We start from the raw sequence: 72,089 nt of genomic DNA, 5'->3' as shown, positions 1-72,089 counted from the left end.
AAATAAACGTTATCCACTCAGCTCTTCAGAATGTTGCATCAGAAATAGACTTTACCCACTCAGCTCTTCTGAACGTTGCATCAGAAATAAACTTTATCCACTTAGCTCTTCTGAACGATGCATCAGAAATAAACTTTATTATCCACTCAGCTCTTCTGAATGTTGCATCAGAAATAGACTTTATCCACTCAGCTCTTCTGAGCATTGCATCAGAAATAAACGTTATCCACTCAGCTCTTTTGAATGTTGCATCGGAAATAAACGATATCCACTCAGCTCTTCTGAACGTTGCATCAGAAATAAACGTTATCCACTCAGCTCTTCAGAATGTTGCATCAGAAATAGACTTTATACACTCAGCTCTTCTGAACGTTGCATCAGAAATCTAAATTATCCACTCAGCTCTTCTGAACGTTGGATCAGAAATAAACTTTATGCATCAGAAATAGACTTTATCCACTCAGCTTTTCTGATCGTTGCATCAGAAATAAAATCTATCCACTGAGCTCTTCTGAACGTTGCATCAGAGATAATTTTATCCACTCAGCTCTTCTGAGCGTTGCATTAGAAATAAACTTTATCCACTCAGCTCTTCTAAACGTTGCATCAGAAATAAACGTTATCCACTCAGCTCTTCTGAGCGTTGCATCAGAAATAAACGTTATCCACTCAGCTCTTCTGAGCAATGCATCAGAAATAAACGTTATCCACTCAGCTCTTCTGAACGTTGCATCAGAAATATAAATTATCCAATCAGCTCCTCTGAATGTTGCATCACAAATAAACTTTATCCACTCAGCTCTTCTGAGCGCTGAATCAGAAATAAACGTTATCCACTGAACTCTTTTGAATGTTGCATCAGAAATAGACTTTATCCACTCAGCTCTTCTGAGCGTTGCATCAGATATAAACGTTATCCACTGAGCTCTTCTGAACGTTGTATCAGAAATAAACTTTATCCACCCAGCTCTTCTGAACGTTGCATCAGAAATACACTTTACCCACTGAGCTCATCTGAACGTTGCATCGGAAATAATCGATATCCACTCAGCTCTTCTGAGCATTGCATCAGAAATAAACTTTATCCACTCAGCTCTTCTGAACGTTGCATCAGAAATAAACGTTATCCACTCAGCTCTTCAGAATGTTGCATCAGAAATAGACGTTATCCACTCAGCTCTTCTGAGCATTGCATCAGAAATAAACGTTATCCACTCAGCTCTTTTGAATGTTGCATCGGAAATAAACGATATACACTCAGCTCTTCTGAACGTTGCATCAGAAATAAACGTTATCCACTCAGCTCTTCAGAATGTTGCATCAGAAATAGACTTTATACACTCAGCTCTTCTGAACGTTGCATCAGAAATATAAATTATCCACTCAGCTCTTCTGAACGTTGCATCAGAAATAAACTTTATGCATCAGAAATAAACGTTATCCACTCAGCTTTTCTGAGCGTTGCATCAGAAATAAAATCTATCCACTGAGCTCTTCTGAACGTTGCATCAGAAATAATTTTATCCACTCAGCTCTTCTGAGCGTTGCATTAGAAATAAACTTTATCCACTCAGCTATTCTAAACGTTGCATCAGAAATAAACGTTATCCACTCAGCTCTGCTGAGCGTTGCATCAGAAATAAACGTTATCCACACAGCTCTTCTGAGCATTGCATCAGAAATAAACTTTATGCATCAGAAATAAACGTTATCCACTCAGCTCTTCTGAATGTTGCATCAGAAATAGACTTTATCCACTCAGCTCTTCTGATCGTTGCATCAGAAATACACTTTATCCACTTAGCTCTTCTGAACGTTGCATCAGAAATAAACTTTATCCACTCAGCTCTTCTGAACGTTGCATCAGAAATAAACTTTATCCACTTAGCTCTTCTGAACGTTGCATCAGAAATAAACGTTATCCACTCAGCTCTTCTGAGCACTGCATCAGAAATAAACGATAACCACTCAGCTTTTGTGAGCGTTGCTTCAGAAATAATTTTATCCACTCAGCTCTTCTGATTATTGCATCAGAAATAAATTGTATACACTCAGCTCTTCTGAATGTTGCATCAGAAATATAAATTATCCACTCAGCTCTTCTGAGCGTTGCATCAGAAATATAGTTTATCAACTCAGCTCTTCTGAGTGTTGCATCAGAATCAAACTTTATCCACTCAGCTCTTCCGAGCGTTGCATCAGAAATAAACTTTATCCACTCAGATCTTATGAACGTTGCATCAGAAATAAACTTTATCCACCCAGCTCTTCTGAACGTTGCATCAGAAATACACTTTACCCACTCAGCTCTTCTGAACGATGCATCGGAAATAATCGATATCCACTCAGCTCTTCTGAGCATTGCATCAGAAATAAACTTTATCCACTCATCTCTTCTGAACGTTGCATCAGAAATAAACGTTATCCACTCAGCTCTTCAGAATGTTGCATCAGAAATAGACTTTATCCACTCAGCTCTTCTGAACGTTGCATCAGAAATATAAATTATCCACTCAGCTCTCCTGAATGTTGCATCAGAAATATACTTTATCCACTCAGCTCTTCTGAGCATTGCATCAGAAATACACTTTATGCATCAGAAATAAACGTTATCCACTCAGCTCTTCTGAATGTTGCATCAGAAATTAATTTATCCACTCAGCTCTTCTGAACGTTGCATCAGAAATAAACTTTAGCCACTTAGCTCTTCTGAACGTTGCATCAGAAATAAACTTTATCCACTCAGCTCTTCTGAGCATTGCATCAGAAATAAATGTGATCCACTCAGCTACTCTGAGCGTTGCATCAGAAATAAACTTTATCCACTGAGCTCTTCTGAACGTTGCATCAGAAATAATTTTATCCACTCAGCTCTTCTGAGCATTGCATCAGAAATAAACTTTATCCACTCAGCTCTTCTGAACGTTGCATCAGAAATAAACGTTATCCACTCAGCTCTTCTGAGTATTGCATCAGAAATAAACGTTATTCACTCAGCTCTTCTGAACGTTGCATCAGAAATAAACTTTATCCACTTAGCTCTTCTGAACGTTGCATCAGAAACAAACATTGGCCACTCAGCTCTTCTGAATGTTGCATCACAAATAAACGTTATCCACCCAGCTCTTCTGAATGTTGCATCAGAAATACACTACCGTTCAAAAGTTTGGGATCACCCAAACAATTTCGTGTTTTCCATGAAAAGTCACACTTATTCACCACCATATGTTGTGAAATGAATAGAAAATAGAGTCAAGACATTGACAAGGTTAGAAATAATGATTTGTATTTGAAATAAGATTTTTTTTACATCAAACTTTGCTTTCGTCAAAGAATCCTCCATTTGCAGCAATTACAGCATTGCAGACCTTTGGCATTCTAGCTGTTAATTTGTTGAGGTAATCTGGAGAAATTGCACCCCACGCTTCCAGAAGCAGCTCCCACAAGTTGGATTGGTTGGATGGGCACTTCTTTGAGCAGATTGAGTTTCTGGAGCATCACATTTGTGGGGTCAATTAAACGCTCAAAATGGCCAGAATAAGAGAACTTTCATCTGAAACTCGACAGTCTATTCTTGTTCTTAGAAATGAAGGCTATTCCATGCGAGAAATTGCTAAGAAATTGAAGGTTTCCTACACCGGTGTGTACTACTCCCTTCAGAGGACAGCACAAACAGGCTCTAACAGGTACTATTTAATGAAGATGCCAGTTGGGGACCTGTGAGGCGTCTGTTTCTCAAACTAGAGACTCTAATGTACTTATCTTCTTGCTCAGTTGTGCAACGCGGCCTCCCACTTCTTTTTCTACTCTGGTTAGAGCCTGTTTGTGCTGTCCTCTGAAGGGAGTAGTACACACCGGTGTAGGAAATCTTCAATTTCTTAGCAATTTCTCGCATGGAATAGCCTTCATTTCTAAGAACAAGAGTAGACTGTCGAGTTTCAGATGAAAGTTCTCTTTTTCTGGCCATTTTGAGCGTTTAATTGACCCCACAAATGTGATGCTCCAGAAACTCAATCTGCTCAAAGAAGTGCCCATCCAACCAATCCAACTTGTGGGAGCTGCTTCTGGAAGCGTGGGGTGCAATTTCTCCAGATTACCTCAACAAATTAACAGCTAGAATGCCAAAGGTCTGCAATGCTGTAATTGCTGCAAATGGAGGATTCTTTGACGAAAGCAAAGTTTGATGTAAAAAAAATCTTATTTCAAATACAAATCATTATTTCTAACCTTGTCAATGTCTTGACTCTATTTTCTATTCATTTCACAACATATGGTGGTGAATAAGTGTGACTTTTCATGGAAAACACAAAATTGTTTGGGTGATCCCAAACTTTTGAACGGTAGTGTATACTTTATCCAATCAGCTCTTCAGAATGTTGCATCAGAAATAGACTTTATCCACTCATCTCTTCTGAACGTTGCATCAGAAATAGACTTTATACACTCAGCTCTTCTGAACGTTGCATCAGAAATATAAATTATCCACTCAGCTCTTCTGAACGTTGCATCAGAAATAAACTTTATGCATCAGAAATAAACGTTATCCACTCAGCTTTTCTGAGCGTTGCATCAGAAATAAAATCTATCCACTGAGCTCTTCTGAACGTTGCATCAGAAATAATTTTATCCACTCAGCTCTTCTGAGCGTTGCATTAGAAATAAACTTTATCCACTCAGCTATTCTAAACGTTGCATCAGAAATAAACGTTATCCACTCAGCTCTGCTGAGCGTTGCATCAGAAATAAACGTTATCCACACAGCTCTTCTGAGCATTGCATCAGAAATAAACTTTATGCATCAGAAATAAACGTTATCCACTCAGCTCTTCTGAATGTTGCATCAGAAATAGACTTTATCCACTCAGCTCTTCTGAGCGTTGCATTAGAAATAAACTTTATCCACTCAGCTATTCTAAACGTTGCATCAGAAATAAACGTTATCCACTCAGCTCTGCTGAGCGTTGCATCAGAAATAAACGTTATCCACTCAGCTCTTCAGAATGTTGCATCAGAAATAGACTTTATACACTCAGCTCTTCTGAACGTTGCATCAGAAATATAAATTATCCACTCAGCTCTTCTGAATGTTGCATCAGAAATAAACTTTATGCATCAGAAATAAACTTTATCCACTCAGCTCTTCAGAATGTTGCATCAGAAATATACTTTATCCACTCAGCTCTTCTGAACGTTGCATCAGAAATAAACTTTATCCACTTAGCTCTTCTGAACGTTGCATCAGAAATAAACTTTATCCACTCAGCTCTTCTGAGCAATGCATCAGAAATAAACGTTAACCACTCAGCTTTTGTGAGCGTTGCTTCAGAAATAAAATTTATCCACTGAGCTCTTCTGAACGTTGCATCAGAAATAATTTTACCCACTCAGCTTTTCTGATTATTGCATCAGAAATAAACTTTATCCACTCAGCTCTTCTGAACGTTGCATCAGAAATAAACGTTATCCACTCAGCTCTTCAGAATGTTGCATCAGAAATAGACTTTATACACTCAGCTCTTCTGAACGTTGCATCAGAAATATAAATTATCCACTCAGCTCTTCTGAATGTTGCATCAGAAATAAACTTTATGCATCAGAAATAAACGTTATCCACTTAGCTCTTCTGAACGTTGCATCAGAAATAAACTTTATAAACTCAGCTCTTCTGAGCATTGCATCAGAAATAAACGTTATCCACTCAGCTTTTCTGAGCGTTGCATCAGAAATAAACTTTATCCACTCATCTCTTCTGAACGTTGCATCAGAAATAAACGTTATCCACTCAGCTCTTCAGAATGTTGCATCAGAAATATACTTTATCCACTCAGCTCTTCTGAACGTTGCATCAGAAATAAACTTTATCCACTTAGCTCTTCTGAACGTTGCATCAGAAATAAACTTTATCCACTCAGCTCTTCTGAGCAATGCATCAGAAATAAACGTTAACCACTCAGCTTTTGTGAGCGTTGCTTCAGAAATAAAATTTATCCACTGAGCTCTTCTGAACGTTGCATCAGAAATAATTTTACCCACTCAGCTTTTCTGATTATTGCATCAGAAATAAATTTTATCCACTCAGCTCTTCTGAACGTTGCATCAGAAATATAAATTATCCACTCAGCTCTTCTGAGCGTTGCATCAGAAATATAGTTTATCAACTCAGCTCTTCTGAGTGTTGCATCAGAATCAAACTTTATCCACTCAGCTCTTCTGAATGTTGCATCACAAATAAACTTTATCCACTCAGCTCTTCTGAGCGCTGAATCAGAAATAAACGTTATCCACTGAGCTCATTTGAATGTTGCATCAGAAATAAACTTTATCCACTTTGCTCTCCTGAGCGTTGCATCAGAAATTAATTTATCCACTCAGCTCTTCTGAGCGTTGCATCAGAAATAAACGTTATCCACTGAGCTCTTCTGAGCGTTGCATCAGAAATAAACTTTATCCACTCAGATCTTATGAACGTTGCATCAGAAATAAACTTTATCCACCCAGCTCTTCTGAACGTTGCATCAGAAATACACTTTACCCACTCAGCTCATCTGAACGTTGCATCGGAAATAATCGATATCCACTCAGCTCTTCTGAGCATTGCATCAGAAATTATCTTTATCCACTCAGCTCTTCTGAACGTTGCATCAGAAATAAACGTTATCCACTCAGCTCTTCAGAATGTTGCATCAGAAATAGACTTTACCCACTCAGCTCTTCTGAACGTTGCATCAGAAATAAACTTTATCCACTTAGCTCTTCTGAACGATGCATCAGAAATAAACTTTATTATCCACTCAGCTCTTCTGAATGTTGCATCAGAAATAGACTTTATCCACTCAGCTCTTCTGAGCATTGCATCAGAAATAAACGTTATCCACTCAGCTCTTTTGAATGTTGCATCGGAAATAAACGATATCCACTCAGCTCTTCTGAACGTTGCATCAGAAATAAACTTTATCCACTCAGCTCTTCTGAGCAATGCATCAGAAATAAACGTTAACCACTCAGCTTTTGTGAGCGTTGCTTCAGAAATAAAATTTATCCACTGAGCTCTTCTGAACGTTGCATCAGAAATAATTTTACCCACTCAGCTTTTCTGATTATTGCATCAGAAATACATTTTATCCACTCAGCTCTTCTGAACGTTGCATCAGAAATATAAATTATCCACTCAGCTCTTCTGAGCGTTGCATCAGAAATATAGTTTATCAACTCAGCTCGTCTGAGTGTTGCATCAGAATCAAACTTTATCCACTCAGCTCTTCTGAATGTTGCATCACAAATAAACTTTATCCACTCAGCTCTTCTGAGCGCTGAATCAGAAATAAACGTTATCCACTGAGCTCATTTGAATGTTGCATCAGAAATAAACTTTATCCACTTTGCTCTCCTGAGCGTTGCATCAGAAATTAATTTATCCACTCAGCTCTTCTGAGCGTTGCATCAGAAATAAACGTTATCCACTGAGCTCTTCTGAGCGTTGCATCAGAAATAAACTTTATCCACTCAGATCTTATGAACGTTGCATCAGAAATAAACTTTATCCACCCAGCTCTTCTGAACGTTGCATCAGAAATACACTTTACCCACTCAGCTCATCTGAACGTTGCATCGGAAATAATCGATATCCACTCAGCTCTTCTGAGCATTGCATCAGAAATTATCTTTATCCACTCAGCTCTTCTGAACGTTGCATCAGAAATAAACGTTATCCACTCAGCTCTTCAGAATGTTGCATCAGAAATAGACTTTACCCACTCAGCTCTTCTGAACGTTGCATCAGAAATAAACTTTATCCACTTAGCTCTTCTGAACGATGCATCAGAAATAAACTTTATTATCCACTCAGCTCTTCTGAATGTTGCATCAGAAATAGACTTTATCCACTCAGCTCTTCTGAGCATTGCATCAGAAATAAACGTTATCCACTCAGCTCTTTTGAATGTTGCATCGGAAATAAACGATATCCACTCAGCTCTTCTGAACGTTGCATCAGAAATAAACGTTATCCACTCAGCTCTTCAGAATGTTGCATCAGAAATAGACTTTATACACTCAGCTCTTCTGAACGTTGCATCAGAAATCTAAATTATCCACTCAGCTCTTCTGAACGTTGGATCAGAAATAAACTTTATGCATCAGAAATAGACTTTATCCACTCAGCTTTTCTGATCGTTGCATCAGAAATAAAATCTATCCACTGAGCTCTTCTGAACGTTGCATCAGAGATAATTTTATCCACTCAGCTCTTCTGAGCGTTGCATTAGAAATAAACTTTATCCACTCAGCTCTTCTAAACGTTGCATCAGAAATAAACGTTATCCACTCAGCTCTTCTGAGCGTTGCATCAGAAATAAACGTTATCCACTCAGCTCTTCTGAGCAATGCATCAGAAATAAACGTTATCCACTCAGCTCTTCTGAACGTTGCATCAGAAATATAAATTATCCAATCAGCTCCTCTGAATGTTGCATCACAAATAAACTTTATCCACTCAGCTCTTCTGAGCGCTGAATCAGAAATAAACGTTATCCACTGAACTCTTTTGAATGTTGCATCAGAAATAGACTTTATCCACTCAGCTCTTCTGAGCGTTGCATCAGATATAAACGTTATCCACTGAGCTCTTCTGAACGTTGTATCAGAAATAAACTTTATCCACCCAGCTCTTCTGAACGTTGCATCAGAAATACACTTTACCCACTGAGCTCATCTGAACGTTGCATCGGAAATAATCGATATCCACTCAGCTCTTCTGAGCATTGCATCAGAAATAAACTTTATCCACTCAGCTCTTCTGAACGTTGCATCAGAAATAAACGTTATCCACTCAGCTCTTCAGAATGTTGCATCAGAAATAGACGTTATCCACTCAGCTCTTCTGAGCATTGCATCAGAAATAAACGTTATCCACTCAGCTCTTTTGAATGTTGCATCGGAAATAAACGATATACACTCAGCTCTTCTGAACGTTGCATCAGAAATAAACGTTATCCACTCAGCTCTTCAGAATGTTGCATCAGAAATAGACTTTATACACTCAGCTCTTCTGAACGTTGCATCAGAAATATAAATTATCCACTCAGCTCTTCTGAACGTTGCATCAGAAATAAACTTTATGCATCAGAAATAAACGTTATCCACTCAGCTTTTCTGAGCGTTGCATCAGAAATAAAATCTATCCACTGAGCTCTTCTGAACGTTGCATCAGAAATAATTTTATCCACTCAGCTCTTCTGAGCGTTGCATTAGAAATAAACTTTATCCACTCAGCTATTCTAAACGTTGCATCAGAAATAAACGTTATCCACTCAGCTCTGCTGAGCGTTGCATCAGAAATAAACGTTATCCACACAGCTCTTCTGAGCATTGCATCAGAAATAAACTTTATGCATCAGAAATAAACGTTATCCACTCAGCTCTTCTGAATGTTGCATCAGAAATAGACTTTATCCACTCAGCTCTTCTGATCGTTGCATCAGAAATACACTTTATCCACTTAGCTCTTCTGAACGTTGCATCAGAAATAAACTTTATCCACTCAGCTCTTCTGAACGTTGCATCAGAAATAAACTTTATCCACTTAGCTCTTCTGAACGTTGCATCAGAAATAAACGTTATCCACTCAGCTCTTCTGAGCACTGCATCAGAAATAAACGATAACCACTCAGCTTTTGTGAGCGTTGCTTCAGAAATAATTTTATCCACTCAGCTCTTCTGATTATTGCATCAGAAATAAATTGTATACACTCAGCTCTTCTGAATGTTGCATCAGAAATATAAATTATCCACTCAGCTCTTCTGAGCGTTGCATCAGAAATATAGTTTATCAACTCAGCTCTTCTGAGTGTTGCATCAGAATCAAACTTTATCCACTCAGCTCTTCCGAGCGTTGCATCAGAAATAAACTTTATCCACTCAGATCTTATGAACGTTGCATCAGAAATAAACTTTATCCACCCAGCTCTTCTGAACGTTGCATCAGAAATACACTTTACCCACTCAGCTCTTCTGAACGTTGCATCGGAAATAATCGATATCCACTCAGCTCTTCTGAGCATTGCATCAGAAATAAACTTTATCCACTCATCTCTTCTGAACGTTGCATCAGAAATAAACGTTATCCACTCAGCTCTTCAGAATGTTGCATCAGAAATAGACTTTATCCACTCAGCTCTTCTGAACGTTGCATCAGAAATATAAATTATCCACTCAGCTCTCCTGAATGTTGCATCAGAAATATACTTTATCCACTCAGCTCTTCTGAGCATTGCATCAGAAATACACTTTATGCATCAGAAATAAACGTTATCCACTCAGCTCTTCTGAATGTTGCATCAGAAATTAATTTATCCACTCAGCTCTTCTGAACGTTGCATCAGAAATAAACTTTAGCCACTTAGCTCTTCTGAACGTTGCATCAGAAATAAACTTTATCCACTCAGCTCTTCTGAGCATTGCATCAGAAATAAATGTGATCCACTCAGCTACTCTGAGCGTTGCATCAGAAATAAACTTTATCCACTGAGCTCTTCTGAACGTTGCATCAGAAATAATTTTATCCACTCAGCTCTTCTGAGCATTGCATCAGAAATAAACTTTATCCACTCAGCTCTTCTGAACGTTGCATCAGAAATAAACGTTATCCACTCAGCTCTTCTGAGTATTGCATCAGAAATAAACGTTATTCACTCAGCTCTTCTGAACGTTGCATCAGAAATAAACTTTATCCACTTAGCTCTTCTGAACGTTGCATCAGAAACAAACATTGGCCACTCAGCTCTTCTGAATGTTGCATCACAAATAAACGTTATCCACCCAGCTCTTCTGAATGTTGCATCAGAAATACACTACCGTTCAAAAGTTTGGGATCACCCAAACAATTTCGTGTTTTCCATGAAAAGTCACACTTATTCACCACCATATGTTGTGAAATGAATAGAAAATAGAGTCAAGACATTGACAAGGTTAGAAATAATGATTTGTATTTGAAATAAGATTTTTTTTACATCAAACTTTGCTTTCGTCAAAGAATCCTCCATTTGCAGCAATTACAGCATTGCAGACCTTTGGCATTCTAGCTGTTAATTTGTTGAGGTAATCTGGAGAAATTGCACCCCACGCTTCCAGAAGCAGCTCCCACAAGTTGGATTGGTTGGATGGGCACTTCTTTGAGCAGATTGAGTTTCTGGAGCATCACATTTGTGGGGTCAATTAAACGCTCAAAATGGCCAGAATAAGAGAACTTTCATCTGAAACTCGACAGTCTATTCTTGTTCTTAGAAATGAAGGCTATTCCATGCGAGAAATTGCTAAGAAATTGAAGGTTTCCTACACCGGTGTGTACTACTCCCTTCAGAGGACAGCACAAACAGGCTCTAACAGGTACTATTTAATGAAGATGCCAGTTGGGGACCTGTGAGGCGTCTGTTTCTCAAACTAGAGACTCTAATGTACTTATCTTCTTGCTCAGTTGTGCAACGCGGCCTCCCACTTCTTTTTCTACTCTGGTTAGAGCCTGTTTGTGCTGTCCTCTGAAGGGAGTAGTACACACCGGTGTAGGAAATCTTCAATTTCTTAGCAATTTCTCGCATGGAATAGCCTTCATTTCTAAGAACAAGAGTAGACTGTCGAGTTTCAGATGAAAGTTCTCTTTTTCTGGCCATTTTGAGCGTTTAATTGACCCCACAAATGTGATGCTCCAGAAACTCAATCTGCTCAAAGAAGTGCCCATCCAACCAATCCAACTTGTGGGAGCTGCTTCTGGAAGCGTGGGGTGCAATTTCTCCAGATTACCTCAACAAATTAACAGCTAGAATGCCAAAGGTCTGCAATGCTGTAATTGCTGCAAATGGAGGATTCTTTGACGAAAGCAAAGTTTGATGTAAAAAAAATCTTATTTCAAATACAAATCATTATTTCTAACCTTGTCAATGTCTTGACTCTATTTTCTATTCATTTCACAACATATGGTGGTGAATAAGTGTGACTTTTCATGGAAAACACAAAATTGTTTGGGTGATCCCAAACTTTTGAACGGTAGTGTATACTTTATCCAATCAGCTCTTCAGAATGTTGCATCAGAAATAGACTTTATCCACTCATCTCTTCTGAACGTTGCATCAGAAATAAACTTTATCCACTTAGCTCTTCTGAACGTTGCATCAGAAATAAACTTTATCCACTCAGCTCTTCTGAGCATTGCATCAGAAATAAACGTGATCCACTCAGCTTTTCTGAGCGTTGCATCAGAAATAAACTTTATCCACTGAGCTCTTCTGAACGTTGCATCAGAAATAATTTTATCCACTTAGCTTTTCTGAACGTTGCATCAGAAACAAACATTGTCCACTCAGCTCTTCTGAATGTTGCATCACAAATAAACGTTATCCACCCAGCTCTTCTGAATGTTGTATCAGAAATATAAATTATCCACTCAGCTCTTCTGAGCGTTGCATCAGAAATATAGTTTATCAACTCAGCTCTTCTGAGTGTTGCATCAGAATCAAACTTTATCCACTCAGCTCTTCTGAGCGTTGCATCAGAAATAAACTTTATCCACTCAGATCTTATGAACGTTGCATCAGAAATAAACTTTATCCACCCAGCTCTTCTGAACGTTGCATCAGAAATAAACTTTATCCACTCAGCTCTTCTGAATGTTGTATCAGAAATAAACGTTATCCACTCAGCTCTTCTGAGTATTGCATCAGAAACAAACATTGTCCACTCAGCTCTTCTGAATGTTGCATCACAAATAAACGTTATCCACCCAGCTCTTCTGAATGTTGCATCAGAAATATACTTTATCCACTCAGCTCTTCAGAATGTTGCATCAGAAATAGACTTTATCCACTCAGCTTTTCTGAACGCTGCATCAGAAATATACTTTATCCACTTAGCTCTTCTGAACGTTGCATCAGAAATAAACTTTATCCACTCAGCTCTTCTGAATGTTGCATCAGAAATTAATTTATCCACTCAGCTCTTCTGAACGTTGCATCAGAAATAAACTTTAGCCACTTAGCTCTTCTGAACGTTGCATCAGAAATAAACTTTATCCACTCAGCTCTTCTGAGCATTGCATCAGAAATAAATGTGATCCACTCAGCTTTTCTGAGCGTTGCATCAGAAATAAACTTTATCCACTGAGCTCTTCTGAACGTTGCATCAGAAATAATTTTATCCACTCAGCTCTTCTGAGCATTGCATCAGAAATAAACTTTATCCACTCAGCTCTTCTGAACGTTGCATCAGAAATAAACGTTATCCACTCAGCTCTTCTGAGTATTGCATCAGAAATAAACGTTATTCACTCAGCTCTTCTGAGTATTGCATCAGAAATAAACGTTATTCACTCAGCTCTTCAGAATGTTGCATCAGAAATAGACTTTACCCACTCAGCTTTTCTGAACGCTGCATCAGAAATATACTTTATCCACTTAGCTCTTCTGAACGTTGCATCAGAAATAAACGTTATCCACTCAGCTCTTCTGAGTATTGCATCAGAAATAAACGTTATTCACTCAGCTCTTCTGAACGTTGCATCAGAAATAAACTTTATCCACTTAGCTCTTCTGAACGTTGCATCAGAAACAAACATTGGCCACTCAGCTCTTCTGAATGTTGCATCACAAATAAACGTTATCCACCCAGCTCTTCTGAATGTTGCATCAGAAATACACTACCGTTCAAAAGTTTGGGATCACCCAAACAATTTCGTGTTTTCCATGAAAAGTCACACTTATTCACCACCATATGTTGTGAAATGAATAGAAAATAGAGTCAAGACATTGACAAGGTTAGAAATAATGATTTGTATTTGAAATAAGATTTTTTTTACATCAAACTTTGCTTTCGTCAAAGAATCCTCCATTTGCAGCAATTACAGCATTGCAGACCTTTGGCATTCTAGCTGTTAATTTGTTGAGGTAATCTGGAGAAATTGCACCCCACGCTTCCAGAAGCAGCTCCCACAAGTTGGATTGGTTGGATGGGCACTTCTTTGAGCAGATTGAGTTTCTGGAGCATCACATTTGTGGGGTCAATTAAACGCTCAAAATGGCCAGAATAAGAGAACTTTCATCTGAAACTCGACAGTCTATTCTTGTTCTTAGAAATGAAGGCTATTCCATGCGAGAAATTGCTAAGAAATTGAAGGTTTCCTACACCGGTGTGTACTACTCCCTTCAGAGGACAGCACAAACAGGCTCTAACAGGTACTATTTAATGAAGATGCCAGTTGGGGACCTGTGAGGCGTCTGTTTCTCAAACTAGAGACTCTAATGTACTTATCTTCTTGCTCAGTTGTGCAACGCGGCCTCCCACTTCTTTTTCTACTCTGGTTAGAGCCTGTTTGTGCTGTCCTCTGAAGGGAGTAGTACACACCGGTGTAGGAAATCTTCAATTTCTTAGCAATTTCTCGCATGGAATAGCCTTCATTTCTAAGAACAAGAGTAGACTGTCGAGTTTCAGATGAAAGTTCTCTTTTTCTGGCCATTTTGAGCGTTTAATTGACCCCACAAATGTGATGCTCCAGAAACTCAATCTGCTCAAAGAAGTGCCCATCCAACCAATCCAACTTGTGGGAGCTGCTTCTGGAAGCGTGGGGTGCAATTTCTCCAGATTACCTCAACAAATTAACAGCTAGAATGCCAAAGGTCTGCAATGCTGTAATTGCTGCAAATGGAGGATTCTTTGACGAAAGCAAAGTTTGATGTAAAAAAAATCTTATTTCAAATACAAATCATTATTTCTAACCTTGTCAATGTCTTGACTCTATTTTCTATTCATTTCACAACATATGGTGGTGAATAAGTGTGACTTTTCATGGAAAACACAAAATTGTTTGGGTGATCCCAAACTTTTGAACGGTAGTGTATACTTTATCCAATCAGCTCTTCAGAATGTTGCATCAGAAATAGACTTTATCCACTCATCTCTTCTGAACGTTGCATCAGAAATAAACTTTATCCACTTAGCTCTTCTGAACGTTGCATCAGAAATAAACTTTATCCACTCAGCTCTTCTGAGCATTGCATCAGAAATAAACGTGATCCACTCAGCTTTTCTGAGCGTTGCATCAGAAATAAACTTTATCCACTGAGCTCTTCTGAACGTTGCATCAGAAATAATTTTATCCACTTAGCTTTTCTGAACGTTGCATCAGAAACAAACATTGTCCACTCAGCTCTTCTGAATGTTGCATCACAAATAAACGTTATCCACCCAGCTCTTCTGAATGTTGTATCAGAAATATAAATTATCCACTCAGCTCTTCTGAGCGTTGCATCAGAAATATAGTTTATCAACTCAGCTCTTCTGAGTGTTGCATCAGAATCAAACTTTATCCACTCAGCTCTTCTGAGCGTTGCATCAGAAATAAACTTTATCCACTCAGATCTTATGAACGTTGCATCAGAAATAAACTTTATCCACCCAGCTCTTCTGAACGTTGCATCAGAAATAAACTTTATCCACTCAGCTCTTCTGAATGTTGTATCAGAAATAAACGTTATCCACTCAGCTCTTCTGAGTATTGCATCAGAAACAAACATTGTCCACTCAGCTCTTCTGAATGTTGCATCACAAATAAACGTTATCCACCCAGCTCTTCTGAATGTTGCATCAGAAATATACTTTATCCACTCAGCTCTTCAGAATGTTGCATCAGAAATAGACTTTATCCACTCAGCTTTTCTGAACGCTGCATCAGAAATATACTTTATCCACTTAGCTCTTCTGAACGTTGCATCAGAAATAAACTTTATCCACTCAGCTCTTCTGAATGTTGCATCAGAAATTAATTTATCCACTCAGCTCTTCTGAACGTTGCATCAGAAATAAACTTTAGCCACTTAGCTCTTCTGAACGTTGCATCAGAAATAAACTTTATCCACTCAGCTCTTCTGAGCATTGCATCAGAAATAAATGTGATCCACTCAGCTTTTCTGAGCGTTGCATCAGAAATAAACTTTATCCACTGAGCTCTTCTGAACGTTGCATCAGAAATAATTTTATCCACTCAGCTCTTCTGAGCATTGCATCAGAAATAAACTTTATCCACTCAGCTCTTCTGAACGTTGCATCAGAAATAAACGTTATCCACTCAGCTCTTCTGAGTATTGCATCAGAAATAAACGTTATTCACTCAGCTCTTCTGAACGTTGCATCAGAAATAAACTTTATCCACTTAGCTCTTCTGAACGTTGCATCAGAAATAAACTTTATCCACTTAGCTCTTCTGAACGTTGCATCACAAATAAACGTTATCCACCCAGCTCTTCTGAATGTTGCATCAGAAATATACTTTATCCAATCAGCTCTTCAGAATGTTGCATCAGAAATAGACTTTATCCACTCATCTCTTCTGAACGTTGCATCAGAAATAAACTTTATCCACTTAGCTCTTCTGAACGTTGCATCAGAAATAAACTTTATCCACTCAGCTCTTCTGAGCATTGCATCAGAAATAAACGTGATCCACTCAGCTTTTCTGAGCGTTGCATCAGAAATAAACTTTATCCACTGAGCTCTTCTGAACGTTGCATCAGAAATAATTTTATCCACTTAGCTTTTCTGAACGTTGCATCAGAAACAAACATTGTCCACTCAGCTCTTCTGAATGTTGCATCACAAATAAACGTTATCCACCCAGCTCTTCTGAATGTTGCATCAGAAATATACTTTATCCACTCAGCTCTTCAGAATGTTGCATCAGAAATAGACTTTACCCACTCAGCTTTTCTGAACGCTGCATCAGAAATATACTTTATCCACTTAGCTCTTCTGAACGTTGCATCAGAAATAAACTTTATCCACTCAGCTCTTCTGAGCATTGCATCAGAAATAAACGTGATCCACTCAGCTTTTCTGAGCGTTGCATCAGAAATAAACTTTATCCACTGAGCTCTTCTGAACGTTGCATCAGAAATAATTTTATCCACTCAGCTCTTCTGAGCATTGCATCAGAAATAGACTTTATCCACTCAGCTCTTCTGAACGTTGCATCAGAAATATAAATTATCCACTCAGCTCTCCTGAATGTTGCATCAGAAATATACTTTATCCACTCAGCTCTTCTGAGTATTGCATCAGAAATACACTTTATGCATCAGAAATAAACGTTATCCACTCAGCTCTTCTGAATGTTGCATCAGAAATTAATTTTTCCACTCAGCTCTTCTGAACATTGCATCAGAAATAAACTTTATCCACTTAGCTCTTCTGAATGTTGCATCAGAAATATACTTTATCCACTCAGCTCTTCAGAATGTTGCATCAGAAATAGACTTTACCCACTCAGCTTTTCTGAACGCTGCATCAGAAATATACTTTATCCACTTAGCTCTTCTGAACGTTGCATCAGAAATAAACGTTATCCACTCAGCTCTTCTGAGTATTGCATCAGAAATAAACGTTATTCACTCAGCTCTTCTGAACGTTGCATCAGAAATAAACTTTATCCACTTAGCTCTTCTGAACGTTGCATCAGAAACAAACATTGGCCACTCAGCTCTTCTGAATGTTGCATCACAAATAAACGTTATCCACCCAGCTCTTCTGAATGTTGCATCAGAAATACACTACCGTTCAAAAGTTTGGGATCACCCAAACAATTTCGTGTTTTCCATGAAAAGTCACACTTATTCACCACCATATGTTGTGAAATGAATAGAAAATAGAGTCAAGACATTGACAAGGTTAGAAATAATGATTTGTATTTGAAATAAGATTTTTTTTACATCAAACTTTGCTTTCGTCAAAGAATCCTCCATTTGCAGCAATTACAGCATTGCAGACCTTTGGCATTCTAGCTGTTAATTTGTTGAGGTAATCTGGAGAAATTGCACCCCACGCTTCCAGAAGCAGCTCCCACAAGTTGGATTGGTTGGATGGGCACTTCTTTGAGCAGATTGAGTTTCTGGAGCATCACATTTGTGGGGTCAATTAAACGCTCAAAATGGCCAGAATAAGAGAACTTTCATCTGAAACTCGACAGTCTATTCTTGTTCTTAGAAATGAAGGCTATTCCATGCGAGAAATTGCTAAGAAATTGAAGGTTTCCTACACCGGTGTGTACTACTCCCTTCAGAGGACAGCACAAACAGGCTCTAACAGGTACTATTTAATGAAGATGCCAGTTGGGGACCTGTGAGGCGTCTGTTTCTCAAACTAGAGACTCTAATGTACTTATCTTCTTGCTCAGTTGTGCAACGCGGCCTCCCACTTCTTTTTCTACTCTGGTTAGAGCCTGTTTGTGCTGTCCTCTGAAGGGAGTAGTACACACCGGTGTAGGAAATCTTCAATTTCTTAGCAATTTCTCGCATGGAATAGCCTTCATTTCTAAGAACAAGAGTAGACTGTCGAGTTTCAGATGAAAGTTCTCTTTTTCTGGCCATTTTGAGCGTTTAATTGACCCCACAAATGTGATGCTCCAGAAACTCAATCTGCTCAAAGAAGTGCCCATCCAACCAATCCAACTTGTGGGAGCTGCTTCTGGAAGCGTGGGGTGCAATTTCTCCAGATTACCTCAACAAATTAACAGCTAGAATGCCAAAGGTCTGCAATGCTGTAATTGCTGCAAATGGAGGATTCTTTGACGAAAGCAAAGTTTGATGTAAAAAAAATCTTATTTCAAATACAAATCATTATTTCTAACCTTGTCAATGTCTTGACTCTATTTTCTATTCATTTCACAACATATGGTGGTGAATAAGTGTGACTTTTCATGGAAAACACAAAATTGTTTGGGTGATCCCAAACTTTTGAACGGTAGTGTATACTTTATCCAATCAGCTCTTCAGAATGTTGCATCAGAAATAGACTTTATCCACTCATCTCTTCTGAACGTTGCATCAGAAATAAACTTTATCCACTTAGCTCTTCTGAACGTTGCATCAGAAATAAACTTTATCCACTCAGCTCTTCTGAGCATTGCATCAGAAATAAACGTGATCCACTCAGCTTTTCTGAGCGTTGCATCAGAAATAAACTTTATCCACTGAGCTCTTCTGAACGTTGCATCAGAAATAATTTTATCCACTTAGCTTTTCTGAACGTTGCATCAGAAACAAACATTGTCCACTCAGCTCTTCTGAATGTTGCATCACAAATAAACGTTATCCACCCAGCTCTTCTGAATGTTGTATCAGAAATATAAATTATCCACTCAGCTCTTCTGAGCGTTGCATCAGAAATATAGTTTATCAACTCAGCTCTTCTGAGTGTTGCATCAGAATCAAACTTTATCCACTCAGCTCTTCTGAGCGTTGCATCAGAAATAAACTTTATCCACTCAGATCTTATGAACGTTGCATCAGAAATAAACTTTATCCACCCAGCTCTTCTGAACGTTGCATCAGAAATAAACTTTATCCACTCAGCTCTTCTGAATGTTGTATCAGAAATAAACGTTATCCACTCAGCTCTTCTGAGTATTGCATCAGAAACAAACATTGTCCACTCAGCTCTTCTGAATGTTGCATCACAAATAAACGTTATCCACCCAGCTCTTCTGAATGTTGCATCAGAAATATACTTTATCCACTCAGCTCTTCAGAATGTTGCATCAGAAATAGACTTTATCCACTCAGCTTTTCTGAACGCTGCATCAGAAATATACTTTATCCACTTAGCTCTTCTGAACGTTGCATCAGAAATAAACTTTATCCACTCAGCTCTTCTGAATGTTGCATCAGAAATTAATTTATCCACTCAGCTCTTCTGAACGTTGCATCAGAAATAAACTTTAGCCACTTAGCTCTTCTGAACGTTGCATCAGAAATAAACTTTATCCACTCAGCTCTTCTGAGCATTGCATCAGAAATAAATGTGATCCACTCAGCTTTTCTGAGCGTTGCATCAGAAATAAACTTTATCCACTGAGCTCTTCTGAACGTTGCATCAGAAATAATTTTATCCACTCAGCTCTTCTGAGCATTGCATCAGAAATAAACTTTATCCACTCAGCTCTTCTGAACGTTGCATCAGAAATAAACGTTATCCACTCAGCTCTTCTGAGTATTGCATCAGAAATAAACGTTATTCACTCAGCTCTTCTGAACGTTGCATCAGAAATAAACTTTATCCACTTAGCTCTTCTGAACGTTGCATCAGAAACAAACATTGGCCACTCAGCTCTTCTGAATGTTGCATCACAAATAAACGTTATCCACCCAGCTCTTCTGAATGTTGCATCAGAAATATACTTTATCCAATCAGCTCTTCAGAATGTTGCATCAGAAATAGACTTTATCCACTCATCTCTTCTGAACGTTGCATCAGAAATAAACTTTATCCACTTAGCTCTTCTGAACGTTGCATCAGAAATAAACTTTATCCACTCAGCTCTTCTGAGCATTGCATCAGAAATAAACGTGATCCACTCAGCTTTTCTGAGCGTTGCATCAGAAATTTACTTTATCCACTGAGCTCTTCTGAACGTTGCATCAGAAATAATTTTATCCACTTAGCTTTTCTGAACGTTGCATCAGAAACAAACATTGTCCACTCAGCTCTTCTGAATGTTGCATCACAAATAAACGTTATCCACCCAGCTCTTCTGAATGTTGCATCAGAAATATACTTTATCCACTCAGCTCTTCAGAATGTTGCATCAGAAATAGACTTTACCCACTCAGCTTTTCTGAACGCTGCATCAGAAATATACTTTATCCACTTAGCTCTTCTGAACGTTGCATCAGAAATAAACTTTATCCACTCAGCTCTTCTGAGCATTGCATCAGAAATAAACGTGATCCACTCAGCTTTTCTGAGCGTTGCATCAGAAATAAACTTTATCCACTGAGCTCTTCTGAACGTTGCATCAGAAATAATTTTATCCACTCAGCTCTTCTGAGCATTGCATCAGAAATAGACTTTATCCACTCAGCTCTTCTGAACGTTGCATCAGAAATATAAATTATCCACTCAGCTCTCCTGAATGTTGCATCAGAAATATACTTTATCCACTCAGCTCTTCTGAGTATTGCATCAGAAATACACTTTATGCATCAGAAATAAACGTTATCCACTCAGCTCTTCTGAATGTTGCATCAGAAATTAATTTTTCCACTCAGCTCTTCTGAACGTTGCATCAGAAATAAACTTTATCCACTTAGCTCTTCTGAACGTTGCATCATAAATAAACTTTATCCACTCAGCTCTTCTGAGCATTGCATCAGAAATAAATGTGATCCACTCAGCTTTTCTGAGCATTGCATCAGAAATAAACTTTATCCACTGAGCTCTTCTGAACGTTGCATCAGAAATAATTTTATCCACTCAGCTCTTCTGAGCATTGCATCAGAAATAAACTTTATCCACTCAGCTCTTCTGAACGTTGCATCAGAAATAAACGTTATCCACTCAGCGCTTCTGAGTATTGCATCAGAAATAAACGTTATCCACTCAGCTCTTCTGAACGTTGCATCAGAAATAAACTTTATCCACTGAGCTCTTCTGAACGTTGCATCAGAAATAATTTTATCCATCCAGCTCTTCTGAGCATTGCATCAGAAATAGACTTTATCCACTCAGCTCTTCTGAACGTTGCATCAGAAATATAAATTATCCACTCAGCTCTCCTGAATGTTGCATCAGAAATATACTTTATCCACTCAGCTCTTCTGAGCATTGCATCAGAAATACACTTTATGCATCAGAAATAAACGTTATCCACTCAGCTCTTCTGAATGTTGCATCAGAAATTAATTTATCCACTCAGCTCTTCTGAACGTTGCATCAGAAATAAACTTTATCCACTTAGCTCTTCTGAACGTTGCATCAGAAATAAACTTTATCCACTCAGCTCGTCTGAGCATTGCATCAGAAATAAATGTGATCCACTCAGCTCTTCTGAGGGTTGCATCAGAAATAAACTGTATCCACTGAGCTCTTCTGAACGTTGCATCAGAAATAATTTTATCCACTCAGCTCTTCTGAGCATTGCATCAGAAATAAACTTTATCCACTGAGCTCTTTTGAATGTTGCATCAGAAATAAACTTTATCCACTTTGCTCTCCTGAGCGTTGCATCAGAAATTAATTTATCCAGTCAGCTCTTCTGAGCGTTGCATCAGAAATAAACGTTATCCACTCTGCTCTTCTGAGTGTTGCATCAGAAATAAACTTTATCCACCCAGCTCTTCTGAAAGTTGCATCAGAAATAAACGTTATCCACTCAGCTCTGCTGAGCGTTGCATCAGAAATAAACGTTATCCACACAGCTCTTCTGAGCATTGCATCAGAAATAAACTTTATGCATCAGAAATAAACATTATCCACACAGCTCTTCTGAATGTTGCATCAGAAATATACTTTATCCACTGAGCTCTTCTGAGCAATGCATCAGAAATAAACGTTAACCACTCAGCTTTTGTGAGCGTTGCTTCAGAAATAAAATTTATCCACTGAGCTCTTCTGAACGTTGCATCAGAAATAATTTTACCCACTCAGCTCTTCTGATTATTGCATCAGAAATAAATTTTATCCACTCAGCTCTTCTGAACGTTGCATCAGAAATATAGTTTATCAACTCAGCTCTTCTGAGTGTTGCATCAGAATCAAACTTTATCCACTCAGCTCTTCTGAGCGTTGCATCAGAAATAAACTTTATCCACTCAGATCTTATGAACGTTGCATCAGAAATAAACTTTATCCACCCAGCTCTTCTGAACGTTGCATCAGAAATACACTTTACCCACTCAGCTCTTCTGAACGTTGCATCGGAAATAATCGATATCCACTCAGCTCTTCTGAGCATTGCATCAGAAATAAACTTTATCCACTCAACTCTTCTGAACGTTGCATCAGAAATAAACGTTATCCACTCAGCTCTTCAGAATGTTGCATCAGAAATAGACTTTATCCACTCAGCTCTTCTGAACGTTGCATCAGAAATATAAATTATCCACTCAGCTCTCCTGAATGTTGCATCAGAAATATACTTTATCCACTCAGCTCTTCTGAGCATTGCATCAGAAATACACTTTATGCATCAGAAATAAACGTTATCCACTCAGCTCTTCTGAATGTTGCATCAGAAATTAATTTATCCACTCAGCTCTTCTGAACGTTGCATCAGAAATAAACTTTAGCCACTTAGCTCTTCTGAACGTTGCATCAGAAATAAACTTTATCCACTCAGCTCTTCTGAGCATTGCATCAGAAATAAATGTGATCCACTCAGCTTTTCTGAGCGTTGCATCAGAAATAAACTTTATCCACTGAGCTCTTCTGAACGTTGCATCAGAAATAATTTTATCCACTCAGCTCTTCTGAGCATTGCATCAGAAATAAACTTTATCCACTCAGCTCTTCTGAACGTTGCATCAGAAATAAACGTTATCCACTCAGCTCTTCTGAGTATTGCATCAGAAATAAACGTTATTCACTCAGCTCTTCTGAACGTTGCATCAGAAATAAACTTTATCCACTTAGCTCTTCTGAACGTTGCATCAGAAACAAACATTGGCCACTCAGCTCTTCTGAATGTTGCATCACAAATAAACGTTATCCACCCAGCTCTTCTGAATGTTGCATCAGAAATATACTTTATCCAATCAGCTCTTCAGAATGTTGCATCAGAAATAGACTTTATCCACTCATCTCTTCTGAACGTTGCATCAGAAATAAACTTTATCCACTTAGCTCTTCTGAACGTTGCATCAGAAATAAACTTTATCCACTCAGCTCTTCTGAGCATTGCATCAGAAATAAACGTGATCCACTCAGCTTTTCTGAGCGTTGCATCAGAAATAAACTTTATCCACTGAGCTCTTCTGAACGTTGCATCAGAAATAATTTTATCCACTTAGCTTTTCTGAACGTTGCATCAGAAACAAACATTGTCCACTCAGCTCTTCTGAATGTTGCATCACAAATAAACGTTATCCACCCAGCTCTTCTGAATGTTGCATCAGAAATATACTTTATCCACTCAGCTCTTCAGAATGTTGCATCAGAAATAGACTTTATCCACTCAGCTTTTCTGAACGCTGCATCAGAAATATACTTTATCCACTTAGCTCTTCTGAACGTTGCATCAGAAATAAACTTTATCCACTCAGCTCTTCTGAGCATTGCATCAGAAATAAACGTGATCCACTCAGCTTTTCTGAGCGTTGCATCAGAAATAAACTTTATCCACTGAGCTCTTCTGAACGTTGCATCAGAAATAATTTTATCCACTCAGCTCTTCTGAGCATTGCATTAGAAATAGACTTTATCCACTCAGCTCTTCTGAACGTTGCATCAGAAATATAAATTATCCACTCAGCTCTCCTGAATGTTGCATCAGAAATATACTTTATCCACTCAGCTCTTCTGAGTATTGCATCAGAAATACACTTTATGCATCAGAAATAAACGTTATCCACTCAGCTCTTCTGAATGTTGCATCAGAAATTAATTTTTCCACTCAGCTCTTCTGAACGTTGCATCAGAAATAAACTTTATCCACTTAGCTCTTCTGAACGTTGCATCAGAAATAACCTTTATCCACTCAGCTCTTCTGAGCATTGCATCAGAAATAAATGTGATCCACTCAGCTTTTCTGAGCATTGCATCAGAAATAAACTTTATCCACTGAGCTCTTCTGAACGTTGCATCAGAAATAATTTTATCCACTCAGCTCTTCTGAGCATTGCATCAGAAATAAACTTTATCCACTCAGCTCTTCTGAACGTTGCATCAGAAATAAACGTTATCCACTCAGCGCTTCTGAGTATTGCATCAGAAATAAACGTTATCCACTCAGCTCTTCTGAACGTTGCATCAGAAATAAACTTTATCCACTGAGCTCTTCTGAACGTTGCATCAGAAATAATTTTATCCATCCAGCTCTTCTGAGCATTGCATCAGAAATAGACTTTATCCACTCAGCTCTTCTGAACGTTGCATCAGAAATATAAATTATCCACTCAGCTCTCCTGAATGTTGCATCAGAAATATACTTTATCCAATCAGCTCTTCTGAGCATTGCATCAGAAATACACTTTATGCATCAGAAATAAACGTTATCCACTCAGCTCTTCTGAATGTTGCATCAGAAATTAATTTATCCACTCAGCTCTTCTGAGCATTGCATCAGAAATAAACGTGATCCACTCAGCTTTTCTGAGCGTTGCATCAGAAATAAACTTTATCCACTGAGCTCTTCTGAACGTTGCATCAGAAATAATTTTATCCACTCAGCTCTTCTGAGCATTGCATCAGAAATATACTTTATCCACTCAGCTCTTCTGAACGTTGCATCAGAAATATAAATTATCCACTCAGCTCTCCTGAATGTTGCATCAGAAATATACTTTATCCACTCAGCTCTTCTGAGCATTGCATCAGAAATACACTTTATGCATCAGAAATAAACGTTATCCACTCAGCTCTTCTGAATGTTGCATCAGAAATAGACTTTATCCACTCATCTCTTCTGAACGTTGCATCAGAAATAAACTTTATCCACTTAGCTCTTCTGAACGTTGCATCAGAAATAAACTTTATCCACTCAGCTCTTCTGAGCATTGCATCAGAAATAAACGTGATCCACTCAGCTTTTCTGAGCGTTGCATCAGAAATAAACTTTATCCACTGAGCTCTTCTGAACGTTGCATCAGAAATAATTTTATCCACTTAGCTTTTCTGAACGTTGCATCAGAAACAAACATTGTCCACTCAGCTCTTCTGAATGTTGCATCACAAATAAACGTTATCCACCCAGCTCTTCTGAATGTTGCATCAGAAATATACTTTATCCACTCAGCTCTTCAGAATGTTGCATCAGAAATAGACTTTATCCACTCAGCTTTTCTGAACGCTGCATCAGAAATAAACTTTATCCACTTAGTTCTTCTGAACGTTGAATCAGAAATAAACTTTATCCACTCAGCTCTTCTGAGCATTGCATCAGAAATAAACATGATCCACTCAGCTTTTCTGAGCGTTGCATCAGAAATAAACTTTATCCACTGAGCTCTTCTGAACGTTGCATCAGAAATAATTTTATCCACTCAGCTCTTCTGAGCATTGCATCAGATATAGACTTTATCCACTCAGCTCTTCTGAACGTTGCATCAGAAATATAAATTATCCACTCAGCTCTCCTGAATGTTGCATCAGAAATATTCTTTATCCACTCAGCTCTTCTGAGCATTGCATCAGAAATACACTTTATGCATCAGAAATAAACGTTATCCACTCAGCTCTTCTGAATGTTGCATCAGAAATTAATTTATCCACTCAGCTCTTCTGAACGTTGCATCAGAAATAAACTTTATCCACTTAGCTCTTCTGAACGTTGCATCAGAAATAAACTTTATCCACTCAGCTCTTCTGAGCATTGCATCAGAAATAAATGTGATCCACTCAGCTCTTCTGAGCGCTGCATCAGAAATAAACTTTATCCACTGAGCTCTTCTGAAAGTTGCATCAGAAATAATTTTATCCACTCAGCTCTTCTGAGCATTGCATCAGAAATAAACTTTATCCACTCAGCTCTTCTGAACGTTGCATCAGAAATAAACGTTATCCACTCAGCTCTTCTGAGTATTGCATCAGAAATAAACGTTATCCACTCAGCTCTTCTGAACGTTGCATCAGAAATAAACTTTATCCACTTAGCTCTTTTGAACGTTGCATCAGAAACAAACATTGTCCACTCAGCTCTTCTGAATGTTGCATCACAAATAAACGTTATCCACCCAGCTCTTCTGAATTTTGCATCAGAAATAAACTTTATCCACTTAGCTCTTCTGAACGTTGCATCAGAAATAAACTTTATCCACTCAGCTCTTCCGAGCACTGCATCAGAAATAAACGTTAACCACTCAGCTTTTGTGAGCGTTGCTTCAGACATAAAATTTATCCACTGAGCTCTTCTGAACGTTGCATCAGAAATAAGTTTATCCACTCAGCTCTTCTGATTATTGCATCAGAAATAAATTTTATACACTCAGCTCTTCTGAACGTTGCATCAGAAATATAAATTATCCACTCAGCTCTTCTGAGCGTTTCATCAGAAATATAGTTTATCAACTCAGCTCTTCTGAGTGTTGCATCAGAATCAAACTTTATCCACTGAGCTCTTCTGAATGTTGCATCACAAATAAACTTCATCCACTCAGCTCTACTGAACGTTGTATCAGAAATAAACGTTATCCACTCAGCTCTTCTGAGTATTGCATCAGAAATAAACGTTATCCACTCAGCTCTTCTGAACGTTGCATCAGAAATAAACTTTATCCACTTAGCTCTTTTGAACGTTGCATCAGAAATAAACTTTATCCACTCAGCTCTTCTGAGCACTGCATCAGAAATAAACGTTAACCACTCAGCTTTTGTGAGCGTTGCTTCAGAAATAAAATTTATCCACTGAGCTCTTCTGAACGTTGCATCAGAAATAATGTTATCCACTCAGCTCTTCTGATTATTGCATCAGAAATAAATTTTATACACTCAGCTCTTCTGAACGTTGCATTAGAAATATAAATTATCCACTCAGCTCTTCTGAGCGTTGCATCAGAAATATAGTTTATCAACTCAGCTCTTCTGAGTGTTGCATCAGAATCAAACTTTATCCACTGAGCTCTTCTGAATGTTGCATCACAAATAAACTTTATCCACTCAGCTCTTCTGAGCGCTGCATCAGAATTAAACGTTATCCACTGAGCTCTTTTGAATGTTGCATCAGAAATAAACTTTATCCACTTTGCTCTCCTGAGCGTTGCATCATAAATTAATTTATCCAGTCAGCTCTTCTGAACGTTGCATCGGAAATAATCGATATCCACTCAGCTCTTCTGAGCATTGCATCAGAAATAAACTTTATCCACTCAACTCTTCTGAACGTTGCATCAGAAATAAACGTTATCCACTCAGCTCTTCAGAATGTTGCATCAGAAATAGACTTTATCCACTCAGCTCTTCTGAACGTTGCATCAGAAATATAAATTATCCACTCAGCTCTCCTGAATGTTGCATCAGAAATATACTTTATCCACTCAGCTCTTCTGAGCATTGCATCAGAAATACACTTTATGCATCAGAAATAAACGTTATCCACTCAGCTCTTCTGAATGTTGCATCAGAAATTAATTTATCCACTCAGCTCTTCTGAACGTTGCATCAGAAATAAACTTTAGCCACTTAGCTCTTCTGAACGTTGCATCAGAAATAAACTTTATCCACTCAGCTCTTCTGAGCATTGCATCAGAAATAAATGTGATCCACTCAGCTTTTCTGAGCGTTGCATCAGAAATAAACTTTATCCACTGAGCTCTTCTGAACGTTGCATCAGAAATAATTTTATCCACTCAGCTCTTCTGAGCATTGCATCAGAAATAAACTTTATCCACTCAGCTCTTCTGAACGTTGCATCAGAAATAAACGTTATCCACTCAGCTCTTCTGAGTATTGCATCAGAAATAAACGTTATTCACTCAGCTCTTCTGAACGTTGCATCAGAAATAAACTTTATCCACTTAGCTCTTCTGAACGTTGCATCAGAAACAAACATTGGCCACTCAGCTCTTCTGAATGTTGCATCACAAATAAACGTTATCCACCCAGCTCTTCTGAATGTTGCATCAGAAATATACTTTATCCAATCAGCTCTTCAGAATGTTGCATCAGAAATAGACTTTATCCACTCATCTCTTCTGAACGTTGCATCAGAAATAAACTTTATCCACTTAGCTCTTCTGAACGTTGCATCAGAAATAAACTTTATCCACTCAGCTCTTCTGAGCATTGCATCAGAAATAAACGTGATCCACTCAGCTTTTCTGAGCGTTGCATCAGAAATAAACTTTATCCACTGAGCTCTTCTGAACGTTGCATCAGAAATAATTTTATCCACTTAGCTTTTCTGAACGTTGCATCAGAAACAAACATTGTCCACTCAGCTCTTCTGAATGTTGCATCACAAATAAACGTTATCCACCCAGCTCTTCTGAATGTTGCATCAGAAATATACTTTATCCACTCAGCTCTTCAGAATGTTGCATCAGAAATAGACTTTATCCACTCAGCTTTTCTGAACGCTGCATCAGAAATATACTTTATCCACTTAGCTCTTCTGAACGTTGCATCAGAAATAAACTTTATCCACTCAGCTCTTCTGAGCATTGCATCAGAAATAAACGTGATCCACTCAGCTTTTCTGAGCGTTGCATCAGAAATAAACTTTATCCACTGAGCTCTTCTGAACGTTGCATCAGAAATAATTTTATCCACTCAGCTCTTCTGAGCATTGCATTAGAAATAGACTTTATCCACTCAGCTCTTCTGAACGTTGCATCAGAAATATAAATTATCCACTCAGCTCTCCTGAATGTTGCATCAGAAATATACTTTATCCACTCAGCTCTTCTGAGTATTGCATCAGAAATACACTTTATGCATCAGAAATAAACGTTATCCACTCAGCTCTTCTGAATGTTGCATCAGAAATTAATTTTTCCACTCAGCTCTTCTGAACGTTGCATCAGAAATAAACTTTATCCACTTAGCTCTTCTGAACGTTGCATCAGAAATAACCTTTATCCACTCAGCTCTTCTGAGCATTGCATCAGAAATAAATGTGATCCACTCAGCTTTTCTGAGCATTGCATCAGAAATAAACTTTATCCACTGAGCTCTTCTGAACGTTGCATCAGAAATAATTTTATCCACTCAGCTCTTCTGAGCATTGCATCAGAAATAAACTTTATCCACTCAGCTCTTCTGAACGTTGCATCAGAAATAAACGTTATCCACTCAGCGCTTCTGAGTATTGCATCAGAAATAAACGTTATCCACTCAGCTCTTCTGAACGTTGCATCAGAAATAAACTTTATCCACTGAGCTCTTCTGAACGTTGCATCAGAAATAATTTTATCCATCCAGCTCTTCTGAGCATTGCATCAGAAATAGACTTTATCCACTCAGCTCTTCTGAACGTTGCATCAGAAATATAAATTATCCACTCAGCTCTCCTGAATGTTGCATCAGAAATATACTTTATCCAATCAGCTCTTCTGAGCATTGCATCAGAAATACACTTTATGCATCAGAAATAAACGTTATCCACTCAGCTCTTCTGAATGTTGCATCAGAAATTAATTTATCCACTCAGCTCTTCTGAGCATTGCATCAGAAATAAACGTGATCCACTCAGCTTTTCTGAGCGTTGCATCAGAAATAAACTTTATCCACTGAGCTCTTCTGAACGTTGCATCAGAAATAATTTTATCCACTCAGCTCTTCTGAGCATTGCATCAGAAATATACTTTATCCACTCAGCTCTTCTGAACGTTGCATCAGAAATATAAATTATCCACTCAGCTCTCCTGAATGTTGCATCAGAAATATACTTTATCCACTCAGCTCTTCTGAGCATTGCATCAGAAATACACTTTATGCATCAGAAATAAACGTTATCCACTCAGCTCTTCTGAATGTTGCATCAGAAATAGACTTTATCCACTCATCTCTTCTGAACGTTGCATCAGAAATAAACTTTATCCACTTAGCTCTTCTGAACGTTGCATCAGAAATAAACTTTATCCACTCAGCTCTTCTGAGCATTGCATCAGAAATAAACGTGATCCACTCAGCTTTTCTGAGCGTTGCATCAGAAATAAACTTTATCCACTGAGCTCTTCTGAACGTTGCATCAGAAATAATTTTATCCACTTAGCTTTTCTGAACGTTGCATCAGAAACAAACATTGTCCACTCAGCTCTTCTGAATGTTGCATCACAAATAAACGTTATCCACCCAGCTCTTCTGAATGTTGCATCAGAAATATACTTTATCCACTCAGCTCTTCAGAATGTTGCATCAGAAATAGACTTTATCCACTCAGCTTTTCTGAACGCTGCATCAGAAATAAACTTTATCCACTTAGTTCTTCTGAACGTTGAATCAGAAATAAACTTTATCCACTCAGCTCTTCTGAGCATTGCATCAGAAATAAACATGATCCACTCAGCTTTTCTGAGCGTTGCATCAGAAATAAACTTTATCCACTGAGCTCTTCTGAACGTTGCATCAGAAATAATTTTATCCACTCAGCTCTTCTGAGCATTGCATCAGATATAGACTTTATCCACTCAGCTCTTCTGAACGTTGCATCAGAAATATAAATTATCCACTCAGCTCTCCTGAATGTTGCATCAGAAATATTCTTTATCCACTCAGCTCTTCTGAGCATTGCATCAGAAATACACTTTATGCATCAGAAATAAACGTTATCCACTCAGCTCTTCTGAATGTTGCATCAGAAATTAATTTATCCACTCAGCTCTTCTGAACGTTGCATCAGAAATAAACTTTATCCACTTAGCTCTTCTGAACGTTGCATCAGAAATAAACTTTATCCACTCAGCTCTTCTGAGCATTGCATCAGAAATAAATGTGATCCACTCAGCTCTTCTGAGCGCTGCATCAGAAATAAACTTTATCCACTGAGCTCTTCTGAAAGTTGCATCAGAAATAATTTTATCCACTCAGCTCTTCTGAGCATTGCATCAGAAATAAACTTTATCCACTCAGCTCTTCTGAACGTTGCATCAGAAATAAACGTTATCCACTCAGCTCTTCTGAGTATTGCATCAGAAATAAACGTTATCCACTCAGCTCTTCTGAACGTTGCATCAGAAATAAACTTTATCCACTTAGCTCTTTTGAACGTTGCATCAGAAACAAACATTGTCCACTCAGCTCTTCTGAATGTTGCATCACAAATAAACGTTATCCACCCAGCTCTTCTGAATTTTGCATCAGAAATAAACTTTATCCACTTAGCTCTTCTGAACGTTGCATCAGAAATAAACTTTATCCACTCAGCTCTTCCGAGCACTGCATCAGAAATAAACGTTAACCACTCAGCTTTTGTGAGCGTTGCTTCAGACATAAAATTTATCCACTGAGCTCTTCTGAACGTTGCATCAGAAATAAGTTTATCCACTCAGCTCTTCTGATTATTGCATCAGAAATAAATTTTATACACTCAGCTCTTCTGAACGTTGCATCAGAAATATAAATTATCCACTCAGCTCTTCTGAGCGTTTCATCAGAAATATAGTTTATCAACTCAGCTCTTCTGAGTGTTGCATCAGAATCAAACTTTATCCACTGAGCTCTTCTGAATGTTGCATCACAAATAAACTTCATCCACTCAGCTCTACTGAACGTTGTATCAGAAATAAACGTTATCCACTCAGCTCTTCTGAGTATTGCATCAGAAATAAACGTTATCCACTCAGCTCTTCTGAACGTTGCATCAGAAATAAACTTTATCCACTTAGCTCTTTTGAACGTTGCATCAGAAATAAACTTTATCCACTCAGCTCTTCTGAGCACTGCATCAGAAATAAACGTTAACCACTCAGCTTTTGTGAGCGTTGCTTCAGAAATAAAATGTATCCACTGAGCTCTTCTGAACGTTGCATCAGAAATAATGTTATCCACTCAGCTCTTCTGATTATTGCATCAGAAATAAATTTTATACACTCAGCTCTTCTGAACGTTGCATTAGAAATATAAATTATCCACTCAGCTCTTCTGAGCGTTGCATCAGAAATATAGTTTATCAACTCAGCTCTTCTGAGTGTTGCATCAGAATCAAACTTTATCCACTGAGCTCTTCTGAATGTTGCATCACAAATAAACTTTATCCACTCAGCTCTTCTGAGCGCTGCATCAGAATTAAACGTTATCCACTGAGCTCTTTTGAATGTTGCATCAGAAATAAACTTTATCCACTTTGCTCTCCTGAGCGTTGCATCATAAATTAATTTATCCAGTCAGCTCTTCTGAGCGTTGCATCAGAAATAAACGTTATCCACTCTGCTCTTCTGAGTGTTGCATCAGAAATAAACTTTATCCACCCAGCTCTTCTGAACGTTGCATCAGAAATAAACGTTATCCACTCAGCTCTGCTGAGCGTTGCATCAGAAATAAACGTTATCCACACAGCTCTTCTGAGCATTGCATCAGAAATAAACTTTATGCATCAGAAATAAACATTATCCACACAGCTCTTCTGAATGTTGCATCAGAAATAGACTTTATCCACTCAGCTCTTCTGAACGTTGCATCAGAAATAAACTTTATCCACTTAGCTCTTCTGAACGTTGCATCAGAAATAAACTTTATCCACTCAGCTCTTCTGAGCATTGCATCAGAAATAAACGTTATCCACTCAGCTTTTCTGAGCGTTGCATCAGAAATAAACTTTATCCACTCAGCTCTTCTGAACGTTGCATCAGAAATAAACGTTATCCACTCAGCTCTTCAGAATGTTTGCATCAGAAGTATACTTTATCCACTCAGCTCTTCTGAACGTTGCATCAGAAATAAACTTTATCCACTTAGCTCTTCTGAACGTTGCATCAGAAATAAACTTTATCCACTCAGCTCTTCTGAGCAATGCATCAGAAATAAACGTTAACCACTCAGCTTTTGTGAGCGTTGCTTCAGAAATAAAATTTATCCACTGAGCTCTTCTGAACGTTGCATCAGAAATAATTTTACCCACTCAACTCTTCTGATTATTGCATCAGAAATAAATTTTATCCACTCAGCTCTTCTGAGCGTTGCATCAGAAATATAGTTTATCTACTCAGCTCTTCTGAGTGTTGCATCAGAATCAAACTTTATCCACTCAGCTCTTCTGAATAATGCATCACAAATAAACTTTATCCACTCAGCTCTTCTGAGCGCTGAATCAGAAATAAACGTTATCCACTGAGCTCTTTTGAATGTTGCATCAGAAATAAACTTTATCCACTTTGCTCTCCTGAGCGTTGCATCAGAAATTAATTTATCCACTCAGCTCTTCTGAGCGTTGCATCAGAAATAAACGTTATCCACTGAGCTCTTCTGAGCGTTGCATCAGAAATAAACTTTATCCACTCAGATCTTATGAACGTTGCATCAGAAATAAACTTTATCCACCCAGCTCTTCTGAACGTTGCATCAGAAATACACTTTACCCACTCAGCTCATCTGAACGTTGCATCGGAAATAATCGATATCCACTCAGCTCTTCTGAGCATTGCATCAGAAATAAACTTTATCCACTCAGCTCTTCTGAACGTTGCATCAGAAATAAACGTTATCCACTCAGCTCTTCAGAATGTTGCATCAGAAATAGACTTTATCCACTCAGCTCTTCTGAACGTTGCATCAGAAATAAACTTGATCCACTTAGCTCTTCTGAACGTTGCATCAGAAATAAACTTTATCCACTCAGCTCTTCAGAATGTTGCATCAGAAATAGACTTTATCCACTCAGCTCTTCTGAGCATTGCATCAGAAATAAACGTTATCCACTCAGCTCTTTTGAATGTTGCATCAGAAATAAACGTTATCCACTCAGCTCTTCAGAATGTTGCATCAGAAATAGACTTTATCCACTCAGCTCTTCTGAACGTTGCATCAGAAATAAACTTGATCCACTTAGCTCTTCTGAACGTTGCATCAGAAATAAACTTTATCCACTCAGCTCTTCAGAATGTTGCATCAGAAATAGACTTTATCCACTCAGCTCTTCTGAGCATTGCATCAGAAATAAACGTTATCCACTCAGCTCTTTTGAATGTTGCATCAGAAATAAACTTTATCCACTCAGCTCTTCTGAACGTTGCATCGGAAATAAACGATATCCACTCAGCTCTTCTGAGCATTGCATCAGAAATAAACTTTATCCACTCAGCTCTTCTGAACGTTGCATCAGAAATAAACGTTATCCACTCAGCTCTTCAGAATGTTGCATCAGAAATAGACTTTATACACTCAGCTCTTCTGAACGTTGCATCAGAAATATAAATTATCCACTCAGCTCTTCTGAATGTTGCATCAGAAATAAACTTTATGCATCAGAAATAAACGTTATCCACTTAGCTCTTCTGAACGTTGCATCAGAAATAAACTTTATCCACTCAGCTCTTCTGAGCATTGCATCAGAAATAAACGTTATCCACTCAGCTTTTCTGAGCGTTGCATCAGAAATAAACTTTATCCACTCAGCTCTTCTGAACGTTGCATCAGAAATAAACGTTATCCACTCAGCTCTTCAGAATGTTGCATCAGAAATATACTTTATCCACTCAGCTCTTCTGAACGTTGAATCAGAAATAAACTTCATCCACTTAGCTCTTCTGAACGTTGCATCAGAAATAAACTTTATCCACTCAGCTCTTCTGAGCAATGCATCAGAAATAAACGTTAACCACTCAGCTTTTGTGAGCGTTGCTTCAGAAATAAAATTTATCCACTGAGCTCTTCTGAACGTTGCATCAGAAATGATTTTACCCACTCAGCTCTTCTGATTATTGCATCAGAAATAAATTTTATCCACTCAGCTCTTCTGAACGTTGCATCAGAAATATAAATTATCCACTCAGCTCTTCTGAGCGTTGCATCAGAAATATAGTTTATCAACTCAGCTCTTCTGAGTGTTGCATCAGAATCAAACTTTATCCACTCAGCTCTTCTGAATGTTGCATCACAAATAAACTTTATCCACTCAGCTCTTCTGAGCGCTGAATCAGAAATAAACGTTATCCACTGAGCTCATTTGAATGTTGCATCAGAAATAAACTTTATCCACTTTGCTCTCCTGAGCGTTGCATCAGAAATTAATTTATCCACTCAGCTCTTCTGAGCGTTGCATCAGAAATAAACGTTATCCACTGAGCTCTTCTGAGCGTTGCATCAGAAATAAACTTTATCCACTCAGATCTTATGAACGTTGCATCAGAAATAAACTTTATCCACCCAGCTCTTCTGAACGTTGCATCAGAAATACACTTTACCCACTCAGCTCATCTGAACGTTGCATCGGAAATAATCGATATCCACTCAGCTCTTCTGAGCATTGCATCAGAAATAAACTTTATCCACTCAGCTCTTCTGAACGTTGCATCAGAAATAAACGTTATCCACTCAGCTCTTCAGAATGTTGCATCAGAAATAGACTTAATCCACTCAGCTCTTCTGAACGTTGCATCAGAAATAAACTTTATCCACTTAGCTCTTCTGAACGATGCATCAGAAATAAACTTTATTATCCACTCAGCTCTTCTGAATGTTGCATCAGAAATAGACTTTATCCACTCAGCTCTTCTGAGCATTGCATCAGAAATAAACGTTATCCACTCAGCTCTTTTGAATGTTGCATCGGAAATAAACGATATCCACTCAGCTCTTCTGAACGTTGCATCAGAAATAAACGTTATCCACTCAGCTCTTCAGAATGTTGCATCAGAAATAGACTTTATACACTCAGCTCTTCTGAACGTTGCATCAGAAATCTAAATTATCCACTCAGCTCTTCTGAACGTTGCATCAGAAATAAACTTTATGCATCAGAAATAAACGTTATCCACTCAGCTTTTCTGATCGTTGCATCAGAAATAAAATCTATCCACTGAGCTCTTCTGAACGTTGCATCAGAAATAATTTTATCCACTCAGCTCTTCTGAGCGTTGCATTAGAAATAAACTTTATCCACTCAGCTCTTCTAAACGTTGCATCAGAAATAAACGTTATCCACTCAGCTCTTCTGAGCGTTGCATCAGAAATAAACGTTATCCACTCAGCTCTTCTGAGCAATGCATCAGAAATAAACGTTATCCACTCAGCTCTTCTGAACGTTGCATCAGAAATATAAATTATCCAATCAGCTCCTCTGAATGTTGCATCACAAATAAACTTTATCCACTCAGCTCTTCTGAGCGCTGAATCAGAAATAAACGTTATCCACTGAACTCTTTTGAATGTTGCATCAGAAATAGACTTTATCCACTCAGCTCTTCTGAGCGTTGCATCAGATATAAACGTTATCCACTGAGCTCTTCTGAACGTTGTATCAGAAATAAACTTTATCCACCCAGCTCTTCTGAACGTTGCATCAGAAATACACTTTACCCACTGAGCTCATCTGAACGTTGCATCGGAAATAATCGATATCCACTCAGCTCTTCTGAGCATTGCATCAGAAATAAACTTTATCCACTCAGCTCTTCTGAACGTTGCATCAGAAATAAACGTTATCCACTCAGCTCTTCAGAATGTTGCATCAGAAATAGACGTTATCCACTCAGCTCTTCTGAGCATTGCATCAGAAATAAACGTTATCCACTCAGCTCTTTTGAATGTTGCATCGGAAATAAACGATATACACTCAGCTCTTCTGAACGTTGCATCAGAAATAAACGTTATCCACTCAGCTCTTCAGAATGTTGCATCAGAAATAGACTTTATACACTCAGCTCTTCTGAACGTTGCATCAGAAATATAAATTATCCACTCAGCTCTTCTGAACGTTGCATCAGAAATAAACTTTATGCATCAGAAATAAACGTTATCCACTCAGCTTTTCTGAGCGTTGCATCAGAAATAAAATCTATCCACTGAGCTCTTCTGAACGTTGCATCAGAAATAATTTTATCCACTCAGCTCTTCTGAGCGTTGCATTAGAAATAAACTTTATCCACTCAGCTATTCTAAACGTTGCATCAGAAATAAACGTTATCCACTCAGCTCTGCTGAGCGTTGCATCAGAAATAAACGTTATCCACACAGCTCTTCTGAGCATTGCATCAGAAATAAACTTTATGCATCAGAAATAAACGTTATCCACTCAGCTCTTCTGAATGTTGCATCAGAAATAGACTTTATCCACTCAGCTCTTCTGATCGTTGCATCAGAAATACACTTTATCCACTTAGCTCTTCTGAACGTTGCATCAGAAATAAACTTTATCCACTCAGCTCTTCTGAACGTTGCATCAGAAATAAACTTTATCCACTTAGCTCTTCTGAACGTTGCATCAGAAATAAACGTTATCCACTCAGCTCTTCTGAGCACTGCATCAGAAATAAACGATAACCACTCAGCTTTTGTGAGCGTTGCTTCAGAAATAAAATGTATCCATTGAGCTCTTCTGAACGTTGCATCAGAAATAATTTTATCCACTCAGCTCTTCTGATTATTGCATCAGAAATAAATTTTATACACTCAGCTCTTCTGAATGTTGCATCAGAAATATAAATTATCCACTCAGCTCTTCTGAGCGTTGCATCAGAAATATAGTTTATCAACTCAGCTCTTCTGAGTGTTGCATCAGAATCAAACTTTATCCACTCAGCTCTTCTGAATGTTGCATCACAAATAAACTTTATCCACTCAGCTCTTCTGAGCGCTGCATCAGAATTAAACGTTATCCACTGAGCTCTTTTGAATGTTGCATCAGAAATAAACTTTATCCACTTTGCTCTCCTGAGCGTTGCATCAGAAATTAATTTATCCAGTCAGCTCTTCTGAGCGTTGCATCAGAAATAAACGTTATCCACTCTGCTCTTCTGAGTGTTGCATCAGAAATAAACTTTATCCACCCAGCTCTTCTGAACGTTGCATCAGAAATAAACGTTATCCACTCAGCTCTGCTGAGCGTTGCATCAGAAATAAACGTTATCCACACAGCTCTTCTGAGCATTGCATCAGAAATAAACTTTATGCATCGGAAATAAACGTTATCCACACAGCTCTTCTGAATGTTGCATCAGAAATAGACTTTATCCACTCAGTTCTTCTGAACGTTGCATCAGAAATAAACTTTATCCACTTAGCTCTTCTGAACGTTGCATCAGAAATAAACTTTATCCACTTAGCTCTTCTGAACGTTGCATCAGAAATAAACGTTATCCACTCAGCTCTTCTGAGCACTGCATCAGAAATAAACGTTAACCACTCAGCTTTTGTGAGCGTTGCTTCAGAAATAAAATTTATCCATTGAGCTCTTCTGAACGTTGCATCAGAAATAATTTTATCCACTCAGCTCTTCTGATTATTTCATCAGAAATAAATTTTATACACTCAGCTCTTCTGAATGTTGCATCAGAAATATAAATTATCCACTCAGCTCTTCTGAGCGTTGCATCAGAAATATAGTTTATCAACTCAGCTCTTCTGAGTGTTGCATCAGAATCAAACTTTATCCACTCAGCTCTTCTGAATGTTGCATCACAAATAAACTTTATCCACTCAGCTCTTCTGAGCGTTGCATCAGAAATTAATTTATCCAGTCAGCTCTTCTGAGCGTTGCATCAGAAATAAACGTTATCCACTCTGCTCTTCTGAGTGTTGCATCAGAAATAAACTTTATCCACCCAGCTCTTCTGAACGTTGCATCAGAAATAAACGTTATCCACTCAGCTCTTCTGAGCGTTGCATCAGAAATATAGTTTATCAACTCAGCTCTTCTGAGTGTTGCATCAGAATTAAACGTTATCCACTGAGCTCTTTTGAATGTTGCATCAGAAATAAACTTTATCCACTTTGCTCTCCTGAGCGTTGCATCAGAAATTAATTTATTAAGTCAGCTCTTCTGAGCGTTGCATCAGAAATAAACGTTATCCACTCTGCTCTTCTGAGTGTTGCATCAGAAATAAACTTTATCCACCCAGCTCTTCTGAACGTTGCATCAGAAATAAACGTTATCCACTCAGCTCTGCTGAGCGTTGCATCAGAAATAAACGTTATCCACACAGCTCTTCTGAGCATTGCATCAGAAATAAACTTTATGCATCGGAAATAAACGTTATCCACACAGCTCTTCTGAATGTTGCATCAGAAATAGACTTTATCCACTCAGCTCTTCTGAACGTTGCATCAGAAATAAACTTTATCCACTTAGCTCTTCTGAACGTTGCATCAGAAATAAACTTTATCCACTTAGCTCTTCTGAACGTTGCATCAGAAATAAACGTTATCCACTCAGCTCTTCTGAGCACTGCATCAGAAATAAACGTTAACCACTCAGCTTTTGTGAGCGTTGCTTCAGAAATAAAATTTATCCATTGAGCTCTTCTGAACGTTGCATCAGAAATAATTTTATCCACTCAGCTCTTCTGATTAATGCATCAGAAATAAATGTTATACACTCAGCTCTTCTGAACGTTGCATCAGAAATATAAATTATCCACTCAGCTCTTCTGAGCGTTGCATCAGAAATATAGTTTATCAACTCAGCTCTTCTGAGTGTTGCATCAGAATCAAACTTTATCCACTCAGCTCTTCTGAATGTTGCATCACAAATAAACTTTATCCACTCAGCTCTTCTGAGCGCTGCATCAGAATTAAACGTTATCCACTGAGCTCTTTTGAATGTTGCATCAGAAATAAACTTTATCCACTTTGCTCTCCTGAGCGTTGCATCAGAAATTAATTTATCCAGTCAGCTCTTCTGAGCGTTGCATCAGAAATAAACGTTATCCACTCTGCTCTTCTGAGTGTTGCATCAGAAATAAACTTTATCCACCCAGCTCTTCTGAACGTTGCATCAGAAATAAACGTTATGCATCAGAAATAAACGTTATCCACACAGCTCTTCTGAATGTTGCATCAGAAATAGACTTTATCCACTCAGCTCTTCTGAACGTTGCATCAGAAATAAACTTTATCCACTTAGCTCTTCTGAACGTTGCATCAGAAATAAACTTTATCCACTCAGCTCTTCTGAGCAATGCATCAGAAATAAACGTTAACCACTCAGCTTTTGTGAGCGTTGAATCAGAAATAAATTTTATCCACTCAGCTCTTCTGAACGTTGCATCAGAAATATAAATTATCCACTCAGCTCTTCTGAGCGTTGCATCAGAAATATAGTTTATCAACTCAGCTCTTCTGAGTGTTGCATCAGAATCAAACTTTATCCACTCAGCTCTTCTGAATGTTGCATCACATATAAACTTTATCCACTCAGCTCTTCTGAGCGCTGAATAAGAAATAAACGTTATCCACTGAGCTCTTTTGAATGTTGCATCAGAAATAAACTTTATCCACTTTGCTCTCCTGAGCGTTGCATCAGAAATTAATTTATCCACTCAGCTCTTCTGAGCGTTGCATCAGAAATAAACGTTATCCACTGAGCTCTTCTGAGCGTTGCATCAGAAATAAACTTTATCCACTCAGATCTTATGAACGTTGCATCAGAAATAAACTTTATCCACCCAGCTCTTCTGAACGTTGCATCAGAAATACACTTTACCCACTCAGCTCATCTGAACGTTACATCGGAAATAATCGATATCCACTCAGCTCTTCTGAGCATTGCATCAGAAATAAACTTTAACCACTCAGCTCTTCTGAACGTTGCATCAGAAATAAACGTTATCCCCTCAGCTCTTCAGAATGTTGCATCCGAAATAGACTTCATCCACTCAGCTCTTCTGAACGTTGCATCAGAAATAAACTTTATCCACTTAGCTCTTCTGAACGTTGCATCAGAAATAAACTTTATTATCCACTCAGCTCTTCTGAATGTTGCATCAGAAATAGACTTTATCCACTCAGCTCTTCTGAGCATTGCATCAGAAATAAAAGTTATCCACTCAGCTCTTTTGAATGTTGCATCGGAAATAAACGATATCCACTCAGCTCTTCTGGACGTTGCATCAGAAATAAACGTTATCCACTCAGCTCTTCAGAATGTTGCATCAGAAATAGACTTTACACACTCAGCTCTTCTGAACGTTGCATCAGAAATATAAATTATCCACTCAGCTCTTCTGAACGTTAAATCAGAAATAAACTTTATGCATCAGAAAGAAACGTTATCCACTCAGCTTTTCTGAGCGTTGCATCAGAAATAAAATCTATCCACTGAGCTGTTCTGAACGTTGCATCAGAAATAATTTTATCCACTCAGCTCTTCTGAGCGTTGCATTAGAAATAAACTTTATCCACTCAGCTCTTCTAAACGTTGCATCAGAAATAAACGTTATCCACTCAGCTCTTCTGAATGTTACATCAGAAATAGACTTTATCCACTCAGCTCTTCTGATCGTTGCATCAGAAATACACTTTATCCACTTAGCTCTTCTGAACGTTGCATCAGAAATAAACTTTATCCACTCAGCTCTTCTGAACGTTGCATCAGAAATAAACGTTATCAACTCAGCTCTTCTGAGCACTGCATCAGAAATAAACGTTAACCACTCAGCTTTTGTGAGCGTTGCTTCAGAAATAAAATTTATCCATTGAGCTCTTCTGAACGTTGCATCAGAAATAATTTTATCCACTCAGCTCTTCTGATTATTGCATCAGAAATAAATTTTATACACTCAGCTCTTCTGAACGTTGCATCAGAAATATAAATTATCCACTCAGCTCTTCTGAGCGTTGCATCAGAAATATAGTTTATCAACTCAGCTCTTCTGAGTGTTGCATCAGAATCAAACTTTATCCACTCAGCTCTTCTGAATGTTGCATCACAAATAAACTTTATCCACTCAGCTCTTCTGAGCGCTGCATCAGAATTAAACGTTATCCACTGAGCTCTTTTGAATGTTGCATCAGAAATAAACTTTATCCACTTTGCTCTCCTGAGCGTTGCATCAGAAATTAATTTATCCAGTCAGCTCTTCTGAGCGTTGCATCAGAAATAAACGTTATCCACTCTGCTCTTCTGAGTGTTGCATCAGAAATAAACTTTATCCACCCAGCTCTTCTGAACGTTGCATCAGAAATAAACGTTATCCACTCAGCTCTGCTGAGCGTTGCATCAGAAATAAACGTTATCCACACAGCTCTTCTGAGCATTGCATCAGAAATAAACTTTATGCATCGGAAATAAACGTTATCCACACAGCTCTTCTGAATGTTGCATCAGAAATAGACTTTATCCACTCAGCTCTTCTGAACGTTGCATCAGAAATAAACTTTATCCACTTAGCTCTTCTGAACGTTGCATCAGAAATATACTTTATCCACTTAGCTCTTCTGGACGTTGCATCAGAAATAAACGTTATCCACTCAGCTCTTCTGAGCACTGCATCAGAAATAAACGTTAACCACTCAGCTTTTGTGAGCGTTGCTTCAGAAATAAAATTTATCCATTGAGCTCTTCTGAACGTTGCATCAGAAATAATTTTATCCACTCAGCTCTTCTGATTAATGCATCAGAAATAAATGTTATACACTCAGCTCTTCTGAACGTTGCATCAGAAATATAAATTATCCACTCAGCTCTTCTGAGCGTTGCATCAGAAATATAGTTTATCAACTCAGCTCTTCTGAGTGTTGCATCAGAATCAAACTTTATCCACTCAGCTCTTCTGAATGTTGCATCACAAATAAACTTTATCCACTCAGCTCTTCTGAGCGCTACATCAGAATTAAACGTTATCCAATGAGCTCTTTTGAATGTTGCATCAGAAATAAACGTTATCCACTCTGCTCTTCTGAGTGTTGCATCAGAAATAAACTTTATCCACCCAGCTCTTCTGAACGTTGCATCAGAAATAAACGTTATCCACTCAGCTCTGCTGAGCGTTGCATCAGAAATAAACGTTATCCACACAGCTCTTCTGAGCATTGCATCAGAAATAAACTCTATGCATCAGAAATAAACGTTATCCACACAGCTCTTCTGAATGTTGCATCAGAAATAGACTTTATCCACTCAGCTCTTCTGAACGTTGCATCAGAAATAAACTTTATCCACTTAGCTCTTCTGAACGTTGCATCAGAAATAAACTTTATCCACTCAGCTCTTCTGAGCAATGCATCAGAAATAAACGTTAACCACTCAGCTTTTGTGAGCGTTGAATCAGAAATAAATTTTATCCACTCAGCTCTTCTGAACGTTGCATCAGAAATATAAATTATCCACTCAGCTCTTCTGAGCGTCGCATCAGAAATATAGTTTATCAACTCAGCTCTTCTGAGTGTTGCATCAGAATCAAACTTTATCCACTCAGCTCTTCTGAATGTTGCATCACAAATAAACTTTATCCACTCAGCTCTTCTGAGCGCTGAATCAGAAATAAACGTTATCCACTGAGCTCTTTTGAATGTTGCATCAGAAATAAACTTTATCCACTTTGCTCTCCTGAGCGTTGCATCAGAAATTAATTTATCCACTCAGCTCTTCTGAGCGTTGCATCAGAAATAAACGTTATCCACTGAGCTCTTCTGAGCGTTGCATCAGAAATAAACTTTATCCACTCAGATCTTATGAACGTTGCATCAGAAATAAACTTTATCCACCCAGCTCTTCTGAACGTTGCATCAGAAATACACTTTACCCACTCAGCTCATCTGAACGTTACATCGGAAATAATCGATATCCACTCAGCTCTTCTGAGCATTGCATCAGAAATAAACTTTAACCACTCAGCTCTTCTGAACGTTGCATCAGAAATAAACGTTATCCCCTCAGCTCTTCAGAATGTTGCATCCGAAATAGACTTTATCCACTCAGCTCTTCTGAACGTTGCATCAGAAATAAACTTTATCCACTTAGCTCTTCTGAACGTTGCATCAGAAATAAACTTTATTATCCACTCAGCTCTTCTGAATGTTGCATCAGAAATAGAATTTATCCACTCAGCTCTTCTGAGCATTGCATCAGAAATAAAAGTTATCCACTCAGCTCTTTTGAATGTTGCATCGGAAATAAACGATATCCACTCAGCTCTTCTGGACGTTGCATCAGAAATAAACGTTATCCACTCAGCTCTTCAGAATGTTGCATCAGAAATAGACTTTACACACTCAGCTCTTCTGAACGTTGCATCAGAAATATAAATTATCCACTCAGCTCTTCTGAACGTTGCATCAGAAATAAACTTTATGCATCAGAAAGAAACGTTATCCACTCAGCTTTTCTGAGCGTTGCATCAGAAATAAAATCTATCCACTGAGCTCTTCTGAACGTTGCATCAGAAATAATTTTATCCACTCAGCTCTTCTGAAGGTTGCATTAGAAATAAACTTTATCCACTCAGCTCTTCTAAACGTTGCATCAGAAATAAACGTTATCCACTCAGCTCTGCTGAGCGTTGCATCAGAAATAAACGTTATCCACACAGCTCTTCTGAGCATTGCATCAGAAATAAACTTTATGCATCAGAAATAAACGTTATCCACTCAGCTCTTCTGAATGTTGCATCAGAAATAGACTTTATCCACTCAGCTCTTCTGATCGTTGCATCAGAAATAAACTTTATCCACTTGGCTCTTCTGAACGTTGCATCAGAAATAAACTTTATCCACTCAGCTCTTCTGAACGTTGCATCAGAAATAAACGTTATCCACTTAGCTCTTCTGAACGTTGCATCAGAAATACACTTTATCCACTTAGCTCTTCTGAACGTTGCATCAGAAATAAACTTTATCCACTCAGCTCTTCTGAGCGTTGCATCAGAAATACACTTTATCCACTTAGCTCTTCTGAACGTTGCATCAGAAATAAACTTTATCCACTCAGCTCTTCTGAGCGTTGCATCAGAAATATAGTTTATCAACTCAGCTCTTCTGAGTGTTGCATCAGAATTAAACGTTATCCACTGAGCTCTTTTGAATGTTGCATCAGAAATAAACTTTATCCACTTTGCTCTCCTGAGCGTTGCATCAGAAATTAATTTATCCAGTCAGCTCTTCTGAGCGTTGCATCAGAAATAAACGTTATCCACTCTGCTCTTCTGAGTGTTGCATCAGAAATAAACTTTATCCACCCAGCTCTTCTGAACGTTGCATCAGAAATAAACGTTATTCACTCAGCTCTGCTGAGCGTTGCATCAGAAATAAACGTTATCCACACAGCTCTTCTGAGCATTGCATCAGAAATAAACTTTATGCATCGGAAATAAACGTTATCCACACAGCTCTTCTGAATGTTGCATCAGAAATAGACTTTATCCACTCAGCTCTTCTGAACGTTGCATCAGAAATAAACTTTATCCACTTAGCTCTTCTGAACGTTGCATCAGAAATAAACTTTATCCACTTAGCTCTTCTGAACGTTGCATCAGAAATAAACGTTATCCACTCAGCTCTTCTGAGCACTGCATCAGAAATAAACGTTAACCACTCAGCTTTTGTGAGCGTTGCTTCAGAAATAAAATTTATCCATTGAGCTCTTCTGAACGTTGCATCAGAAATAATTTTATCCACTCAGCTCTTCTGATTAATGCATCAGAAATAAATGTTATACACTCAGCTCTTCTGAACGTTGCATCAGAAATATAAATTATCCACTCAGCTCTTCTGAGCGTTGCATCAGAAATATAGTTTATCAACTCAGCTCTTCTGAGTGTTGCATCAGAATCAAACTTTATCCACTCAGCTCTTCTGAATGTTGCATCACAAATAAACTTTATCCACTCAGCTCTTCTGAGCGCTGCATCAGAATTAAACGTTATCCACTGAGCTCTTTTGAATGTTGCATCAGAAATAAACTTTATCCACTTTGCTCTCCTGAGCGTTGCATCAGAAATTAATTTATCCAGTCAGCTCTTCTGAGCGTTGCATCAGAAATAAACGTTATCCACTCTGCTCTTCTGAGTGTTGCATCAGAAATAAACTTTATCCACCCAGCTCTTCTGAACGTTGCATCAGAAATAAACGTTATGCATCAGAAATAAACGTTATCCACACAGCTCTTCTGAATGTTGCATCAGAAATAGACTTTATCCACTCAGCTCTTCTGAACGTTGCATCAGAAATAAACTTTATCCACTTAGCTCTTCTGAACGTTGCATCAGAAATAAACTTTATCCACTCAGCTCTTCTGAGCAATGCATCAGAAATAAACGTTAACCACTCAGCTTTTGTGAGCGTTGAATCAGAAATAAATTTTATCCACTCAGCTCTTCTGAACGTTGCATCAGAAATATAAATTATCCACTCAGCTCTTCTGAGCGTTGCATCAGAAATAAACGTTATCCACTGAGCTCTTCTGAGCGTTGCATCAGAAATAAACTTTATCCACTCAGATCTTATGAACGTTGCATCAGAAATAAACTTTATCCACCCAGCTCTTCTGAACGTTGCATCAGAAATACACTTTACCCACTCAGCTCATCTGAACGTTACATCGGAAATAATCGATATCCACTCAGCTCTTCTGAGCATTGCATCAGAAATAAACTTTAACCACTCAGCTCTTCTGAACGTTGCATCAGAAATAAACGTTATCCCCTCAGCTCTTCAGAATGTTGCATCCGAAATAGACTTCATCCACTCAGCTCTTCTGAACGTTGCATCAGAAATAAACTTTATCCACTTAGCTCTTCTGAACGTTGCATCAGAAATATAAATTATCCACTCAGCTCTTCTGAGCGTTGCATCAGAAATATAGTTTATCAACTCAGCTCTTCTGAGTGTTGCATCAGAATCAAACTTTATCCACTCAGCTCTTCTGAATGTTGCATCACAAATAAACTTTATCCACTCAGCTCTTCTGAGCGCTGCATCAGAATTAAACGTTATCCACTGAGCTCTTTTGAATGTTGCATCAGAAATAAACTTTATCCACTTTGCTCTCCTGAGCTTTGCATCAGAAATTAATTTATCCAGTCAGCTCTTCTGAGCGTTGCATCAGAAATAAACGTTATCCACTCTGCTCTTCTGAGTGTTGCATCAGAAATAAACTTTATCCACCCAGCTCTTCTGAACGTTGCATCAGAAATAAACGTTATGCATCAGAAATAAACGTTATCCACACAGCTCTTCTGAATGTTGCATCAGAAATAGACTTTATCCACTCAGCTCTTCTGAACGTTGCATCAGAAATAAACTTTATCCACTTAGCTCTTCTGAACGTTGCATCAGAAATACACTTTACCCACTCAGCTCATCTGAACGTTACATCGGAAATAATCGATATCCACTCAGCTCTTCTGAGCATTGCATCAGAAATAAACTTTAACCACTCAGCTCTTCTGAACGTTGCATCAGAAATAAACGTTATCCCCTCAGCTCTTCAGAATGTTGCATCCGAAATAGACTTCATCCACTCAGCTCTTCTGAACGTTGCATCAGAAATAAACTTTATCCACTTAGCTCTTCTGAACGTTGCATCAGAAATATAAATTATCCACTCAGCTCTTCTGAGCGTTGCATCAGAAATATAGTTTATCAACTCAGCTCTTCTGAGTGTTGCATCAGAATCAAACTTTATCCACTCAGCTCTTCTGAATGTTGCATCACAAATAAACTTTATCCACTCAGCTCTTCTGAGCGCTGCATCAGAATTAAACGTTATCCACTGAGCTCTTTTGAATGTTGCATCAGAAATAAACTTTATCCACTTTGCTCTCCTGAGCGTTGCATCAGAAATTAATTTATCCAGTCAGCTCTTCTGAGCGTTGCATCAGAAATAAACGTTATCCACTCTGCTCTTCTGAGTGTTGCATCAGAAATAAACTTTATCCACCCAGCTCTTCTGAACGTTGCATCAGAAATAAACGTTATGCATCAGAAATAAACGTTATCCACACAGCTCTTCTGAATGTTGCATCAGAAATAGACTTTATCCACTCAGCTCTTCTGAACGTTGCATCAGAAATAAACTTTATCCACTTAGCTCTTCTGAACGTTGCATCAGAAATAAACTTTATCCACTCAGCTCTTCTGAGCAATGCATCAGAAATAAACGTTAACCACTCAGCTTTTGTGAGCGTTGAATCAGAAATAAATTTTATCCACTCAGCTCTTCTGAACGTTGCATCAGAAATATAAATTATCCACTCAGCTCTTCTGAGCGTTGCATCAGAAATAAACGTTATCCACTGAGCTCTTCTGAGCGTTGCATCAGAAATAAACTTTATCCACTCAGATCTTATGAACGTTGCATCAGAAATAAACTTTATCCACCCAGCTCTTCTGAACGTTGCATCAGAAATACACTTTACCCACTCAGCTCATCTGAACGTTACATCGGAAATAATCGATATCCACTCAGCTCTTCTGAGCATTGCATCAGAAATAAACTTTAACCACTCAGCTCTTCTGAACGTTGCATCAGAAATAAACGTTATCCCCTCAGCTCTTCAGAATGTTGCATCCGAAATAGACTTCATCCACTCAGCTCTTCTGAACGTTGCATCAGAAATAAACTTTATCCACTTAGCTCTTCTGAACGTTGCATCAGAAATAAACTTTATTATCCACTCAGCTCTTCTGAATGTTGCATCAGAAATAGACTTTATCCACTCAGCTCTTCTGAGCATTGCATCAGAAATAAAAGTTATCCACTCAGCTCTTTTGAATGTTGCATCGGAAATAAACGATATCCACTCAGCTCTTCTGGACGTTGCATCAGAAATAAACGTTATCCACTCAGCTCTTCAGAATGTTGCATCAGAAATAGACTTTACACACTCAGCTCTTCTGAACGTTGCATCAGAAATATAAATTATCCACTCAGCTCTTCTGAACGTTGCATCAGAAATAAACTTTATGCATCAGAAAGAAACGTTATCCACTCAGCTTTTCTGAGCGTTGCATCAGAAATAAAATCTATCCACTGAGCTGTTCTGAACGTTGCATCAGAAATAATTTTATCCACTCAGCTCTTCTGAGCGTTGCATTAGAAATAAACTTTATCCACTCAGCTCTTCTAAACGTTGCATCAGAAATAAACGTTATCCACTCAGCTCTTCTGAATGTTACATCAGAAATAGACTTTATCCACTCAGCTCTTCTGATCGTTGCATCAGAAATACACTTTATCCACTTAGCTCTTCTGAACGTTGCATCAGAAATAAACTTTATCCACTCAGCTCTTCTGAACGTTGCATCAGAAATAAACGTTATCAACTCAGCTCTTCTGAGCACTGCATCAGAAATAAACGTTAACCACTCAGCTTTTGTGAGCGTTGCTTCAGAAATAAAATTTATCCATTGAGCTCTTCTGAACGTTGCATCAGAAATAATTTTATCCACTCAGCTCTTCTGATTATTGCATCAGAAATAAATTTTATACACTCAGCTCTTCTGAACGTTGCATCAGAAATATAAATTATCCACTCAGCTCTTCTGAGCGTTGCATCAGAAATATAGTTTATCAACTCAGCTCTTCTGAGTGTTGCATCAGAATCAAACTTTATCCACTCAGCTCTTCTGAATGTTGCATCACAAATAAACTTTATCCACTCAGCTCTTCTGAGCGCTGCATCAGAATTAAACGTTATCCACTGAGCTCTTTTGAATGTTGCATCAGAAATAAACTTTATCCACTTTGCTCTCCTGAGCGTTGCATCAGAAATTAATTTATCCAGTCAGCTCTTCTGAGCGTTGCATCAGAAATAAACGTTATCCACTCTGCTCTTCTGAGTGTTGCATCAGAAATAAACTTTATCCACCCAGCTCTTCTGAACGTTGCATCAGAAATAAACGTTATCCACTCAGCTCTGCTGAGCGTTGCATCAGAAATAAACGTTATCCACACAGCTCTTCTGAGCATTGCATCAGAAATAAACTTTATGCATCGGAAATAAACGTTATCCACACAGCTCTTCTGAATGTTGCATCAGAAATAGACTTTATCCACTCAGCTCTTCTGAACGTTGCATCAGAAATAAACTTTATCCACTTAGCTCTTCTGAACGTTGCATCAGAAATATACTTTATCCACTTAGCTCTTCTGAACGTTGCATCAGAAATAAACGTTATCCACTCAGCTCTTCTGAGCACTGCATCAGAAATAAACGTTAACCACTCAGCTTTTGTGAGCGTTGCTTCAGAAATAAAATTTATCCATTGAGCTCTTCTGAACGTTGCATCAGAAATAATTTTATCCACTCAGCTCTTCTGATTAATGCATCAGAAATAAATGTTATACACTCAGCTCTTCTGAACGTTGCATCAGAAATATAAATTATCCACTCAGCTCTTCTGAGCGTTGCATCAGAAATATAGTTTATCAACTCAGCTCTTCTGAGTGTTGCATCAGAATCAAACTTTATCCACTCAGCTCTTCTGAATGTTGCATCACAAATAAACTTTATCCACTCAGCTCTTCTGAGCGCTACATCAGAATTAAACGTTATCCAATGAGCTCTTTTGAATGTTGCATCAGAAATAAACTTTATCCACTTTGCTCTCCTGAGCGTTGCATCAGAAATTAATTTATCCAGTCAGCTCTTCTGAGCGTTGCATCAGAAATAAACGTTATCCACTCTGCTCTTCTGAGTGTTGCATCAGAAATAAACTTTATCCACCCAGCTCTTCTGAACGTTGCATCAGAAATAAACGTTATCCACTCAGCTCTGCTGAGCGTTGCATCAGAAATAAACGTTATCCACACAGCTCTTCTGAGCATTGCATCAGAAATAAACTTTATGCATCAGAAATAAACGTTATCCACACAGCTCTTCTGAATGTTGCATCAGAAATAGACTTTATCCACTCAGCTCTTCTGAACGTTGCATCAGAAATAAACTTTATCCACTTAGCTCTTCTGAACGTTGCATCAGAAATAAACTTTATCCACTCAGCTCTTCTGAGCAATGCATCAGAAATAAACGTTAACCACTCAGCTTTTGTGAGCGTTGAATCAGAAATAAATTTTATCCACTCAGCTCTTCTGAACGTTGCATCAGAAATATAAATTATCCACTCAGCTCTTCTGAGCGTCGCATCAGAAATATAGTTTATCAACTCAGCTCTTCTGAGTGTTGCATCAGAATCAAACTTTATCCACTCAGCTCTTCTGAATGTTGCATCACAAATAAACTTTATCCACTCAGCTCTTCTGAGCGCTGAATCAGAAATAAACGTTATCCACTGAGCTCTTTTGAATGTTGCATCAGAAATAAACTTTATCCACTTTGCTCTCCTGAGCGTTGCATCAGAAATTAATTTATCCACTCAGCTCTTCTGAGCGTTGCATCAGAAATAAACGTTATCCACTGAGCTCTTCTGAGCGTTGCATCAGAAATAAACTTTATCCACTCAGATCTTATGAACGTTGCATCAGAAATAAACTTTATCCACCCAGCTCTTCTGAACGTTGCATCAGAAATACACTTTACCCACTCAGCTCATCTGAACGTTACATCGGAAATAATCGATATCCACTCAGCTCTTCTGAGCATTGCATCAGAAATAAACTTTAACCACTCAGCTCTTCTGAACGTTGCATCAGAAATAAACGTTATCCCCTCAGCTCTTCAGAATGTTGCATCCGAAATAGACTTTATCCACTCAGCTCTTCTGAACGTTGCATCAGAAATAAACTTTATCCACTTAGCTCTTCTGAACGTTGCATCAGAAATAAACTTTATTATCCACTCAGCTCTTCTGAATGTTGCATCAGAAATAGAATTTATCCACTCAGCTCTTCTGAGCATTGCATCAGAAATAAAAGTTATCCACTCAGCTCTTTTGAATGTTGCATCGGAAATAAACGATATCCACTCAGCTCTTCTGGACGTTGCATCAGAAATAAACGTTATCCACTCAGCTCTTCAGAATGTTGCATCAGAAATAGACTTTACACACTCAGCTCTTCTGAACGTTGCATCAGAAATATAAATTATCCACTCAGCTCTTCTGAACGTTGCATCAGAAATAAACTTTATGCATCAGAAAGAAACGTTATCCACTCAGCTTTTCTGAGCGTTGCATCAGAAATAAAATCTATCCACTGAGCTCTTCTGAACGTTGCATCAGAAATAATTTTATCCACTCAGCTCTTCTGAAGGTTGCATTAGAAATAAACTTTATCCACTCAGCTCTTCTAAACGTTGCATCAGAAATAAATGTTATCCACTCAGCTCTGCTGAGCGTTGCATCAGAAATAAACGTTATCCACACAGCTCTTCTGAGCATTGCATCAGAAATAAACTTTATGCATCAGAAATAAACGTTATCCACTCAGCTCTTCTGAATGTTGCATCAGAAATAGACTTTATCCACTCAGCTCTTCTGATCGTTGCATCAGAAATAAACTTTATCCACTTAGCTCTTCTGAACGTTGCATCAGAAATAAACTTTATCCACTCAGCTCTTCTGAACGTTGCATCAGAAATAAACGTTATCCACTTAGCTCTTCTGAACGTTGCATCAGAAATAAACGTTATCCACTCAGCTCTTCTGAGCACTGCATCAGAAATAAACGTTAACCACTCAGCTTTTGTGAGCGTTGCTTCAGAAATAAAATCTATCCACTGAGCTCTTCTGAACGTTGCATCAGAAATAATTTTATCCACTCAGCTCTTCTGAGCGTTGCATTAGAAATAAACTTTATCCACTCAGCTCTTCTAAACGTTGCATCAGAAATAAACGTTATCCACTCAGCTCTGCTGAGCGTTGCATCAGAAATAAACGTTATCCACACATCTCTTCTGAGCATTGCATCAGAAATAAACTTTATGCATCAGAAATAAACGTTATCCACTCAGCTCTTCTGAATGTTGCATCAGAAATAGACTTTATCCACTCAGCTCTTCTGATCGTTGCATCAGAAATAAACTTTATCCACTTAGCTCTTCTGAACGTTGCATCAGAAATAAACTTTATCCACTCAGCTCTTCTGAACGTTGCATCAGAAATAAACGTTATCCACTTAGCTCTTCTGAACGTTGCATCAGAAATAAACGTTATCCACTCAGCTCTTCTGAGCACTGCATCAGAAATAAACGTTAACCACTCAGCTTTTGTGAGCGTTGCTTCAGAAATAAAATCTATCCACTGAGCTCTTCTGAACGTTGCATCAGAAATAATTTTATCCACTCAGCTCTTCTGAGCGTTGCATTAGAAATAAACTTTATCCACTCAGCTCTTCTAAACGTTGCATCAGAAATAAACGTTATCCACTCAGCTCTGCTAAGCGTTGCATCAGAAATAAACGTTATCCACACAGCTCTTCTGAGCATTGCATCAGAAATAAACTTTATGCATCAGAAATAAACGTTATCCACTCAGCTCTTCTGAATGTTGCATCAGAAATAGACTTTATCCACTCAGCTCTTCTGAACGTTGCATCAGAAATAAACTTTATTATCCACTCAGCTCTTCTGAATGTTGCATCAGAAATAGAATTTATCCACTCAGCTCTTCTGAGCATTGCATCAGAAATAAAAGTTATCCACTCAGCTCTTTTGAATGTATCATCGGAAATAAACGATATCCACTCAGCTCTTCTGGACGTTGCATCAGAAATAAACGTTATCCACTCAGCTCTTCAGAATGTTGCATCAGAAATAGACTTTACACACTCAGCTCTTCTGAACGTTGCATCAGAAATATAAATTATCCACTCAGCTCTTCTGAACGTTGCATCAGAAATAAACTTTATGCATCAGAAAGAAACGTTATCCACTCAGCTTTTCTGAGCGTTGCATCAGAAATAAAATCTATCCACTGAGCTCTTCTGAACGTTGCATCAGAAATAATTTTATCCACTCAGCTCTTCTGAAGGTTGCATTAGAAATAAACTTTATCCACTCAGCTCTTCTAAACGTTGCATCAGAAATAAACGTTATCCACTCAGCTCTGCTGAGCGTTGCATCAGAAATAAACGTTATCCACACAGCTCTTCTGAGCATTGCATCAGAAATAAACTTTATGCATCAGAAATAAACGTTATCCACTCAGCTCTTCTGAATGTTGCATCAGAAATAGACTTTATCCACTCAGCTCTTCTGATCGTTGCATCAGAAATAAACTTTATCCACTTAGCTCTTCTGAACGTTGCATCAGAAATAAACTTTATCCACTCAGCTCTTCTGAACGTTGCATCAGAAATAAACGTTATCCACTTAGCTCTTCTGAACGTTGCATCAGAAATAAACGTTATCCACTCAGCTCTTCTGAGCACTGCATCAGAAATAAACGTTAACCACTCAGCTTTTGTGAGCGTTGCTTCAGAAATAAAATCTATCCACTGAGCTCTTCTGAACGTTGCATCAGAAATAATTTTATCCACTCAGCTCTTCTGAGCGTTGCATTAGAAATAAACTTTATCCACTCAGCTCTTCTAAACGTTGCATCAGAAATAAACGTTATCCACTCAGCTCTGCTGAGCGTTGCATCAGAAATAAACGTTATCCACACAGCTCTTCTGAGCATTGCATCAGAAATAAACTTTATGCATCAGAAATAAACGTTATCCACTCAGCTCTTCTGAATGTTGCATCAGAAATAGACTTTATCCACTCAGCTCTTCTGATCGTTGCATCAGAAATACACTTTATCCACTTAGCTCTTCTGAACGTTGCATCAGAAATAAACTTTATCCACTTAGCTCTTCTGAACGTTGCATCAGAAATAAACGTTATCCACTCAGCTCTTCTGAGCACTGCATCAGAAATAAACGTTAACCACTCAGCTTTTGTGAGCGTTGCTTCAGAAATAAAATTTATCCATTGAGCTCTTCTGAACGTTGCATCAGAAATAATTTTATCCACTCAGCTCTTCTGATTATTGCATCAGAAATAAATTTTATACACTCAGCTCTTCTGAACGTTGCATCAGAAATATAAATTATCCACTCAGCTCTTCTGAGCGTTGCATCAGAAATATAGTTTATCAACTCAGCTCTTCTGAGTGTTGCATCAGAATCAAACTTTATCCACTCAGCTCTTCTGAATGTTGCATCACAAATAAACTTTATCCACTCAGCTCTTCTGAGCGCTGCATCAGAATTAAACGTTATCCACTGAGCTCTTTTGAATGTTGCATCAGAAATAAACTTTATCCACTTTGCTCTTCTGAGTGTTGCATCAGAAATAAACTTTATCCACCCAGCTCTTCTGAACGTTGCATCAGAAATAAACGTTATCCACTCAGCTCTGCTGAGCGTTGCATCAGAAATAAACGTTATCCACACAGCTCTTCTGAGCATTGCATCAGAAATAAACTTTATGCATCGGAAATAAACGTTATCCACACAGCTCTTCTGAATGTTGCATCAGAAATAGACTTTATCCACTCAGCTCTTCTGAACGTTGCATCAGAAATAAACTTTATCCACTTAGCTCTTCTGAACGTTGCATCAGAAATAAATTTTATCCACTTAGCTCTTCTGAACGTTGCATCAGAAATAAACGTTATCCACTCAGCTCTTCTGAGCACTGCATCAGAAATAAACGTTAACCACTCAGCTTTTGTGAGCGTTGCTTCAGAAATAAAATTTATCCATTGAGCTCTTCTGAACGTTGCATCAGAAATAATTTTATCCACTCAGCTCTTCTGATTAATGCATCAGAAATAAATGTTATACACTCAGCTCTTCTGAACGTTGCATCAGAAATATAAATTATCCACTCAGCTCTTCTGAGCGTTGCATCAGAAATATAGTTTATCAACTCAGCTCTTCTGAGTGTTGCATCAGAATCAAACTTTATCCACTCAGCTCTTCTGAATGTTGCATCACAAATAAACTTTATCCACTCAGCTCTTCTGAGCGCTGCATCAGAATTAAACGTTATCCACTGAGCTCTTTTGAATGTTGCATCAGAAATAAACTTTATCCACTTTGCTCTCCTGAGCGTTGCATCAGAAATTAATTTATCCAGTCAGCTCTTCTTAGCGTTGCATCAGAAATAAACGTTATCCACTCTGCTCTTCTGAGTGTTGCATCAGAAATAAACTTTATCCACCCAGCTCTTCTGAACGTTGCATCAGAAATAAACGTTATCCACTCAGCTCTGCTGAGCGTTGCATCAGAAATAAACTTTATCCACACAGCTCTTCTGAGCATTGCATCAGAAATAAACTTTATGCATCAGAAATAAACGTTATCCACACAGCTCTTCTGAATGTTGCATCAGAAATAGACTTTATCCACTTAGCTCTTCTGAACGTTGCATCAGAAATAAACTTTATCCACTCAGCTCTTCTGAGCAATGCATCAGAAATAAACGTTAACCACTCAGCTTTTGTGAGCGTTGAATCAGAAATAAATTTTATCCACTCAGCTCTTCTGAACGTTGCATCAGAAATATAAATTATCCACTCAGCTCTTCTGAGCGTTGCATCAGAAATATAGTTTATCAACTCAGCTCTTCTGAGTGTTGCATCAGAATCAAACTTTATCCACTCAGCTCTTCTGAATGTTGCATCACAAATAAAACTTTATCCACTCAGCTCTTCTGAGCGCTGAATCAGAAATAAACGTTATCCACTGAGCTCTTTTGAATGTTGCATCAGAAATAAACTTTATCCACTTTGCTCTCCTGAGCGTTGCATCAGAAATTAATTTATCCACTCAGCTCTTCTGAGCGTTGCATCAGAAATAAACGTTATCCACTGAGCTCTTCTGAGCGTTGCATCACAAATAAACTTTATCCACCCAGATCTTATGAACGTTGCATCAGAAATAAACTTTATCCACCCAGCTCTTCTGAAAGTTGCATCAGAAATACACTTTACCCACTCAGCTCATCTGAACGTTACATCGGAAATAATCGATATCCACTCAGCTCTTCTGAGCATTGCATCAGAAATAAACTTTAACCACTCAGCTCTTCTGAACGTTGCATCAGAAATAAACGTTATCCCCTCAGCTCTTCAGAATGTTGCATCCGAAATAGACTTTATCCACTCAGCTCTTCTGAACGTTGCATCAGAAATAAACTTTATCCACTTAGCTCTTCTGAACGTTGCATCAGAAATAAACTTTATTATCCACTCAGCTCTTCTGAATGTTGCATCAGAAATAGACTTTATCCACTCAGCTCTTCTGAGCATTGCATCAGAAATAAAAGTTATCCACTCAGCTCTTTTGAATGTTGCATCGGAAATAAACGATATCCACTCAGCTCTTCTGGACGTTGCATCAGAAATAAACGTTATCCACTCAGCTCTTCAGAATGTTGCATCAGAAATAGACTTTACACACTCAGCTCTTCTGAACGTTGCATCAGAAATATAAATTATCCACTCAGCTTTTCTGAGCGTTGCATCAGAAATAAAATCTATCCACTGAGCTGTTCTGAACGTTGCATCAGAAATAATTTTATCCACTCAGCTCTTCTGAGCGTTGCATTAGAAATAAACTTTATCCACTCAGCTCTTCTAAACGTTGCATCAGAAATAAACGTTATCCACTCAGCTCTTCTGAATGTTGCATCAGAAATAGACTTTATCCACTCAGGTCTTCTGATCGTTGCATCAGAAATACACTTTATCCACTTAGCTCTTCTGAACGTTGCATCAGAAATAAACTTTATCCACTCAGCTCTTCTGAACGTTGCATCAGAAATAAACTTTATCCACTTAGCTCTTCTGAACGTTGCATCAGAAATAAACGTTATCCACTCAGCTCTTCTGAGCACTGCATCAGAAATAAACGTTAACCACTCAGCTTTTGTGAGCGTTGCTTCAGAAATAAAATTTATCCATTGAGCTCTTCTGAACGTTGCATCAGAAATAATTTTATCCACTCAGCTCTTCTGATTATTGCATCAGAAATAAATTTTATACACTCAGCTCTTCTGAACGTTGCATCAGAAATATAAATTATCCACTCAGCTCTTCTGAGCGTTGCATCAGAAATATAGTTTATCAACTCAGCTCTTCTGAGTGTTGCATCAGAATCAAACTTTATCCACTCAGCTCTTCTGAATGTTGCATCACAAATAAACTTTATCCACTCAGCTCTTCTGAGCGCTGCATCAGAATTAAACGTTATCCACTGAGCTCTTTTGAATGTTGCATCAGAAATAAACTTTATCCACTTTGCTCTCCTGAGCGTTGCATCAGAAATTAATTTATCCAGTCAGCTCTTCTGAGCGTTGCATCAGAAATAAACGTTATCCACTCTGCTCTTCTGATTGTTGCATCAGAAATAAACTTTATCCACCCAGCTCTTCTGAACGTTGCATCAGAAATAAACGTTATCCACTCAGCTCTGCTGAGCGTTGCATCAGAAATAAACGTTATCCACACAGCTCTTCTGAGCATTGCATCAGAAATAAACTTTATGCATCGGAAATAAACGTTATCCACACAGCTCTTCTGAATGTTGCATCAGAAATAGACTTTATCCACTCAGCTCTTCTGAACGTTGCATCAGAAATAAACTTTATCCACTTAGCTCTTCTGAACGTTGCATCAGAAATAAACTTTATCCACTTAGCTCTTCTGAACGTTGCATCAGAAATTAATTTATCCACTCAGCTCTTCTGAGCGTTGCATCAGAAATAAACGTTATCCACTGAGCTCTTCTGAGCGTTGCATCAGAAATAAACTTTATCCACTCAGATCTTATGAACGTTGCATCAGAAATAAACTTTATCCACCCAGCTCTTCTGAACGTTGCATCAGAAATACACTTTACCCACTCAGCTCATCTGAACGTTACATCGGAAATAATCGATATCCACTCAGCTCTTCTGAGCATTGCATCAGAAATAAACTTTAACCACTCAGCTCTTCTGAACGTTGCATCAGAAATAAACGTTATCCCCTCAGCTCTTCAGAATGTTGCATCCGAAATAGACTTTATCCACTCAGCTCTTCTGAACGTTGCATCAGAAATAAACTTTATCCACTTAGCTCTTCTGAACGTTGCATCAGAAATAAACTTTATTATCCACTCAGCTCTTCTGAATGTTGCATCAGAAATAGACTTTATCCACTCAGCTCTTCTGAGCATTGCATCAGAAATAAAAGTTATCCACTCAGCTCTTTTGAATGTTGCATCGGAAATAAACGATATCCACTCAGCTCTTCTGGACGTTGCATCAGAAATAAACGTTATCCACTCAGCTCTTCAGAATGTTGCATCAGAAATAGACTTTACAAACTCAGCTCTTCTGAACGTTGCATCAGAAATATAAATTATCCACTCAGCTCTTCTGAACGTTGCATCAGAAATAAACTTTATGCATCAGAAAGAAACGTTATCCACTCAGCTTTTCTGAGCGTTGCATCAGAAATAAAATCTATCCACTGAGCTGTTCTGAACGTTGCATCAGAAATAATTTTATCCACTCAGCTCTTCTGAGCGTTGCATTAGAAATAAACTTTATCCACTCAGCTCTTCTAAACGTTGCATCAGAAATAAACGTTATCCACTCAGCTCTGCTGAGCGTTGCATCAGAAATAAACGTTATCCACACAGCTCTTCTGAGCATTGCATCAGAAATAAACTTTATGCATCAGAAATAAACGTTATCCACTCAGCTCTTCTGAATGTTGCATCAGAAATAGACTTTATCCACTCAGCTCTTCTGATCGTTGCATCAGAAATAAACTTTATCCACTTAGCTCTTCTGAACGTTGCATCAGAAATAAACTTTATCCACTCAGCTCTTCTGAACGTTGCATCAGAAATAAACTTTATCCACTTAGCTCTTCTGAACGTTGCATCAGAAATAAACGTTATCCACTCAGCTCTTCTGAGCACTGCATCAGAAATAAACGTTAACCACTCAGCTTTTGTGAGCGTTGCTTCAGAAATAAAATGTATCCATTGAGCTCTTCTGAACGTTGCATCAGAAATAATTTTATCCACTCAGCTCTTCTGATTATTGCATCAGAAATAAATTTTATACACTCAGCTCTTCTGAACGTTGCATCAGAAATATAAATTATTCACTCAGCTCTTCTGAGCGTTGCATCAGAAATATAGTTTATCAACTCAGCTCTTCTGAGTGTTGCATCAGAATCAAACTTTATCCACTCAGCTCTTCTGAATGTTGCATCACAAATAAACTGTATCCACTCAGCACTTCTGAGCGCTGCATCAGAATTAAACGTTATCCACTGAGCTCTTTTGAATGTTGCATCAGAAATAAACTTTATCCACTTTGCTCTCCTGAGCGTTGCATCAGAAATTAATTTATCCAGTCAGCTCTTCTGAGCGTTGCATCAGAAATAAACGTTATCCACTCTGCTCTTCTGAGTGTTGCATCAGAAATAAACTTTATCCACCCAGCTCTTCTGAACGTTGCATCAGAAATAAACGTTATCCACTCAGCTCTGCTGAGCGTTGCATCAGAAATAAACGTTATCCACACAGCTCTTCTGAGCATTGCATCAGAAATAAACTTTATGCATCAGAAATAAACGTTATCCACACAGCTCTTTTGAATGTTGCATCAGAAATAGACTTTATCCACTCAGCTCTTCTGAACGTTGCATCAGAAATAAACTTTATCCACTTAGCTCTTCTGAACGTTGCATCAGAAATAAACTTTATCCACTCAGCTCTTCTGAGCAATGCATCAGAAATAATCGTTAACCACTCAGCTTTTGTGAGCGTTGCTTCAGAAATAAAATTTATCCACTGAGCTCTTCTGAACGTTGCATCAGAAATAATTTTACCCACTCAGCTCTTCTGATTATTGCATCAGAAATAAATTTTATCCACTCAGCTCTTCTGAACGTTGCATCAGAAATATAAATTATCCACTCAGCTCTTCTGAGCGTTGCATCAGAAATATAGTTTATCAACTCAGCTCTTCTGAGTGTTGCATCAGAATCAAACTTTATCCACTCAGCTCTTCTGAATGTTGCATCACAAATAAACTTTATCCACTTTGCTCTCCTGAGCGTTGCATCAGAAATTAATTTATCCACTCAGCTCTTCTGAGCGTTGCATCAGAAATAAACGTTATCCACTGAGCTCTTCTGAGCGTTGCATCAGAAATAAACTTTATCCACTCAGATCTTATGAACGTTAAATCAGAAATAAACTTTATCCACCCATCTCTTCTGAACGTTGCATCAGAAACACACTTTACCCACTCAGCTCTTCTGAACGTTGCATCGGAAATAAACGATATCCACTCAGCTCTTCTGATCATTGCATCAGAAATAAACTTTATTCACTCAGCTCTTCTGAACGTTGCATCAGAAATAAACGTTATCCACTCAGCTCTTCAGAATGTTGCATCAGAAATAGACTTTATCCACTCAGCTCTTCTGAACGTTGCATCAGAAATAAACTTTATCCACTTAGCTCTTCTGAACGTTGCATCAGAAATAAATTTTATCCACTCAGCTCTTCTGAATGTTGCATCAGAAATAGACTTTATCCACTCAGCTCTTCTGAGCATTGCATCAGAAATAAACGTTATCCACTCAGCTCTTTTGAATGTTGCATCAGAAATAAACTTTATCCACTCAGCTCTTCTGAACGTTGCATCGGAAATAAACGATATCCACTCAGCTCTTCTGATCATTGCATCAGAAATAAACTTTATCCACTCAGCTCTTCTGAACGTTGCATCAGAAATAAACGTTATCCACTCAGCTCTTCAGAATGTTGCATTAGAAATAGACTTTATACACTTAGCTCTTCTGAACGTTGCATCAGAAATATAAATTATCCACTCAGCTCTTCTGAACGTTGCATCAGAAATAAACTTTATGCATCAGAAATAAACGTTATCCACTCAGCTTTTCTGAGCGTTGCATCAGAAATAAAATCTATCCACTGAGCTCTTCTGAACGTTGCATCAGAAATAATTTTATCCACTCAGCTCTTCTGAGCATTGCATCAGAAATATAAATTATCCACTCAGCTCTTCTGAGCGTTGCATCAGAAATATAAATTATCCACTCAGCTCTTCTGAGCGTTGCATCAGAAATATAGTTTATCCACTTACCTCTTTTGAATGTTGCATCAGAAATAAACTTTATTCACTTAGCTCTTCTGAGCGTTGCATCAGATATTAATCTATCCATTCAGCTCTTCTGAGCGTTGCATCAGAAATAAACTTTATCCACTCAGCTCTTCTGATCGTTGCATCAGAAATACACTTTATCCACTTAGCTCTTCTGATCGTTGCATCAGAAATACACTTTATCCACTTAGCTCTTCTGAACGTTGCATCAGAAATAAACTTTATCCACTCAGCTCTTCTGAGCGTTGCATCGGATATTAATGTATCCATTCAGCTCTTCTGAGCGTTGCATCAGAAATAAACTTTACCCACTCAGCTCTTCTGATCGTTGCATCAGAAATACACTTTATCCACTTAGCTCTTCTGATCGTTGCATCAGAAATACACTTTATCCACTTAGCTCTTCTGAACGTTGCATCAGAAATAAACTTTATTATCCACTCAGCTCTTCTGAATGTTGCATCTGAAATAGACGTTATCCACTCAGCTCTTCTGAGCATTGCATCAGAAATAAACGTTATCCACTCAGCTCTTTTGAATGTTGCATCGGAAATAAACGATATCCACTTAGCTCTTCTGAACGTTGCATCAGAAATAAACGTTATCCACTCAGCTCTTCAGAATGTTGCATCAGAAATAGACTTTATACACTCAGCTCTTCTGAACGTTGCATCAGAAATATAAATTATCAACTCAGCTCTTCTGAACGTTGCATCAGAAATAAACTTTATGCATCACAAATAAACGTTATCCACTCAGCTTTTCTGAGCGTTGCATCAGAAATAAAATCTATCCACTGAGCTCTTCTGAACGTTGCATCAGAAATAATTTTATCCACTCAGCTCTTCTGAGCGTTGCATTAGAAATAAACTTTATCCACTCAGCTCTTCTAAACGTTGCATCAGAAATAAACGTTATCCACTCAGCTCTGCTGAGCGTTGCATCAGAAATAAACGTTATCCACACAGCTCTTCTGAGCATTGCATCAGAAATAAACTTTATGCATCAGAAATAAACGTTATCCACTCAGCTCTTCTGAATGTTGCATCAGAAATAGACTTTATCCACTCAGCTCTTCTGATCGTTGCATTAGAAATACACTTTATCCACTTAGCTCTTCTGAACGTTGCATCAGAAATAAACTTTATCCACTCAGCTCTTCTGAACGTTGCATCAGAAATAAACTTTATCCACTTAGCTCTTCTGAAAGTTGCATCAGAAATAAACGTTATCCACTCAGCTCTTCTGAGCACTGCATCAGAAATAAACGTTAACCACTCAGCTTTTGTGAGCGTTGCTTCAGAAATAAAATTTATCCATTGAGCTCTTCTGAACGTTGCATCAGAAATAATTTTATCCACTCAGCTCTTCTGATTATTGCATCAGAAATAAATTTTATACACTCAGCTCTTCTGAATGTTGCATCAGAAATATAAATTATCCACTCAGCTCTTCTGAGCGTTGCATCAGAAATATAGTTTATCAACTCAGCTCTTCTGAGTGTTGCATCAGAATCAAACTTTATCCACTCAGCTCTTCTGAATGTTGCATCACAAATAAACTTTATCCACTCAGCACTTCTGAGCGCTGCATCAGAATTAAACGTTATCCACTGAGCTCTTTTGAATGTTGCATCAGAAATAAACTTTATCCACTTTGCTCTCCTGAGCGTTGCATCAGAAATTAATTTATCCAGTCAGCTCTTCTGAGCGTTGCATCAGAAATAAACGTTATCCACTCTGCTCTTCTGAGTGTTGCATCAGAAATAAACTTTATCCACCCAGCTCTTCTGAACGTTGCATCAGAAATAAACGTTATCCACTCAGCTCTGCTGAGCGTTGCATCAGAAATAAACGTTATCCACACAGCTCTTCTGAGCATTGCATCAGAAATAGACTTTATCCACTCAGCTCTTCTGAACGTTGCATCAGAAATAAACTTTATCCACTTAGCTCTTCTGAACGTTGCATCAGAAATAAATTTTATCCACTTAGCTCTTCTGAACGTTGCATCAGAAATAAACGTTATCCACTCAGCTCTTCTGAGCACTGCATCAGAAATAAACGTTAACCACTCAGCTTTTGTGAGCGTTGCTTCAGAAATAAAATTTATCCATTGAGCTCTTCTGAACGTTGCATCAGAAATAATTTTATCCACTCAGCTCTTCTGATTAATGCATCAGAAATAAATGTTATACACTCAGCTCTTCTGAACGTTGCATCAGAAATATAAATTATCCACTCAGCTCTTCTGAGCGTTGCATCAGAAATATAGTTTATCAACTCAGCTCTTCTGAGTGTTGCATCAGAATCAAACTTTATCCACTCAGCTCTTCTGAATGTTGCATCACAAATAAACTTTATCCACTCAGCTCTTCTGAGCGCTGCATCAGAATTAAACGTTATCCACTGAGCTCTTTTGAATGTTGCATCAGAAATAAACTTTATCCACTTTGCTCTCCTGAGCGTTGCATCAGAAATTAATTTATCCAGTCAGCTCTTCTTAGCGTTGCATCAGAAATAAACGTTATCCACTCTGCTCTTCTGAGTGTTGCATCAGAAATAAACTTTATCCACCCAGCTCTTCTGAACGTTGCATCAGAAATAAACGTTATCCACTCAGCTCTGCTGAGCGTTGCATCAGAAATAAACTTTATCCACACAGCTCTTCTGAGCATTGCATCAGAAATAAACTTTATGCATCAGAAATAAACGTTATCCACACAGCTCTTCTGAATGTTGCATCAGAAATAGACTTTATCCACTTAGCTCTTCTGAACGTTGCATCAGAAATAAACTTTATCCACTCAGCTCTTCTGAGCAATGCATCAGAAATAAACGTTAACCACTCAGCTTTTGTGAGCGTTGAATCAGAAATAAATTTTATCCACTCAGCTCTTCTGAACGTTGCATCAGAAATATAAATTATCCACTCAGCTCTTCTGAGCGTTGCATCAGAAATATAGTTTATCAACTCAGCTCTTCTGAGTGTTGCATCAGAATCAAACTTTATCCACTCAGCTCTTCTGAATGTTGCATCACAAATAAAACTTTATCCACTCAGCTCTTCTGAGCGCTGAATCAGAAATAAACGTTATCCACTGAGCTCTTTTGAATGTTGCATCAGAAATAAACTTTATCCACTTTGCTCTCCTGAGCGTTGCATCAGAAATTAATTTATCCACTCAGCTCTTCTGAGCGTTGCATCAGAAATAAACGTTATCCACTGAGCTCTTCTGAGCGTTGCATCACAAATAAACTTTATCCACCCAGATCTTATGAACGTTGCATCAGAAATAAACTTTATCCACCCAGCTCTTCTGAAAGTTGCATCAGAAATACACTTTACCCACTCAGCTCATCTGAACGTTACATCGGAAATAATCGATATCCACTCAGCTCTTCTGAGCATTGCATCAGAAATAAACTTTAACCACTCAGCTCTTCTGAACGTTGCATCAGAAATAAACGTTATCCCCTCAGCTCTTCAGAATGTTGCATCCGAAATAGACTTTATCCACTCAGCTCTTCTGAACGTTGCATCAGAAATAAACTTTATCCACTTAGCTCTTCTGAACGTTGCATCAGAAATAAACTTTATTATCCACTCAGCTCTTCTGAATGTTGCATCAGAAATAGACTTTATCCACTCAGCTCTTCTGAGCATTGCATCAGAAATAAAAGTTATCCACTCAGCTCTTTTGAATGTTGCATCGGAAATAAACGATATCCACTCAGCTCTTCTGGACGTTGCATCAGAAATAAACGTTATCCACTCAGCTCTTCAGAATGTTGCATCAGAAATAGACTTTACACACTCAGCTCTTCTGAACGTTGCATCAGAAATATAAATTATCCACTCAGCTTTTCTGAGCGTTGCATCAGAAATAAAATCTATCCACTGAGCTGTTCTGAACGTTGCATCAGAAATAATTTTATCCACTCAGCTCTTCTGAGCGTTGCATTAGAAATAAACTTTATCCACTCAGCTCTTCTAAACGTTGCATCAGAAATAAACGTTATCCACTCAGCTCTTCTGAATGTTGCATCAGAAATAGACTTTATCCACTCAGGTCTTCTGATCGTTGCATCAGAAATACACTTTATCCACTTAGCTCTTCTGAACGTTGCATCAGAAATAAACTTTATCCACTCAGCTCTTCTGAACGTTGCATCAGAAATAAACTTTATCCACTTAGCTCTTCTGAACGTTGCATCAGAAATAAACGTTATCCACTCAGCTCTTCTGAGCACTGCATCAGAAATAAACGTTAACCACTCAGCTTTTGTGAGCGTTGCTTCAGAAATAAAATTTATCCATTGAGCTCTTCTGAACGTTGCATCAGAAATAATTTTATCCACTCAGCTCTTCTGATTATTGCATCAGAAATAAATTTTATACACTCAGCTCTTCTGAACGTTGCATCAGAAATATAAATTATCCACTCAGCTCTTCTGAGCGTTGCATCAGAAATATAGTTTATCAACTCAGCTCTTCTGAGTGTTGCATCAGAATCAAACTTTATCCACTCAGCTCTTCTGAATGTTGCATCACAAATAAACTTTATCCACTCAGCTCTTCTGAGCGCTGCATCAGAATTAAACGTTATCCACTGAGCTCTTTTGAATGTTGCATCAGAAATAAACTTTATCCACTTTGCTCTCCTGAGCGTTGCATCAGAAATTAATTTATCCAGTCAGCTCTTCTGAGCGTTGCATCAGAAATAAACGTTATCCACTCTGCTCTTCTGATTGTTGCATCAGAAATAAACTTTATCCACCCAGCTCTTCTGAACGTTGCATCAGAAATAAACGTTATCCACTCAGCTCTGCTGAGCGTTGCATCAGAAATAAACGTTATCCACACAGCTCTTCTGAGCATTGCATCAGAAATAAACTTTATGCATCGGAAATAAACGTTATCCACACAGCTCTTCTGAATGTTGCATCAGAAATAGACTTTATCCACTCAGCTCTTCTGAACGTTGCATCAGAAATAAACTTTATCCACTTAGCTCTTCTGAACGTTGCATCAGAAATAAACTTTATCCACTTAGCTCTTCTGAACGTTGCATCAGAAATTAATTTATCCACTCAGCTCTTCTGAGCGTTGCATCAGAAATAAACGTTATCCACTGAGCTCTTCTGAGCGTTGCATCAGAAATAAACTTTATCCACTCAGATCTTATGAACGTTGCATCAGAAATAAACTTTATCCACCCAGCTCTTCTGAACGTTGCATCAGAAATACACTTTACCCACTCAGCTCATCTGAACGTTACATCGGAAATAATCGATATCCACTCAGCTCTTCTGAGCATTGCATCAGAAATAAACTTTAACCACTCAGCTCTTCTGAACGTTGCATCAGAAATAAACGTTATCCCCTCAGCTCTTCAGAATGTTGCATCCGAAATAGACTTTATCCACTCAGCTCTTCTGAACGTTGCATCAGAAATAAACTTTATCCACTTAGCTCTTCTGAACGTTGCATCAGAAATAAACTTTATTATCCACTCAGCTCTTCTGAATGTTGCATCAGAAATAGACTTTATCCACTCAGCTCTTCTGAGCATTGCATCAGAAATAAAAGTTATCCACTCAGCTCTTTTGAATGTTGCATCGGAAATAAACGATATCCACTCAGCTCTTCTGGACGTTGCATCAGAAATAAACGTTATCCACTCAGCTCTTCAGAATGTTGCATCAGAAATAGACTTTACAAACTCAGCTCTTCTGAACGTTGCATCAGAAATATAAATTATCCACTCAGCTCTTCTGAACGTTGCATCAGAAATAAACTTTATGCATCAGAAAGAAACGTTATCCACTCAGCTTTTCTGAGCGTTGCATCAGAAATAAAATCTATCCACTGAGCTGTTCTGAACGTTGCATCAGAAATAATTTTATCCACTCAGCTCTTCTGAGCGTTGCATTAGAAATAAACTTTATCCACTCAGCTCTTCTAAACGTTGCATCAGAAATAAACGTTATCCACTCAGCTCTGCTGAGCGTTGCATCAGAAATAAACGTTATCCACACAGCTCTTCTGAGCATTGCATCAGAAATAAACTTTATGCATCAGAAATAAACGTTATCCACTCAGCTCTTCTGAATGTTGCATCAGAAATAGACTTTATCCACTCAGCTCTTCTGATCGTTGCATCAGAAATAAACTTTATCCACTTAGCTCTTCTGAACGTTGCATCAGAAATAAACTTTATCCACTCAGCTCTTCTGAACGTTGCATCAGAAATAAACTTTATCCACTTAGCTCTTCTGAACGTTGCATCAGAAATAAACGTTATCCACTCAGCTCTTCTGAGCACTGCATCAGAAATAAACGTTAACCACTCAGCTTTTGTGAGCGTTGCTTCAGAAATAAAATGTATCCATTGAGCTCTTCTGAACGTTGCATCAGAAATAATTTTATCCACTCAGCTCTTCTGATTATTGCATCAGAAATAAATTTTATACACTCAGCTCTTCTGAACGTTGCATCAGAAATATAAATTATTCACTCAGCTCTTCTGAGCGTTGCATCAGAAATATAGTTTATCAACTCAGCTCTTCTGAGTGTTGCATCAGAATCAAACTTTATCCACTCAGCTCTTCTGAATGTTGCATCACAAATAAACTGTATCCACTCAGCACTTCTGAGCGCTGCATCAGAATTAAACGTTATCCACTGAGCTCTTTTGAATGTTGCATCAGAAATAAACTTTATCCACTTTGCTCTCCTGAGCGTTGCATCAGAAATTAATTTATCCAGTCAGCTCTTCTGAGCGTTGCATCAGAAATAAACGTTATCCACTCTGCTCTTCTGAGTGTTGCATCAGAAATAAACTTTATCCACCCAGCTCTTCTGAACGTTGCATCAGAAATAAACGTTATCCACTCAGCTCTGCTGAGCGTTGCATCAGAAATAAACGTTATCCACACAGCTCTTCTGAGCATTGCATCAGAAATAAACTTTATGCATCAGAAATAAACGTTATCCACACAGCTCTTTTGAATGTTGCATCAGAAATAGACTTTATCCACTCAGCTCTTCTGAACGTTGCATCAGAAATAAACTTTATCCACTTAGCTCTTCTGAACGTTGCATCAGAAATAAACTTTATCCACTCAGCTCTTCTGAGCAATGCATCAGAAATAATCGTTAACCACTCAGCTTTTGTGAGCGTTGCTTCAGAAATAAAATTTATCCACTGAGCTCTTCTGAACGTTGCATCAGAAATAATTTTACCCACTCAGCTCTTCTGATTATTGCATCAGAAATAAATTTTATCCACTCAGCTCTTCTGAACGTTGCATCAGAAATATAAATTATCCACTCAGCTCTTCTGAGCGTTGCATCAGAAATATAGTTTATCAACTCAGCTCTTCTGAGTGTTGCATCAGAATCAAACTTTATCCACTCAGCTCTTCTGAATGTTGCATCACAAATAAACTTTATCCACTTTGCTCTCCTGAGCGTTGCATCAGAAATTAATTTATCCACTCAGCTCTTCTGAGCGTTGCATCAGAAATAAACGTTATCCACTGAGCTCTTCTGAGCGTTGCATCAGAAATAAACTTTATCCACTCAGATCTTATGAACGTTAAATCAGAAATAAACTTTATCCACCCATCTCTTCTGAACGTTGCATCAGAAACACACTTTACCCACTCAGCTCTTCTGAACGTTGCATCGGAAATAAACGATATCCACTCAGCTCTTCTGATCATTGCATCAGAAATAAACTTTATTCACTCAGCTCTTCTGAACGTTGCATCAGAAATAAACGTTATCCACTCAGCTCTTCAGAATGTTGCATCAGAAATAGACTTTATCCACTCAGCTCTTCTGAACGTTGCATCAGAAATAAACTTTATCCACTTAGCTCTTCTGAACGTTGCATCAGAAATAAATTTTATCCACTCAGCTCTTCTGAATGTTGCATCAGAAATAGACTTTATCCACTCAGCTCTTCTGAGCATTGCATCAGAAATAAACGTTATCCACTCAGCTCTTTTGAATGTTGCATCAGAAATAAACTTTATCCACTCAGCTCTTCTGAACGTTGCATCGGAAATAAACGATATCCACTCAGCTCTTCTGATCATTGCATCAGAAATAAACTTTATCCACTCAGCTCTTCTGAACGTTGCATCAGAAATAAACGTTATCCACTCAGCTCTTCAGAATGTTGCATTAGAAATAGACTTTATACACTTAGCTCTTCTGAACGTTGCATCAGAAATATAAATTATCCACTCAGCTCTTCTGAACGTTGCATCAGAAATAAACTTTATGCATCAGAAATAAACGTTATCCACTCAGCTTTTCTGAGCGTTGCATCAGAAATAAAATCTATCCACTGAGCTCTTCTGAACGTTGCATCAGAAATAATTTTATCCACTCAGCTCTTCTGAGCATTGCATCAGAAATATAAATTATCCACTCAGCTCTTCTGAGCGTTGCATCAGAAATATAAATTATCCACTCAGCTCTTCTGAGCGTTGCATCAGAAATATAGTTTATCCACTTACCTCTTTTGAATGTTGCATCAGAAATAAACTTTATTCACTTAGCTCTTCTGAGCGTTGCATCAGATATTAATCTATCCATTCAGCTCTTCTGAGCGTTGCATCAGAAATAAACTTTATCCACTCAGCTCTTCTGATCGTTGCATCAGAAATACACTTTATCCACTTAGCTCTTCTGATCGTTGCATCAGAAATACACTTTATCCACTTAGCTCTTCTGAACGTTGCATCAGAAATAAACTTTATCCACTCAGCTCTTCTGAGCGTTGCATCGGATATTAATGTATCCATTCAGCTCTTCTGAGCGTTGCATCAGAAATAAACTTTACCCACTCAGCTCTTCTGATCGTTGCATCAGAAATACACTTTATCCACTTAGCTCTTCTGATCGTTGCATCAGAAATACACTTTATCCACTTAGCTCTTCTGAACGTTGCATCAGAAATAAACTTTATTATCCACTCAGCTCTTCTGAATGTTGCATCTGAAATAGACGTTATCCACTCAGCTCTTCTGAGCATTGCATCAGAAATAAACGTTATCCACTCAGCTCTTTTGAATGTTGCATCGGAAATAAACGATATCCACTTAGCTCTTCTGAACGTTGCATCAGAAATAAACGTTATCCACTCAGCTCTTCAGAATGTTGCATCAGAAATAGACTTTATACACTCAGCTCTTCTGAACGTTGCATCAGAAATATAAATTATCAACTCAGCTCTTCTGAACGTTGCATCAGAAATAAACTTTATGCATCACAAATAAACGTTATCCACTCAGCTTTTCTGAGCGTTGCATCAGAAATAAAATCTATCCACTGAGCTCTTCTGAACGTTGCATCAGAAATAATTTTATCCACTCAGCTCTTCTGAGCGTTGCATTAGAAATAAACTTTATCCACTCAGCTCTTCTAAACGTTGCATCAGAAATAAACGTTATCCACTCAGCTCTGCTGAGCGTTGCATCAGAAATAAACGTTATCCACACAGCTCTTCTGAGCATTGCATCAGAAATAAACTTTATGCATCAGAAATAAACGTTATCCACTCAGCTCTTCTGAATGTTGCATCAGAAATAGACTTTATCCACTCAGCTCTTCTGATCGTTGCATTAGAAATACACTTTATCCACTTAGCTCTTCTGAACGTTGCATCAGAAATAAACTTTATCCACTCAGCTCTTCTGAACGTTGCATCAGAAA

This window comes from Lampris incognitus, chromosome 3 (genome assembly GCF_029633865.1).
Source record: "Lampris incognitus isolate fLamInc1 chromosome 3, fLamInc1.hap2, whole genome shotgun sequence".
Lineage (NCBI taxonomy): Eukaryota > Metazoa > Chordata > Actinopteri > Lampriformes > Lampridae > Lampris > Lampris incognitus.
The sequence above is the reverse complement of the archived record's forward strand: the minus strand, read 5'-3'. Positions refer to the sequence as shown.